This window comes from Ochotona princeps, chromosome 28, assembly GCF_030435755.1.
Source record: "Ochotona princeps isolate mOchPri1 chromosome 28, mOchPri1.hap1, whole genome shotgun sequence".
Classification (NCBI taxonomy): Eukaryota; Metazoa; Chordata; class Mammalia; order Lagomorpha; family Ochotonidae; genus Ochotona; species Ochotona princeps.
Window position 1 is genome coordinate 7,635,169 of NC_080859.1, and position 72,089 is coordinate 7,707,257.

Sequence of the window (72,089 nt, forward strand, 5' to 3'; positions counted from 1 at the left end):
GCCCCTCTTTTTTACCCCTTCTTTTCATATGTTCCTTGCCATGGCCAGAACAGTAAAATATGAAATAAGAAATCAAGGTATGCTCATTGGAAGCTTAAAAGCAAACCTTTTCTTAACTGAAAACACATCATTCTCTACCAGCCAAAGACAAAGAAATAAATCAATAAACATTTTATTATAATTGAAGAAAAATACAGCAAGATTTTGAGTTAACACTAGCATAGAAAAATTGTTATTTTATTCACAAATTTGAAATATATAAAATTTTCTAGTATTCAATGTTTTAAAAAATATCTGTGGTCTGAAGTCAAATGAACAAAAGCATGAAAAAATTTGTAGAGATTTCTAACGCATTAAAAACTACAGAAAATTTTAACAAATTGAGAGGAAATCTTAGAGTGGAAGTTCCATATCATTAAGATGTCAAATCTACTCCAGTTTATCAATAAAATTCAAACAGCTAAATGGATTTTCTTAAACTTTAGCTTGACAAGCTAATTAAAAAATGAATAGCGCATGGCTAGAATTGCTAAGACCCTCCTGAATGAGAAATTGGAGCCCATTTTTAATCATATATCAAGAATTATTTTTAACTCACTGAAATTAAAACAAAATGATATTGCCACAGGGATTATAAAGTGTCCAAACAAAATACACTAGAAAAAAAACCCATAAAAGGAAGCCCAATTTTACAAAAATGACACTTCAGATCAGTGGTCAAAATATGAACTTTGTAATAAATATTGTTGGGATAACTTATGTATGTGGGAAAAAATTAGTAAAGTTCATTTTTATTCCGTATTTTTCATAAAATATCAATTTAGTTTTGTTAGAAACTGAAGCACCCCAAGAAAACTTCAAAAATTTTATTAGATATTATAAGGGAACATTGTATATTTTAAGCTAATTAAAAACTTTACTTCCAATACAACCTATCACAAGGTGAGATTGAAAACGGAATTAGACTCAAACAGCTACTTTCAAGAAGACTTTCGAACAGAAAAAGAAATACTTTCAGCATAATTCCTGTAAGTAAATAAATAAATAAATAAATAAGAAAAAAACAAAAGACATGAGGAAAACAGTGAATCATACACTTCAGCAAATCAAATATTCAAGAAGCAAATGAAAAAGTGATAAATTGCATGAATTTTCAGTGAAATAATATACATTAACCAGATACCACCACACACTCAATTAATGGGTGAAAACATACATCTGACCGCACCAAATGTTGGCAAATGTGACACAAACAAAATATTGATACATGTATGCAATGCTCATAGCTACGCAAACTTGTCAACTGCAATGCTTGGAATTTTGAAATTTACTAGGACATTTCAATACATATGCTTCTTCTGACCATTACATTTTATTTTTGTTTGTTTAAATCCTAAAGAATAAGTACACAGACATACCAGATGACAGAATCCATAATATTAATGACACCAATGCTTATTATTGGAAATGTACATTAAAATCATAGCAGTAATAGAGGTGAAGAGCTTAACTTTCATTTATCCAACAGCATTGTGTCGAAGAAGCATACAAGCTGGAGAATACTTAAGAATGTTTCAGTCTGTACCACATCCAACTTGGAGAACCATTTAAACAAAATCTACTTGCATCTCCCAATGTATTCTACTCCTTCACCTTGCTCAGCAAATGATGATATAAGGTCCAAACACTTCATGAAAAAAAAAATCCTTAAAATGATTAAATACTCATCAATATATCTGCTAACCGATCAAAACTTATTGAACACTTATTGTATGCAAAGTGATACATCTAGTGCTATGAAGTGCACCAAACACGGGGACTCCCCATCTCTTACTCGGAAGTGACAAATAGCCTTCTACTTCCTGTCTTTAGAAAATATATTCCCATACTATCTTCTTTGTAACCACCAGAGCCAAATTTCTACCACAGAGACACTAACATAGAATCCAATCTTTGGGGCCTGGCGGCGTGGCCTAGCAGGTAAAGTCCTCGCCTTGAATGCCCCGGGATCCCATATGGGCGCTGGTTCTAATCCCAGCAGCTCCACTTCCCATCCAGCTCCCTGCTTGTGGCCTGGGAAAGCAGTCGAGGATGGTCCAAAGCTTTGGGACCCTGCACCTGTGTGGGAGACCCGGAAGAGGTTCCAGGTTCCCAGCTTCGGATCGGCGCAGCACCGGCCCGTTGCAGCTCACTTGGGGAGTGAATCATCGGACGGAAGATCTTCCTCTCTATCTCTCCTCCTCTCTGCGTATCTGAGTTCATAATAAAAATAAATAAATCTTAAAAAAAAAAAAGAATCCAATCTTCGATAACGTTTTCAGTGAATTTTTCTTGTCACTCTACACCACTTTCAGAGTTCATTAATTTAAGTGCCTATCAGGGACAGGCTGGCCACTGAATGATGAAATTTACTAAGATCTGGGAGAAGGAAGATGGTGAATTGTATCCCTATACCTGTTCAAGCCAAGACTGCTTTGTACGAACAGAGGCCCTGTATTGCCCTCTAGGTAAAATCATTAGATCAGGATATATGATTGCGATGACCCAACTTTTCAAATGATGCCAATTAATTTCATTTGGAGCCACAAGAGTACATTCTGACCTACAAAATTAAATGCAAAACCCTGAACATAGTATGCACGGTTCTGCAAACCCTATTCCCCACACCGATTTCTTAAAATCTCTTCCCGCACTGCTCTGCACTCTCACTCAATACTCCATGTTTTCGACAGCTCCAAGCTGGAGGCACACTTAGCCTGTAGGTCAATCCACAATTCAAGCTCTCCAAGGACCACACCAGAAGCCACCTCTACTTGGAAGTCTTCCTGAACACCTACAGGACAAAGTCAGCCATGGCTTACTATATCCGTCTTCTTATCTTTGTTCATGCACATACAGGCTGTCCCTGACTTTCAGATTTTCAGCTTCTGAGCAGCCAACACTTTCATGCATTATACATCGACACTCCAAAGTGCCTTTTGTATGCCAAATCCAGACTTTCATATATCAGCAGATCAACGAACATTTTGCACTAATGTGTGGTGGCACTGCCTGACAGCCAAGAGTTCTGTTTGGGCAGTCATGCCATCTTTGTCTGTAAGAGCGGGCTTTATTTCATTACTTGAGGAGGTTTCTTTGCTCTTTGCCCTTGTTATTTTGCCAGAATGAGTGGAAAATGAACATTGAAAATGCTGGTAATAGCGATAAGAACCATAGGTCTCATAAACTTAATATAGTTGAAATGAAGATGAGATCATTAGGCTTTCCCATTATGGGTGCTTCTTTAACAGCAATCAAGCTCTTATTAGATTTAAACCCTGTCAACTGTGATTCAATTGGGAAAGAAAAAATAAGATTAAGGACCCTGCATACAATACTAGAAACAAATTATTGAAAATTGTGTATAAATGGTAAGATATAATACAAGATCATATATTTTAGCTCTCAAGAAAAAAAACATTCTGGATGACATGTCCCTTTGTACTTTACATTTGAGACGGTAAGAGGAATGCTTACAGAATTTACCACTACTATGACTCAATGCATATTTGCTGAACTCATTCATGGGCTGCTCAGTGTGCCACCCTACACTACTTGGCAAGAACCTTTTATCTATTTGCTTTCTCATTTTGTTCACTCACGTCTACACCTAGGTAGGGGTGCCAAGATACCTAGCATTGTTCGTTCCTGCCTTGATAGCTACCAAATCCAGGGTGGAGGCTGTAGGCTACCTTCTACTACCAGCCGAGTTAGGATGATCTAATTTGACCAAAGATGGCACACAACCTGTGGAGCCAACCCTCAAAGCTTCAGACTTTGAAGAATGGGAAAGGGAATCTAAGAATTTCTGAGCACTTATTTGCTTGCCAGATCGGATGTACAAGTCACCTTATTTGTTAAGGAACATTCAACAAAGGAGGAAATGAACACACAGACTTTGAATAATTTCAAAGTCACACAAGTGTTCACTCACACAAGTGTGGCTAAGCCGTAACTCCAAACAAAGTGTGTGTGGCTCTAAAGTGTACCCTCCTGTAGACATATGAAGACTTCTGTGTGTTTGGTACAATGGTTAAGGCCAGGACATTATCAAAGCACCCACAGTTGTATGTCCTGCCAGTCCATCCTTCAAGCCTAACATTCTGCAATAATGTAACATTTTTCATAAAATTAACACTATCATTATCAAGCAACTCCGTGAACACTGTGCACCTGCTCCCGCTCCACTTTTGTTCTGTGCTTTAGAAGTGAACAAAAGGTCAGAGAATGTGAGGACCTCACACAGGACTGTAGTCACTACACATCAGTTTATAAGTAACTTTTACCAACGTGGTCTCCATTGGAAATGCTCCTGGTGCTGCTCCCAAATATTCTAGAACCCTTCTGTCTGCTACAATGACTACTACTCCTTGTAGCTCAGGTGCTCAACTTCCTCAATTAACCCAGACAGCAATGCCAGAAAGAAACACTCTGCACTGTCTGTGTTTGAAGCTTAATCCTCAGATTTCTTTGTTGAGGGTATGTGTGGTGGAGACTTCAGATACCAAATAGTTTTAGATGAGACCTTGATAGTGGAACCCTGTGGTGGCATCAGCAGAATTAGATGAATTAGGAGACCTGGTCACACCGCTCCTGCTCTAGCCATGTACCGCAATCTGTGTGCATCATGAATCAAGGTTTGAAGAACGTTGGTGCATAATGAGAAAAAGAAAGAAACAGAGACAACAAGATTTTGAAAGCAGGCAGGACAGAAGCTTGCCCTTAGAAGCACTTCACTTCCTTGGCCTACCAGCCTTTATTCATTGAAAGCACCGTAGTTTATACCACCTTAGTTCACCTGTGAGCTTTCATGCTTACTGATTAATCATGGTCCCAGCCAGAAGGTCCTTAGGTGTATCATCACATGCTCAGAATGAGGAGGGAAGCAGAACACATCACACATGCCTGGGGATCTGGCCATGCCAGTTACAACTATTCTAAGATCCCTGGCACTGGGCTGTCCTTTCCTGGCTGCTGCTGACTCTTCCTAATGACCTGAGATATGTAAGAACACCTGCCTCTGATGGTCACCTTCCTAATGACCAAGTAAGACGGCCTTCACCTGATACCAGAACCTTACTATGAGGCTGCTAGGTTTCCCAGACTCCAGTATCGGATGAAATACTCACATTCTTTATCAGTTGCCCTGTCTGTGTTATTCTGTCACACCAGCAGAAAACAGACTAAAACCGCCCTTCATTTGGGGGGTTCCTGAGTGACGTTGGCAGAGTAGCAATGCCCCCCCTCCTGCAGGTGACCAAGCTGCCATCGATTTCCTGTGCTTTGCCGTGAGGTCAGGCTGTGACCAGTTATCTGGGAATACACTTTTCTGCAACTTTTCCCCTCGCTTACTTCTGGTTTACCTTAAAAGTGTAGATTTCTCCTGAACAAATACTGTATATCTTAGACCATTTTTTATTGCTGTAATGGTACAGACTGGATCATCTTTAAAGAAGATAAGTTTCTTTCCTGCTGGTTAGTCCAATATTAATATCCCTGGCAGGTTTTCTCTCTGGTAAGGGACAAATGTACTTCTAAGATGCAGCCTTGAAGAATACATCTTCTGAAGCACATGACACTGTTTCCTCACCTGACACAAACGTGGAAGAGCAAAGAGAGGACCAAAGTGGGACTGAACTCACACATCCTTCACAGTATTAGTCCCACTCAAACGGAAGAAACCTGCAGACTAATCACTTCTAAAGTTTGCACCTTTTAACATTATTCCAAGCACAATTACATCCCAGCATGAATTTTACAGGAAACAAGTATTCAACTCATAAGGTGATTTTGAGTTTTGAACTCATCTTATTTAATGATTTATGTCTAGAGCCTGAGCACAGAAATGCCCCAAACGAAAAGAATTTATGAGGCTTTTCTTTCGCCTGAAATCAAGAGGATTGTCCCCAGTGTTGCTCGTGTGGTTAGTTCCTTCTGGATAGAGATACACATCTCCTAGAATTTGCTGCTTTCCTACCGCATACAGCTGGCAGTAAACACGGATGGTGAATTCAGCCTCAGCATTTCAGAATGGTTCCCTGTCCATCTGTCGCATCTTGGCCACCTCTCGATTACCCCTGTTGATGTCCTGGCGTAGAAGGAAATTTGGTGTTGCAGTCAGAGGAAGGGTTCCAAGACTCAAGACATGTAGGTCTTTGGGCAACTGAAAGGGGGATGTGTGATGGGAAGGAGGCTCAGAACCAAAAAGGCAAAAATTGGGTAATTCCACAAGGAATGAACAAATTCCAAACACAGTCCACAGTGTCATCAAGAAATCGCTCATGGGACTTGGGAGTCAGTACAAGGATGCCATTTCCAGGTGTGATCATATGCCCACGGTCATGAAGTAGATATAAACTGTTCACAATCAAGCTACTTTTGATGTAGCTGAAGGCTGAGACCTCATTTTCTTTGTTGGAAACCAATTTACTTGATCTGTTCTGACTCCCAAGATGCATGGTTGGCAGCTCATTCCTGCTTAACCATGACTTTATTATAGACCTTCAGACTGATGACTGAGCTCTCACACCCCAGCACCCAGAGTGAAGAATCTCATGGGCTGCTTAGGGCATAGGATCCTCTTGATGTGAATACATTCACATGGAGACTGACTTCCTGCAGTATGGCATGCCTAGATTTTTTCAAACCAAACTATTTTGTAACTATCCAAGAAGCAGTGTTTAACATAATTCTACTTATTATTATTTTATTTATATTCGTTTTCATGATACAATGTTATATTTATAGAAACACCTCCCCCCCCCCACCAACCTCAGGCTCAGTGAGATTTGTTCAACAAGCAGCATTTGGGAATGGCCAGTGCAACACTCCTGGACAAAGCATGGTTTGCTGGAAGTGCCCAGTTCATGGACTTTCCATACTCTGATTTCGGCAATACTGAGGATAAAAACTCAGAAAGACTGTTAATATCGCTTTCAATGGAAACAACAGGTGTTTGTGAGAGTAATATCTAGGCTGATAAAACACAAAATGAAAGTACTGGAAATATTATCATCAAGAGATCCTAACACTAAAATTATCATGTAGTTTATGCTTTGCATTGCGTATTGCATCAGTTCTTGATCTGAAGATACCCAAGAGAGTCGATGAACTTTTTCTCTCTTATTTTTTACTGAATCCATAGCTAGCTTCCAGAACTTCTATTTCAGCCAGAATCTTCCCATTCAGCAATGACTATTCCTTCGCAAAGGTCAGACACACACCTAAATACATCAACTACAATAACAAAATGCAAACCAGTGTAACAAAAATTTAGTTCTCATATGGTACAATCTTTTCACAATGAATGTTCCACATTCCCCGTGAAACAGACTTATACTTAATATTTTTAAATGTCTCAAGCATTGCCTTACTTCAACACCCGCAGCGCTAGGACATGGGTGTCATTATGCTGCATCCAGAGCTGACACCACCAACAGCCAGGGCTCTCAGGTGGAGTGGCACAGCAGGAGACACAGTTTTCTTCCCAGGCTTATTTCACTGTAAGACTGAGTTTTTCCTACAGTACAACCTTTCTTCCACCTTCCATTTCTCCATGCATCTGTGATCCACATATTTATCTGGACAGAAATAGTTTAACAATATAGCAATTCTAAATACTCATTTTTTTAAAAGCCTATCTTGTTTGTATTCCCTTCGTCTAAAAGAGCTGTATTTTGAATTGTTTGAAATGTCTACAAGAAATTTTGAACATGAGGCTTGTAAACAGCAATGTTTGCCTATGGTACTGGTTATATGTGTGAACCATAAATGCCTCATTGAAGTATTCAAAATGAAGTGTGGAATGAGTTTATTCAAAGTCTGTGACTTAGTGGTGTTTATCGCAAGGATCACATCTTCCAAAAACTCTGCAGTGCATATGTGTTTAAAGAGGTCTATACATCAAAGCAGTCATTTTCTGAATACAGCCAAATCTGATAACATTCCCAAGGATCTGCTGATTAACCCAGGAGGATATTCATTATGAAAACATCTGCCATTCTTACCTTTCTGTTCTTTCTAAATAGGAGGACAAACATTCAACCCTGGGTGTATGATTGCATGTGCTAGCAATACATACACGATGAGTGAGAAAAACATGCATTTAGGAAGCATCAGATCAAATGTAACAGTTTACTAGAAAACATAACTTGAGTGGAGATTAGAATGCTTAAGGGAGAACTGTTTTTTTTTTTTTTTTAAGCTTAACCTTCAAGGCAACAGCATGTGAAGTGGGTGAACATGAAAACACAGACAGCTTCATTGTTTCTCAAGAACAAAAGTATTTATAGCCCCTCACTTGGTGACTCATCACTGTGCTGTAAAATATTTGGGCTATTACTCATAATTTTTTAAAGGGCATAGAATAGAATAGTTCGAGGACAGGGCAAAGGACAAGATGAGCATTTCAGCATTCTATATGTGACATTCTCATTTATAATAACTTGGACAATTCCTCCCTTTTTTGCTGCTTTTCTGGTTCTGAACAAAAAGAAGAGTTGAGCATATCATTCAGAACAATTGATATTCCATGTGGCTCAGATCTAAAACTATAAAAGCAGTAAAAAAAAATAGAGGTGAGACATGGGAAATACACAGCTGTAGCATATTGCAATAAATGCACCTTATTTTTCTTGCAAAAGTAAGTGTGTGGTTATTATGAGGATGTGTGCTTTGAGGAGCAAATAAATTACTCAAATGAATTCTGTCAATCATTCTATTTTCAAATATGATAAACATGTAAAGGAAACAGAACAGCAATGGATAAAATACTGATAGTGGATAAAAATACTGACATTATATAAATCCTCTAATTCAAAAAGTGGGCCTTTTTGCACATAAGACAATGATTTTTAAATTAGTAGTTAAGTTATATAGCCTTTTATGATCTTTCTCACTAGGTTGTACACTCCAAACTGAATTTAACCATCCACAATATTTTAGTTTTTCCTAAAGAAAATAATTATAAGTCAGTTTCTCTAAACCATTTCAGGAATATAGTTTAAAATATATACATCCAAAACTTTAATAGCTTCCCAGGAGTGCAACTGAAATATCATCTCTTGCGAAAACTACCAATATTTTACCTGGGTATTGTTATCTATAATCACTACTACATTTGACCAATTGTCTATCTAGTGTGTTATTATTTAGATTTTCATCTTCCAGAAAAAAAAAATGCGTATGTCCTCAGACCTCTTATTCATTCTAAAGAAGAAGCTTATACATCACATTGCAGAAGTTGGATGTAGAATACTATTCAGCGTGTTGTGTTCATGATGCATATTATCTATCTACATCAAAATATATAAACTAAGTATGACTGATTTGCTCTAAAGTATTAAACAACTCCGGAAAAAGAAATCACTCAATTTCCAGTGTCAAATCTTGACTCTCCCAAACAAATGTAAAGAGGATGAATGACTTGTCAACCCACCCAGAAACTGCTGGGAGATGCTGGACTAATTCGAGATCAGGATTGTAGAATACAGCTTTTGGGAAGTGCAGTTCTCAACATTGAAATCCTTGATATTTGAGGCCAGATAATGGTTATGTGAGACCTGTACATTATAATGTGAAATGTTGTGTGCATTGTGGGATGGTTAGTAGAACCCTCAACCAAGTAGGTACCAATGGTACTAACACTTTCCAAACCACCCCTCTTCATCCATATCATCAAAATAAAACTGGTATCTAAATACTGCTAGTCTCCCCAGTTGGGCATGGACAAGTAAGGATAGAGATGGTTGCCACATCTCTATCACTAATCCCATCGTCTCTTCTAATGCAACCTGTCCAGGCATTCTTAGTTAATGAAGCAACTCATTGGAGAAACAAAAGGAAGGGTACAGCCTTTCAATTCAAGCCTAATAACCTCAATATAGAGCTTGGACATCCAACAGATTCAAGGACAATATCTTATCCCTGTACAATGAACCAGTGTGCCTGGCCTGAAGAGGAACACCTGCTGCTCTCCAAGAGGCTTTGTGTGGTACGCCACTGCCATGACAGAAGAGAATGGGTCAGAGCAGAACGAACTCATCCATCTTCCCGACACAATGTTCTAAGGACACCATCCCTACCATCAAGGGATCTAGGCCATACATCAGTGTTGCAGATGGGCTGGCTGCTGACAGCGGACTCTTGGTAAGGATGTGTTCAGGCTTTCAAAACAGAAATCATGAGAATATTATACCGCACAGACATGAAACAAAAATGTTCCTGAGACAAATATTTCAAGGGCTTCCATACTTGTTCCCATTCCAGAAAAGCAATAGAACACAGATGCTTCCTCTTCATAGGATATGTATGAATATTTTTTTACTTTACTCTCTTATCATTTTGAGACCAGAGGTCCCCCCTGCTGCCTATCACATTCCTTGCAGCCCATCAAGAACTTTCTGTCCAAGGCACCCATCCTAATGGCACCACTCCTCTGTCCTTTGCCAATGCCTTCTCCTCCTCTAAAGGGAATGATAAATGGAGTCTTAAGTTGAGAGTGTAATTTGATGCCAAATTAGTTTAGAACACCCAAATTTCTAAATCTCTTGTCTCTATACTACTTGATCTCATAACTTACAGAATATTCTGACTAGCTAGAGACATTTGTTAAGTTGTCAGAATCAAAACCCTGCAGCAAAGACCAGGAAATCAAAAAAGAATGCCTAAGTACAATTTAGTTGAAGCCATATTTAGATAGATAGATAGATAGATAGATAGATAGATAGATAGATAGATAATAGATAGATATGTATACACTGTGCAATAAAGTACTTCAAAAAAGTGTATACAAAAATGGAATTAAAAGTTGACTTTAGTTCGATAGTTTTGAAATCCAGATTGCTTTTTCATAATATACATTTCCATATACTTCCTGAAGATCCACTGTATGTGTATATTTACCCATACATGCACACTCATACATATACATTATCTTACAAATTTATTGTTTTCAATTGATGCCTTTCCAGGTTAAAAAAACAACTTTCACAGTAAATTCACAAAGCTACTTCCAGTCCCCTGGCTCTCCTTCCAAATTCAATGCGTTAACCCCATCTACCTGCACTGTCCTATTTTCTCCTACTATTTCTACTCGTATGAATCAATTACCCTTCCCTTGTTTATTCACATGCAAAACGGAGTATCTTCCTTCACCTCAGTTCCTTCCAGCCCAGCCATAAAGGTACAAAGTGCCCAGGAGGTAGGCCCATCAACCGCTCTCAAGTAATCCTTTCTCTCCATCACTTCCAATTTCCATTCTCAGTCAGGCTTTCAACAACAGCTGCTCAGGTTCTAAGGAAATCTTCTGAACATAAAGTCTTTCCTTACCCAATTCATCTGTACACCTTTACCAGATAATGTTTTAAAATAAGGACAACAGGCATGTCATTTTTCTAACTGAAAATCCATCAGTTTCTCCTATGGTTTCAGATTTCAGATCCCTTATTCCATGGCTTAAAATCACCCTCACTGTAAAACCCATCTTGTCTTTCTAATTTTATAACTCATTTTTCTCCTAACTCTGTCACACTGTTGGAACACTGCTCATCACTCCTTGGGTTCATCCACACCACTGTGCTTGCTAATGTCATTCCCATTGACCAAAATATTCTCCCTGCCTTTCAAGATCCATCAAAACATGTCCTATTCCTGCTCACTGGCATTAGAGGGTCTTTCATGGCCCCAACCAAAGTTCTTTTTTAGTTGTTGTTGTCGCCACATGAGTTAAAAAGTTGCTTTTTTGACACACCTTTAAGTTATCTGAGTTACCAATGACATGTGTTATTTAATGGGGAATATGAATATAAAATAAAAAATAAAACGAATGCTAAACAGAAGTTGCATGATCAGCTTATTATGTATTATACCAAGCCACTTTCTACTTCAATTCCCTTCATGTCTTACCTACTTTCACCAAGAAAGTAGAAAACTTTGCTCCTTTTAGGAAAACATTTTCCACATGAATGTGAAGGTCTACCATTTCTTACTATCTTGTTACTGTCTTGGTGCCTTAAGACACAACTTTTACTTTTACTTTTACTTTTGATCCATAGCTATCTGGGCCCGAACCTGCCAGTATTTTCCTACTGCTTATTGCTTAGCGCATGTGCCATTATAGCAGTGCACACAGCCTCAGCTAGCTCAGTCTGATCAGGAGTTGAAAATGCCATCTTTGTGAATATTTTACCAAACGAATCCAGAGAGTCCCAGATTTTCCTCTTCATTTCTGCATCTACATCAACTAGCTGTGTGTCCCCCAGGTCGAGAGAAACATGAAGCCAGTCCTCCAGAGGGATTGCTCCCTGTGTGAATTCCTTAAGATGGAGTCACGCCTCTCTTTATCCAATAGCCTGACAGGCTACAGACCACTGATTCTAAGAACATACTTATGTGTCTAAGTAGGAGTGTGAATATACTAACAATTCCAACAAAGGCATTGACCTATATCCAAAAATCACCCAGGAAGATGAACTCTTCCATTTCACCCATGAAAATGGCTGCTGGGGTCTAGAGTTTTGAATATTTAGTACCCCATTCTCGTCTCTAAAGATAGATCCACCAAAACAATTAAAAGTCAATTGAATATAAGGGAAATATGAGATGCATTTACATACATACAAACACATAGGAATGACAGCTTTACTGCAGATATCTGAACACTAATTCGAGACATTAAATAAAATAAAAGTGAAGAAAAGTGTTTCTAGTATTATCAAACCCATTTCATGGATATAATCAACTCTTTTGGTTTGTCCTGGGCTAAGAGTCAGTGGGTGAACTCCTGGGACCTGGGCATCCCTGTGCTAAACAAAGAAAATGTCTCAGATTGAGACCAGTTCATTATCTCACCTCTCACAGCAATTAGCAAAATAACTTCAATTTTTAGAAAATTCTAAAATATGAAAATTCACATCCATAAATTATATCAGTAGAATACGATCTGTTATTTGCAAATTGAGCATTCGTATTCTGTCCCAGAAGGTCTACCATCTCTCTTCAAAAGAGTTTAAAGTTTCTGGTCTGAGGCCAAAGGATGATCAGAGAACCTTTCGCAAGGAACCAGCAGCTCTCTGGTGGCCATCCTTGTATGCTCCGAATCCCTTTGCTGTCCTATTGTTCACTTTTTGTCTCAACTTGTCACAAAATGAGAGAAAAACAGTTGTAGGGCAGGACACATTTTTAAACTTCAGATAGATTCTTCTCTTGGCTGAACTATTCCATTTATACGTCTTGGCAGTAGTCATTAGCAGTGAGAAAACTAAGGAGACAACAAAAGAAAAATCTACAAGTCTTTTTTGGAGCCTCTGAAGTGTTGAAAAGTGTTTCTATTTAAAAGCCGCTGACAATGATTGGCAGGATCTGAAAAAAAAAAAAACTCCCAAGACAAGCCCCACCCTCTGAGAATCAATGTCAGGAGAATGTCAACTGGCAGACACCTGCTGCCTCCTTCCCACACCTGAAGGCTCACATTCTGATGGTCCCAGTGTGGTCCCTCCCAGACACCACAGACAAATGTGAAAATGCACCCATTGAGAAGAAACACCAGCTAGGGGGTGCCCACCTCCAAAGATGGGTGAAGCCTAATACTCTGGACAAAGTGGACACAGTGAAAACAAGCGGAAAGTTGTGTTGATTGATTGATTACCAGCAGGCCCATGAGCCCTAGGTCTTCTCAAGAATCTGACATTTAAAACAAAAAATAGGCCATACCTAATTTTAAATTTTGCGATTAGGGAATTTCAGTTAATTGTGAGGCAGAACAGAGGTATATAGATTAACCTAGCAGTGCAGACATGTAAAACAGAAAAAAGAAATGGAAATTTTAGAGCAAACATAGAAAAAATCCACTTGCATTTCATGTAATAGATATTAGGATATTAATGGCCCACAAGGCAAAAGTTGAGGCCACTGACAGTGGAGCACCAAAACAAATCATGTTCCTTAGGAAAGAGACTCCAAAAGGAGGAGTAGCAGACAAAGGTTCAACTTGTGAGATATCAAATGATGTATCATAAAATATAATTTCTACGTGCTCAAACAGACAGGAACTAATTCTTTGGTGGGCGGCAGGTTGACACTTAGAAAGGTGACAATATTTTCCAAAGCCATGTAAAGAAACTGACAGATGGCAAACACAACTTTGAAACAGAGTTTCTTATTCAAACAAGAGTTCACTTACTTAGTATGTGGTCACCAGTCCTACGAAATACTCGAATATGTTCAAGCACAGGTCGCTCATCGCAGACCCAAAGTACAAGCAGTAACAGGGAACAGCCCTTGGCTTCCAGGAGGCAACATCTCTGTTTATTACAGCACAGCAGAAGACAGGCTTTTTCTTGTTTTGTGTGTGTGTGTGTGTGTGTGTGTGGTTTTTTTTGTTTGTTTTGTTTTTTGCTTCAGTTCTTATTTCTAACCTTAGCCACAGACCAGAATCTGCTCCTCTGTTGCTCTGCAGGGTTCTTTGCCTTTTCTGTGATTCTGTGTGACATTCTAAGTATGACCCCTTCTGCTGGATTCCAATGTGTTTCCTGACTTTCAGCTCTAAACTTTCCCTAGGATAAGACCTACAGAAGAAGCATTGGCTCTAGCAGCAAGAAAAATTCTAAGGATATTATTGGGGATTAGATCTATAAGAACTAGGTTTGCATTCCATATACTAGGAGAAGTTTATTTTGAAGGATAAAGTTTATTATAATTCAAATTGCACTGATTTGTTTATGTGATGGCTTCTTACCTAGATCAAAGCAGATTAATTATAACACCTTAATGATACCAACTCCAAAGTGACTTACAAATTGTCTTATCAACTTCCAGTCATTACATTTTGAGATTTTTTTTAAACACAAAGCTAAATTTCTGTATTGGTCAAATTTTAATAACTTAGGCACCTGTCTAGCAAACATGATTCCTGAAATGAAGACAAATTTGCTTAAAATACCCAATCTTTGTTTTTACAATGTGCTGTGTTATGTTCCAGGCACTTTCCATAATCTTTGCACACGGTGACCCTGGAGTCTGAAAGAGCCAGACAACCTTGACGACACCTCCGAGGGATAAACACCTACACTGAGTATTTGTCGTATTTCAGACCATTACTTTTTCGGGCGTTCCTTTGATGATTCATGTGGAGGGGAGAGAACCGGAAGGTATGTTTTCCAACCAAGCCACAAAAATAGCCAAAATACATTTTTCTTCTTTCCATGCATTTCAGCATGCTTAACTCTTTGGATAGTTCTTGCCATTTGGTCCAGTGCCACTTCCTGAAGACACAGTATGAAAAGAACTCATCTAATTTAAGCAGAAATCTGTCCCGAGTGAAACAATGCATACAAAAAAAGGGGGGGGGAATCATCCAATTTTACCAACTTTCCTAAAGTCTGGCTTTTAAATAGAAATCCAAAGCTGCTATCAGTTAATTTTTTTCTCAGTACCTTTAGTGTCATTTCATGGAAAATTCTCATAATATATTTAATGGTCAGTTCAGTAATATATTTGTCATGAAAATTTTCCTTTATTAATAACCTCTATTTCAAACCTAAGTTTGTTTTCACAGAAATGTTCCATAGTTGTCGTCAGATTTATGAAGCTGTCTATGATCTCCCCTGAACTATGAAAACAAAAAGATGTTTTCCAAAAAAACTAACTTATGATGTGTGTGTTCCTTATATATGGGCAAGAAACAAACTTGAGATGATGGAGGTCTCAGAGTCTTCTCACATCTTTTGGGAAAAACCTGAACTTTAGGAGAGAGGGGAGTTTATGATCTTCCTTACTATCTTCAAAAAATTACTCATACATACAAATAGAAGGTTTATATTTTCAGACTCCCCAGGATTGCAAGACAGCAACCACTGGAACACAAACTCTAAGGCTCAGAATTTGCTCAGCTGGGAATGAACTCATGATACAGGGGACCATGAATAAGCTGGGCTGCTAGCACTAAGGGTAATTCTGACGGACAGTCAAGAGAAAACCATTGTCGGAGAACATCGTTTTTAAGAACAGTAATTTCAAATAGACTCAGTTGCTAAGATATGTTGTATGTGCAAAAATAATTTTATACACTGGAGCTTCTTGAAAAGGTCATAGAAAATAAAGTGTAAGACATTTTGAATAACAATTCTGAAATTCATATGTAACTTTCACAGAATGTATTTCATTGTATTATGGCAAAAAAAATTCTGTACCACAAATTTTTTACAAAAAATGAACTCATAGAAGTAAGTTCTATTTTTCCTATACTGTTTAACGATTTTTTTCTCAAATGTATCTATTTCACTTTTAACTTTCAGCAATGTTGTGAAGTGACCAGAAGAGAACTAGTGTTTTTATTTTATAAGATTAAGTGCAGGTTGAGCATGATTGAGTAAATTCTTCAACCACGCAAAGCTAGCTAATGGAAAAATTAGATTAGAATTCTATCTTAAGGCAATAAAAGGTGTAGACTGTGATTCAATACAGAAAATGTTGATCAGAATTTATAGAGATTCTGAGATGCTTAAGAAATTCAATGAATTGCAGTCTTCTTTTAATGTGAATTTTACAACATCATTTTAAATCCAAGCATTCAAAATCTTTAGAATTTTTTCATTCAGTATCATTCATTAATTCAAAAAATCTAATATGAAGTCATTCATTGAATCCTTCCATTTAAAACAGACAAATTAAGCTCTAGCACTAAGAGAAATCAAAATAAATCTGAAACTATCAAAGTCCTAGTTAGTAAGTATTTAGCAATAAATGGATCAATCATTCATTTATAATTCATTCTGTTGCAGGAAGCCTTGAACTTTAGTTTCTTATCAGGAATGCAGATTCTAGCTATCCTTCACAAAGCTCATCTCTGGAGGGTTGAGAAAAACACACTTAGAATTGTTATTTTGCAAGTACCAAGTGTTATCACCTCCCAAACTTGAGACATTTCAGTGATTTGTTCGAAAAGGGTGTCTATCAAGACTCAATCTCATTTAAGGGACTTTTCATAACTTTGAAGGAAAAATTTAAGGATGCTAACAAAGTTAACATGTTTTCAGTTCAGAATGTCACTCCTCAAGACAGAGGCATACATGGTGTTTGCTCAGAAAAACTAATAGATCACAGAATCTGTGAGAAAGTCTGATATCTGTAGAAAGAGCATGCAAAATACTGGAAAAACACGTTTCCAACTGATGCAGAGGTTCCAAGATCCAATAGCATTTCCAGAAAAAAAATGTGCAACATTTTCTTGTAATAACACAGAAGGACAATTTAAAAATCTAGCCCAGGACCTCTCTAGGATCTAAGAATACATAGCAAATAATCAAAATAAAGGACATGAGGGGTAGTGTGTGTTTATCTGTCATGCTGATGACAAGCCTAATAAACTACCAATTACAAAGAAGCTTCTTAGATGTGATCATTCACAATTGACTAAATGGTTAAGAGTTTAAAAATGTGCTTGCTTTCATTTTTTTTTAATTTATTTGAGACTCATGCAGAGACAAGGAGCACCTATCTGCTGGTTCACTACCCAGATGCCTAGAAGTAGACTGCTATTCTGTCTCCAGTAGACTGCTAGCACTTAGCTTAATTCTGTTCCCAAGGACATACTTTGTAGCTGAAAACCCCTGCCAAGGGATTTCTAGAGGAAATTCAGGCCTTCTCTGACCTATCCAAGCATAGGTAACCACTCAGTGTTCTCATTGCCAGAGAAAGAGTTGTAACTATAGATAGCAGGATGATTGGAAGGAAGTCTGATTTTCAGCTGCACTGGGAGAAATCCATATGAACCCCCGTGGATATATGTGTAGGGAGGTAGACAACCAAGCCAAGAAACAAGCAGTCATTGATCTATCAATCCATCCATTCATCTGTCCTCCTGGGTACGTGTTTGTGCATGCGTCTGCTTCAACAACCAAGAAAAATAACAGTTTAACATCAATGACTTCTCCTAGCATCCACACCTTGATTTTGGAACATTATTCTGTACTACAGAAAAACAGACACTTGGAAAAGTCACCGGAGCTAGTGTTGGGGCTGGGAGTCTACAGTTTAGGCTTACAACATCTCCAAGTTCAGAAAGAGAAATTGCTTCCCCATCCCTACATACCAAGAGTAAAGATATATTAAAATAACAAAACATATTTTGAATAAGATACCCACTGGCCAAATCCAGTACAAATTACACCTCAAAATCAGGGAGTGTGATGTGTGACTCTGTGGTAGAGACATCTATGGAGATGTTGGAGTTCAGGGGTTTGAATTATAGCTACCCTTCTGATTTCAGCTTCCGAAAAATGTGCATCCTTGGAACCAGGAGTAGTGAATCAACTGTCTGGGCCCCACCACCTTTGTGAGATATTCACAGTGAGTTTGCCTCCTGGCTTTGGCCTGGAAGGGCACATAAGGAGATAAACATTTCTCTCTCTCTTTCACTCTATCTTCTCTCTCTCTCTCTCTCTCTCTCTCTCAACAAAACTAAAAACAAAGTTTATATAATTTAGCAGCAATAAGAAAAGTCAGTGTTGACAACTCATTCAATACAATGAGTGCAAGAAACTAGGAGGCCATTCTCAGATAAATAAGCACACGTATAATTTGAAGGTGAGAGAAGCAACATTCACCCTTCTAGAAAAATACTGCAAAAGAATGTAGGAAAACTGTGGTATTAGAACCACACCACGTAGAAACCAATCATTGTAATACCTGACTCAGACACAAATCATCAATGGATACTAAAACCAGGGGGTGAATATTTGATGAGGCAGGATATTTACAAAGTCTCAAAGTCTCTCCCCACAGAGACTTATTAATTATGAAAGGGGAAACAGTAACTTTATGGGAGAGAGCTGGCAGACATCACCTTAACCAAATGATCAAAGTTAATTCACCAGTAATGGGACAAATGGACAGCCTGTGTCCCCCTGAGAGGGACACAACGTCATTTCTGTGCTATTCCTGCTAAACACATACCCGGAATCTAGCATGAAGAGCATCAAACAAGCCAAATTGCGAGGATATGCTGAGAAACAGCTCGTCTGTACTCTTCCAAAATGCCAAGGTCAAGAAGGATAAAGTTGAAGAAGTGCTCCATAGTAAAGGAGGCTAATTATGTACTGCAAGTAAACGCAACATGTGATCTTGGAGCACAAAGAAAGTCATTTTGTTATCCTTTAGAATAATATTTAGGCTATTATTAGAATAACTGGCAACATTTTAATGTATCTTATTATTATTGGCTACACACTTTATCATTATAACAACGTAGTATTGTATCAAGGCTGATTTCCTGACCTATATAGTCATAATACAATTGCATAAAACAGTTTTAACCTTTAATGCCTTTTTAACATTTCTGTAATTATTTCAGAATAGAAACTTGAAGGAAACATGTCCTTCCTGTATGGTGCCAACATAGATGATGGTACAGAAAATTCAGCTCAGGTATGTAACGATGCTATTGTCAATGTCATAGGGAGGCAGGAACAAAGAAGTCTAATCTTCTTTATGGAAAATGTCCATTACCTGTAACATGAGCTCCTTCTTGAAAATTCCCAAACATGGATTTAGAAAATGGAACATGTGAAATCTTTGTAGACAAAACCATCTTTTTGTTCAAAATGAACTTTGACTTCTAAACCTAAGAGAACAACATCTGGAAAAAGTGAAGGACATTGCTAAAGTTATCTGAGAATATGAATTTTCTCACCAATTTGGAAATGGGAATGGGAATTTAGCCTCAATTCACTGAGACCACTGCACTGGGGGCAGCGGGAAGTATTAGGAAGACAACTGCTAACGAGACAAGCTGATGATCTTCTCATCTTCCAAGCCATAAATCATAGAAGGAAAAGAAAAGTTTGATACTATACAAATATTTTCCAATGTTTGGGTTATGGAAACATAAAGAAGGCAACTGTTGCAAGAATCACAAATACCATTTAGGACATTATTTCTAATTGTATTACCGCTGGAAGTGTGATCTCACACTGTAAAGCATTTCATCTGATCCAGAAACCAAACAGTTGAAAGGTCACTATGCCAAATTTATCAGGAATGACTTCAGAGCAGAACTCCAGAAGCTCAAAAGAAAAATATTTCCAAAAGTTGGAATTCTTTGTTGAGGCAAACAAGAGTACTGATTCAATCAACTCTGTCTAATTATAAAATATTAAAATTTGGAAACTACTGAAAATATCTTATAATATGTTTTAATGACCAACTTCATTAAAGCACACAGAGATGGAAATTGTTGATATTTCAATGGGTTTTGTTCTTATGTTAAGTGTGTGTGTATTTTTAACTGGAAACTTAGTGCACATCTATTCATTACTTCATTTAGCAGATATGTGAGCTGGTCTGATAGTGTCTGGCACTCTTCTAGGTTCTGTGGACAGTCAGCTGTGAATAAAACAGACAAAATCCCTAAAGCTAATGAAAGTTATGGTTTAGATAAAATTTAATTTTTGTTCTCCTTAGAATACAACTAAAGTGTCTCTCATGCTAATAAATATTTTTCTAAATGGTAATAAATAACTGTAATATTATACAAGTTGTGTATTTCATTTAGTCATCTCTAATTTCGTGGTCTTAAATAAGCTATATAGTTTTATATATGAATAATTAATACAATTTGTCATATATTTCCTTGTAATATGATCCTGGAAAAGGATAATTAATGGATGCATTTAGCTTTCTTAACATGATTATTGAGTAACCATTGAAAATAAACTAACTTTAGAAATTTGATAGCCAATCAATTATTTTATTAAAACTTAAATTTGCATCTATTAAAATTGAAGGCTGAAATTGTACATTTGCTGACATTTCCATTCCTTTGCATTTCCTTATTTTTCATTGATTTGTAACCATATTTTATACAAGTGAGAAAAATAACCTGACAACCAGATACTTCATTATGGAAAAATGTAACAAGCAAACTTGAGAGTTGAGTTAATCCCTCTCTCTAATCTTCTCTTTGTCTCTCTCTTTCTCTTACTTTCACTCTCTAATTATCCCAGTCCTTAAGCTCACACACACACACACACACACACACACACACACACAATATGGAAGCTCAAGATGGTGAATTCTTGACCTAATGGTGCTTTATGTTGGTTTAAAAATATAAAGCTTCCAGGTAACATCAAAGCAAATAATGAATAGTAAAATATATAAGGAAAAATCATATGTGTGCATTGTGTTTTTATATAAAGAAGGCAAGCATTCAATATGAGAGATAAAGTTTTACTACCCTTTAAACATTAAAAGAAACATTCCAATTTGAGAGTAGACTTTGAAAGGAATGTTGATATAAAAGTATTTTTCCAGAAGAGACAGAAATAGAATAGGAAATTATATTATGTTGGAAGAAGGAGAACGGGGCATATTTACATTTACAAATTTAGATTTTTTTTCTTTACAAATAGAGAAGGGAGAGGAGGGTGTACCAGAAGATACCCATTCAAGGAGGATATGGGACTTTAAATTGGTCTATTCTCCAATCTCCTTGTATGATAATATGCTAACAAGCAATTATTAAGTAATGGTATGTACAAATGAATGAATGAATATATAAATGCATGAATCACCAAATGAACCAAGATGAATGAGCACAAGTTGTGATATAGATGTTCTTAGTTATCTCTCTCATTGCTGGGATTTGCAAAGCACAGGCTGCCTCAAGCAATAGTGAGCACCTTACCAAGGCCTCTGTCAAGCAGCAGGGTGAAGCCACTGGGGAGATGGAAACATGAGTGAGCACTGAGCTCTGTACTTGGGAAACCCATCTTCATGGTTCTTAGATTCCATGACACAATATTACACATCACTGAGGAATTTGAAAAGGAATGAATGAAACCAAACAGGGAGCTGGGAAACAAAGAGACGAAACTTCTATGATCCTTCCCTCAAACGATTGCTCTCACCTCACACTCGTGAGGGAAATTTGGATAGTTTACCTCAAATTGGAAATTGAATATGGAAGCTCAGATTTTAATGCGTTATGAAGTAATTCAGATCAGCTTGTGCCACTTTTTGTGTTTTAGGATGCAATCATGAATTTGAACTTGCTACATTATCCCCAAAATGTTGAATGAATACAAACTGTCAGTGAAGCACATTTCATTCACATTCAGCTTTGTGATGAGTTTGGTGGGTCATGAAGGCATGTAGTGAATACAAGACAGTGTTTTGTTAAGCATAGCTGGCTTCATTAAAGAAGGTATTCTAGAGAATGGGGAGAATAGCGATAACAATCTTTTTCTAAACTTTTATACCTAATGCATTAACTGCAGCCATGTTTCCAGCCAATTTAATCAAGCAGAGATATAAACTATTTAAGACATTTGAGTGGGAGAGCCAGAGCCACTCTTTCTAGGCTCAGTCTGCCAAAATCCATTGGAGGCGTCTCTATTTCTAATATTAGATACTACAATTGGACCTCCGCCTCCTGCCTGCAGATCACTGCTCAGTGGGGCCGACTTTCAGCTTCTGTGAAGATACAGGAGAACAGGATTTGTGACATTCTGGGATTCTGCCAGAATTCAGTGGGTGGTAGGACCAAGGCTGAAGGCCAAGTCACAAATCTACAAGATAGCTGCATGAAACACATCCCCCTGCTTTGTTGATCAAAATGTTGCGTTATCTTTTTTTTTTCCTGGAGCATGGGGGAAGGGAGGAAACAATCTACTTTTTGAAAATGTCTCTCCAAGAAAAATAATTCCAAGTTGAGGTTGATATACTGTGAGGGGGAAGAAACACTAAAATAAAAAGCTTAGCTGTAGTTCATTAACTTTAATTGGTTTTTGTTGCTTCTCCTCAGGTTTCCTGGATCTCCCAGCCATCTCCTCCCCCAACTCCCTGCTTCCCCTTCTTCTACCTCTCGCCTCCTCCCCCTCCAATCTGGCTTACCCTCCTTCCTGGCAGCATTTTTAGCTTTAATTTGATAGTAAAAAATTGAATCCAAAGTTACAAAATTTTTTCAGATTCAAGTTCTTTGAAAGAAAAAAAGTTTTAGGAAAAAAAGATATTCCAGCTTAAAACCAAGACTCCTTCAAAGGCACATGTCCCAGCAGGTGTCAGTTGCCCTTCAAGATCAAATGAATCATATATATGCATGATATCATTCACTTATTTTAGAAAAATTTAGAACATCAACTTATTATAGGACCTTTGGACAAGTAGGGAGCAAAATTAAGTCTACAGGGAAGATAGACAAAGGGAATAAAAAAAGCAATATGTAAAGAATTGTTTTAATTCATATGAAACATAAGGTACAGAGGATTTAAGTATTTGGGGATGCTGCATTCAAGAATGTGATCAACAAAAGCTTCGCTCAGAGGACTAGATTATTTGTCAAGCAATGAACAGAAGTGGGAATACAAACTAAGGGACGTCTTACTGATTAATTATTTAGACAAAGAAGGTGGACATGCTACTGCAACAACAGCCAATCAATGAGAATGGCAAAGGGGAAAGTGAGAACAGAAATAAATGAAACAAAAATTCATAGAATAGCTTTTACAATTATCTCCCAGAATTAGCATCTTCTGCACACGTGAACAGTCTGTAATTAAGACACCAATGCTCTCAGGCTTCAAACAATTGAAATTTGTAAACATTTGATTCTGAAACATTAGACTTGCATGCTGCCAACTCCAAAGCCTGTATCACCATCATCACAAAGCTACAGCTCATTTATTGAGTTGCCTTAATTCAGGAGTGAGTGCTAAAGTGGGTTTGAGGGCAGGAGGGAAAACAGACTGAAACTTACATCAAGCCAAGAGAGTTATTTCCCACATACTGATAATCAGTCCATCCAAATTTAGTTTAGTGAATTTGCATGAGCTATATATTTCTTCTTTTATTTCTGTTGTATCCCATGTAATTGGACTCAAGTTGACTCATGTAAGTTCCCTCTTCACTCACTCACACACACACACACACACACCTCTTTACTCAAATAGAAATGTGCATGTGGTATGTGTATCCCATATCGCAAGCACAATGAAAATAAGAATGATTTGATTTTATTAGCCATGTTTGATATTTAAAATAAACTTCTGACAATGTAAGTATCTGCCTGTTTTAGATTTACTCAGAACTCACTAAATTTGCAGTCTTTTTTTTTTTTCAAAAGCAAGCAAAATAAAGAGAAAGGAAGGCATGTTAAATTGCTTTTAGCACCAACTGGATGATTTTCATTACCCTTGACTTATTTTAAGCCCAAGGCATACACAAAAGCTAATTTTTATCACTAATGTAATTTAACTTGATCTACCCGAGCAGCATTGCACCTAAATTTCAGACTTCATTCAATACTTCCTGAAGATGCATAGAGCCAAAATAGGAAAAGGAAAAGGAGATTTTGGTGAAAGAAATGATTGGAACAATGACAAGACCAAGAACATTGCCCTAGCAGCTCAGCACACTCTCCATGTGCCTCAACATCCTCAGAGGTTTGATGACAGTGTGTTTAATTAATACTTAATGATACCATTGATTAAAACTTTTCAGTGTTATCACTGCACTTTAAGCAAATTCAAAGATTTTCAATAGATTCTTGGACAATAAATCCATATCCGTAATTCATTCTTCCAGCTGACATTGTATTAAACAGAACACTAGTTAAGAGTAACAATTGTTGGAAAAAATCAAGATGATGGAAGAGGATAAGGACATGTTTAAACAGACTAAGAAACATGAAATAGGACAGGACAGAACAATAGCAGATGGGCACCTGGAAACTGACAGACACAGGAAACCACAGACACAACGATGTGGTGTTGCATTGACCCAGCAGCATTCAGCAAGCAGCAAACTGAACTGCATAGGCAGCTGGAACTTCACTTTCAACAAGGTGGGAAGGGATGATCCCTGGGAGCTCAGGAGTGAACCCAAAGAACTTCCTGTCCTCCTGGTCTATTTAGTTTGACTAGGAGCAGAGACAGAGCAGCAGGTCCTAGATGGGCCATGTGGGAACAGGGTGGATTTCACAGCCAAGTCCGCCCCCTAGAGCCAAATCGAGTCCCACTTTGTGTAGCGAGATAAAGGCTATAGGACAGTACTGTGCAAGCTGAGCTGGGAGTGAATTAATTTCTGGCTCAGTAAATTTCAACAACGTGGCATCCTACATGTTCCACCCAAGATATGAGCAGATAGCCAGGAGACCTGATGGCCAGCAGATCAAAAACTCTAGTGGTGGCACATCAGGTGCCATTTTGTACAGTGTGGCAAAAACCTTAAGACTGCAGGGACAACAGTGAGCTGCACAAGCGCTGAGCTGGTACAGAACTCATTGAGTTCAGTGCATTGCACTGTTCCCACAGGGAAAGTAATACCAACTTTGGCATTGTATGGGTCAAAATAGGTCCGGGTGGCCTCCAGACCTAACAGCCAACAGGTTCTGGTAAGATCAGCACCACCAACACCCAAGCTGTATAGGACTCCTGGTGTCTCCGTAATCCGGGGAACTGTTCTAACAATAAATGGGAGAAAGGTAGTACAGACAACAGTGTAGACTCAGCACAGTATCACAGAAGGTGGAAAGTGGTGAGCAAGAAGCTGGGACTATGGAGACCATGACAGAACTCTAACATAAGAGTCCACACCTGAAACTCACTAGAGAGTGGCACAAGTGACTGCAAACAAAGACCCGTGCACAAACCACAATAAGCAAAATTGAATTGTAGACTTGTGGATGACACAGCATAGAAACCTGCCCCAAGGAGAAGATTCTGCTAACCAGCAGTAAAATGACCAAGAGCAAGAGATAAAGGCATAATAAATATTACCTAAGACTCCCCTTTGCCAACCTCAGAGTTAACTGAGGAAGACATTTTGAAAATGGGGGATACCGAATTCAAACATTTGTCTTAAAGCTTCAATCAAGAACGAAAAGCATGTAATACTCGAGTTGAAGGAATTTAAGAAATATGTCACACAGGAAATGAATCAAACGACAGCTCATATGTCATAAATGAAGAATACAATGGAGCAAATCAAAAGTACAGTGAAGAGTCTTCAAAACAGAATGAAGGAAGCAGAAGAAGGAATCTCAGAATTGGAAGATATTTTCTGTCATAATGGGGAAACAGACAAAAAGCTGGAAGCAGAGCTGGGTCAAGTTAAAAACAATTCAAGAACTGAAAGACACTATTGAAGGCCAAATGTAAGAGTTATGGGAGTCCCAGAAGATAAAGAAAGAGAAGCTGGGTTTAAAAAATGTACTTAATGAAATCATCAGGGAAAACTTCCCTAATCTAGAGAAAGAATTGGGAAACACATCCAGGAGGTACACAGAACTCCCAATAGCATTGACCAGAAGCAATCATCACCATGACACATGATAATCAAGTTCTCTTCAATCAAAAATAAGGACAAGATCCTTAAATATGAACATGAAAAGAATCAATTTACCTATAGAGGAATGCCAGTTAAATTCACAGGAGATTTCTCACAGGAAATTCTACAGGACAGAAGAGAATGGAGCGAAATATTCCAGATTCTAAAAGAAAAAAAAATGGTCTTCCCAGAATAACGTACCCAGCACAGCTTTTCTGTCTTTGAAAATGAAATAAAATTCTTCCACAGTGAAGAAAAGATGAAAGAATATACCTCTTCCAAACCTGCCCTACAAATGATACTGAAAGATTTCTCTTGGCAGAGAAGAGGAATAGGACCCAGCAAAACTAAAGGTAAATGTGGAGAACAACCCAGTAAAATTACAACAGAAGATAAATCGATTAGCAATTCATTGCTAAAATGACAGGACCGGCCCTATTGGGTGGCCTAGCAGCTAAAGTCCTCACCTTGATCGCTCCAGGATCCCATATGGCCACAGGTTCTAATCCTAGCGGCCCCACTTCCCATCCAGCTCCCTGCTTGTGGCCTGGGAAAACAGTCGAGGACAGCCCAAAGCCTTGGGACCCTGCACCCGTGTGGGAGACCTGGAAGAAGTTCCTGGCTCCTGGCTTTGGATCGGGGCAGCACTGGCCGTGGCAGCCACTTGGGGAGTGAATCATTGGATGCAAGTTCTTCCTCTCTGTCCCTCCATCTCTTTGTATATCTAGCTTTGCAATAAAAATAAATCTTCCAACAAATTACAGGACCAAATTACAACCCATCATATTAACCCCAAATATAGGTGGATTAAACTCATCATTCAAACATCATAGATAATTAGACTGAATTAAAACAATAAAACCCATCTATTTGTTGCCCAATATAGACATATCTCACCACAAAGATCAGTAAAAACTATGTCTCATGGATTTTGATTTTTTTTTTAGTTTCATCTCCTAAAAACACTTTCTCATTGAATTCTTCACTGACCCACAGATCATACAGCAGCATCACTTTCTTCAACAAGATTATTGATTTTCTTTTTCATTTCTTCAGCGACACATTAGTCATTCAATAGCATATTATTTAACTTCATGGCATTGTAAATTTCTATTTTTCTTCCTGTTGTTTATTTTGTATTGTGGCTTTTCATTCAAGGGGATGTATAGTAACTATGTAATGGAGAATATCATATCCAGATGTGAGGATACAATGCAGTATGCATCTCTACTTCCAGACTAAAGATGGACTCACAATGAAACTGTTTACTGTATCTTGACAATTGGATGCTGGACTCTCTGCCAAAAATCATGGACATATGACCGTTTGTGAAGAACTATACTATAGTAACAATACTAGGCTACTGCACCTCAGTGGGGAGGAGGGCTTGGAGAGGGAGGAAGGGAATCCCTAGGCCTATGGAACTATATTATAAAAGGATAATAATAATAATAATAAAGAATCTTTTAAAAAGAGTAACACTTGTTTTACATGGAAGACAGAGTTAATGGACAAATCAATGGAAAGAAAAAGGTTGAACAAAGTGATGGCAGAAATTTTTTTTTTTTTTAGGAAGAGAAACAATAAACTTAAAAAAATAAAGAGAAAAAATCTCTGGCATAACAATATGTATTCAAACTCCTCACAATAGTATGAGAACCAGAGATGTAGAATTCTATGGGTTCTTACTGAGAAATAAAGAATTCCTCTAATTGGAAAAAAAAAAAAAGATGTAAAATGAGACATTTTTCTTGGGAAATCATTAATTCCACCGCCAAGAGAATTAAGGACTCACGATTTAGAATGAAATAAATGAGTGTGCGCCAACCCTTTTTTGATGATGCTGGAGGTGCAGTCTTTGGGAAGTAATTAGTTCAGAAGAAGCTGAAGGATAGAGCGTCAGTGGAAAGGATTTGTGCTGTCCAGAAGGGAAACAGATCAGAAACTGCTTTGTCTGATAACGTGAGACTCCAACAAGAAGGCACCCACAGAGAAGCCAGACAGCGAACCCTCGCCAACAGTTAAATCTCTCAATGCTTTGATACCTTACAGGTATCAAAACTGTGAGAAACTGGGCCAGGTGCAATAACCTAGTGGCTAAAGTCCTTACCTTGCATGCACTGGGATCCCATATGGCACTAGTTCATATGCTGCCTATTCTACTTCCCATCCAACTCCTTGCTTGTGACCTGGGAAAGCAGTCGAGGAAGGCACAGAGCCTTGGGACCCTGCACTTGTGTGGGAGTCCCAATTGAAGCTCCTGGCTCCTGGATTTGGGTCAGCTCAGCTCTGGCCATTTCAGCCTCTTGGGAAGTGAACCAGCTGATGGAAAACCTGCCTCTCCTCTTCTGTAAATCTGACTTTCTACTAAAAAGAAATAAAATCTTTATAAAAAATTGTGAGAAATCCATATCTTTGGTTTAATCTCATAGTAGTTTATTACAGCAGCTTGTCTAATATATTGTCACATTGGGCCATTAAATCAGCAAGATCAACTATTAATGTTTCAACACAGACACGTTTTAATTTTTAGCTATTATTTTTCTGAGAATGAGAGAAATTCCTATAGAATCCATAATAATGCACATATGAAGATATAGGAGCAAAACCAAATTGGGAAGAGACTTTGTTCATATATATTTATTTCTGTGAAAATCAGAGTTACACAGGGAGAGGAAGAGACAGATTTTCTTTATCTTTTTTTTATTCATGATACAATTCCATAGGCACAGGGATTCCCCCTTCACTTCCCTCTTGCTCCCTCAACTGTCTTATCCCATATTATACAATAGTACAGTCCTTCAACAACAGTCACAAGTCCAAGATTTTGCTATCTACCGTATCATGGCATTATAGTCACAGACAACGGTGGATAGTTGAGAATCCTATTGTCAAGTAAATGAGCTCCCAGTTACATTGGGAATTCATTTTTATTCAGAAGTGGAAATGCATACTATTATCACATTCCAGTATGCTAGTCTCCATTATATAGTTTATCTATGAAAATGTATGTACATACATGTTTACCTGTATATCTAATTATCATGTATGTTGCATGGTGGTTGCCTTATGTCAAAGAGACTCCATCCATGGAAAACCTAAAATTCATGATGGCTGACAATTTCCAAAGCAAATTCATATTCATCTTTATGACTACCAGCTCTAGTAAAAAGAAGTATGACCTAGAGACCTACATTTAAATTTGATTTATTTGAAAGGCAGACTGACAGGGAGGTCAAGACAGAGACTGGGAGTTATCTGTCACCAAGGGTTCACTCCCTCAGTGTAGGAGGACATTGTGACCGTAGGTCAGCGACCTTAGTCAGCGAGCACCAGATTACAGTTGATGGGACAATATTTGTATGATAAACAACTGAATGGATGTCTTGTGTGTGACTGATTGGATATCCTTTGCATGAGAACAACTGTATGGCTACCTTTTGGCTACCTGATATCATTTGTATCAGAACAGTTGAGTGGGAAGTAATATACAAGGCAAAAGGACTTCCAAACTAAGGCATAGAAACAGTTGATGGTTCTGTTGATGAACTAAGTATCTCTACCCTAATCCTGTATGACCCTCAGCATATAGAGTATGTTGCCCCTAATAAATTTTGGCTATTGATCATCAGTCAGTAGTCCAAGCGTGTTATTATCGGCTCCGTGCACCAAGTCCATCGCTGCAGGACAGCGACACCTCAATGCTTGCAACATTCATGGCCTCTCCAAATTCAAGCAAATTGCCAGAAACTCTAATTCAATGTCCCACAAGAGCACCAGGGGCCCACGTACTACAGGCATGAGTTACTAACACAGGATGTAGTTAGTAGCATACTGGATCAGGAGGGGCAAGACTTGATCACAGGCACTTGATATTACTTTTTTTCTGTCACAGAGGCTACTCAAAAGGCATCAAAGACACCATGCCTTTTGTTTCTGACACTCTGGTCAACTCAGAGCATTCTAGTACACAGAGCATTCTAGTACTCAGAGCATTCTAGTACACAGAGCATTCTAGTACTCAGAGCATTTTAGTACACAGAGCATTCTAGTACACAGAGCATTCTAGTACTCAGAGCATTCTAGTACACAGAGCATTCTAGTACACAGAGCATTCTAGTACACAGGGACATGAGAATGCCTTTGGAACTGATTAAGTTTTCACTCTCCAAATCATGCATTGATCCTTTCTTGACTGAGAATGGTGGTCCCACCCATTTTCTGAATTATCAGATTTGACTATTTTCAATTTAATCAATTTACATGCTCTTCTTTGGAATGTGTTATATATATCACTAATTTACTAAACTGAATTTTGTAAGTATACTTCTTTATATCAACAAATATATTTAAAAGAATCATTTCATGCCAAGCAACTACTAAAAAAAATTGAGAAAAATAAAAGGAATCACCAATCATTCCAAAATTCACAGCTCAGTTAGTGAGATAAGGATGCCAGGAAATTAGTATTCTAAAAGCGGCACTACCCCTAACATTAGTAAGACCCAAGAAGAAATACAAATAGGAACATGCAAAATGGATATTTAAACACTTAGAGCTACAAATTGAGTTAATAAATGGGTAAGTAAACTACACTTCATTTTTCTTAACAACATATACTACCAAATTTAAGTTCAAACTTTCAACATTCACAGGCATTTCCTGCTGGACAATAATAACATCATATGAGCCACCCTCTAGCCTCAGGTCTAGAGTCTCCACAATGCTCCCCAATGTCACCCTCTGTCTCTTATCCATAGGGACCTTGGACACATGTGAGCAACATCTGTCTTCTCTCCATCATTCAGATAATCTGAGGCCAACACACAGATCCTGGATGACTCTAAAAGGCCCAGATCCACAGAAGGGCCATGGGCTGTTTGTAGAACAGGACTGAGACCAGGTGACGCAGATTCCTGTGGTTGGGGAATTTCTAGAGGGCAGGAAGGGTGGATGGGAGTCCCGGGAAACACATCAGTTTCACTCCATTGACATCTTCCAGCTGAAGGAGGAGGGCAAGAGATAGTTACATCAGAGTCTCTCTTGCCCAAGTGTGGGCACAACACTTGCTGTCATTATCATAACAGAGCTGCTCTGTAAAGAAACAGTTCAGACGCCCTTTTTGCAGCAGAGCCACATTTCCAGAGAAGAGACACCATGGGAGTTTCAGGACTAAGTCTTAAAGCACACGTGGGTTTCACAGTAGAGGAGGAGGAAGAAGGGGAAGCCCACAGGAACAGCAGCAGCACCTGGGCAGACATGGGCTTTGGCCACGTGGTGTACTCAGTGGGAGGAGCTCCAGCAGGCTGCAGAGCAGAAGGGAGTGGGAGCCGGGAAGAGGTGGAGGAGGCGAGGTCAGCAGGCAATCCGTACAAAGGGTTTGATCATCACGCATGGTGCTGCTCTCCAGGAAGACACCTGAGATGATGGGACAACAGCAGGCCACAACTAACACAAGCCTGATGAGTCCAGGGGCACCTCTAGAGAGCAGGCTGAGTGGAACTGGGAAAACTGAGGGGGCAAAAAGCCTCGCCATCAGTCACTGAGAGCCTCCACAGACATGCTGTCCGTCACGTGGACTGGCAGAGAGGAACAATAGGACGAAGATTTCACCTGTGTCATCGTCCCCCAAACTAAGGAGTGAGCGTGAAGGGGAGGACCCCTAAAAAGGAGATGTTGATTTGTGAGACTCACGGAGTGGGCAAGGACAGGAAAGTGATGACACAGAAAGAACCCAGAAGGACTATGGGTGTGGAAGACCACGATGATCTCAGCTGAGCAGTCCATGAACACAAGAATGCTTTCTATGGAATTAGCAATCACTCTGGGGCGAGGTCATTGTCCCATATGGGGTCACAGAATGAAACCACAGAGCTCTCTGACTGCACTTAAAGTGCATGCATACTGCCCCCCAAAAATAATTTTGCAATTTTTTTTTCTGCCTTTCCAAATTTCCCATGGCAGCTGGATATGGGCTCACAGATTAAGATACCAATCTAGATGCACAAACCCCGCATGAGATTCCTGATTAGAACAGGAGCTCCCTCACTTTCGGTACAACTTTCTGCTAACGCATGCCCTGAGAGGCAGGGTGATGAGTCAGGTGTGTGGGCCCCTTCCTCCCACAAGGAAGACTCAGCTTGAGCTACATCTCTCTCTGTTTTTCAAGTAAAATGAAAACAACAATGACCATCAGTGCTTTTTCTAAGAAGCTTCTCTTCCTGTTCTCTTTGTGGAGTGAAAGCCCAGCCCCTTGCGTGACCTGAAATCAAATTCTAAGTGTCCTAACTCTGAGATTCAACAGGACATGCAAGGACACAGAGACAGTTCTGGGTTTAATATGAAGATAGTGCAGGGGGTGCCTGACTGACCTCTTCCCCTGCTGCTCCAGGATCTCTGTCAGCGACTTGCAATGGTCAGATCTGACCCGCACATTAAAGGGCAAGACACCAACCAGCCATGTCCTGAAGGAGGACTTGGGGTCTTTGAAGGCATGGAGCTAGTTGATTTGTTCCAGATACTTCTTTTTTCCTGTCTGCTCCAGATTTTCCTTCCTTTCCCAAAGTGTTTATTTCTTATTCTCTTGGGCCACAGAAACATTGCTGGAAAACCTTTTCAACTGACTACATGTTAGAAACATCATGGCAAACCTGAACTCAGCTATTTCAATTTTCCATTCCTTTTCCCCCTATACCCTTTGGACAGTTCTAAAGACTCTACAACAAGTAGTGACAGCTGGCCCAGTTTTGGGGAGAACTTTGAATGGACTCTCCTAGATGCATGGCTGCTGTATGCAGCCAAGGTTCCACCAAGACGTTAAAACAGGTACCAGGGAAGTGTAAGCTGGGCTGCGGGGCCTGGGAAGCCCTGCTGGGCCTGACCGCCCTGACACTGCACAGTTCCCACCTGCAACATGTCAAGCTGGCATCATGCAATGATTGTTAAATACATGAAGAACAAAAATCAAATAAAAGAAAAACAGTATTAGCTGGGTAAGGAGGACAGCAGTAAATGGAACATACTAACATTACTACTGATTGCTTTCAGTTTAATAGAAATATTTTTGTTTCAAGCAATTCGAGTATGTAGATATCTCAGATTGTGATTGCCATCCACAAAAACAATAAGGAAGCCTTTTTCTGCACTCTTCCAGGCATACGATCAAAACTGTGGAATTTCAAGTTCTAAAGCATGCTCTCTATCAATCAAATAAACATATTGAGGATTTTTCTTGTGACTTTTTCCAAAAATCATTTACTCCTCCACTTGGGGGATTTTAATTATTTTAAGGAGTTTCTTTTATTCAGTAAAGCCATGTTCCTGCAAGACCTTGATTATTGTTGTTCTTCAATGTTTTCTGTCGCGAAGATTAGAGGTGATAAATCACTTTTGGTTTATCCCCCATGGTTGCCTCTAACACATTGTCAGCACCTCTTCCGCCCTCACGCACACTCCCTGCTTTGTAGCCGCACGTGGGACCATGTAGAGGCGAGAGGCGCGGCGACAGTGTCAGCACAGTGTTGGCTCTGACGTGTTGCTCTCCACAGGGCTGCCACGAGAGGGGCAGGCTCCTGCCCCATTGCAAGGACTCTCACATGGACTGCTTCACTTCTGAGTGTCTCCTTTACCAGGAGTGCCACAGGGCACACAGACATCATGGCTGCCAACCCACAAACAGGGGAGCAGCCGACTCCTCTGAGTGCCAGCTGTCTGTGTGTGCAGCAAGCCTTTGATCAAACAAAAATCACAACAGCAGCAGTGAAAATCACACCAAAGGTTAAAATAGGTATCCAAGTGAGGGCACATCGCTTTTGGGTTACGGCAAATAAAATCAGCGTTCTCTCCCATGCTAACCCCACTACGTCACGCCCAGGGGTGTGGGAATGGACACAGACGTGCAAGTTTTCTCTGCAATTTTTATGAAGAGACTTGCTCTAGCCTTCCCCTGTGTGCCAGTGCTGCAAGGATGTAGTTTTGCCAGTTTCTAAGCCTTGAGCAAAACAAAACAAGGCTCCCCAACAAGAACAAAAAAAAAATTAGTGAATAATTTCGTATCTAAAAATAAGCATATAATGGTTGAAATTCGAAGGGGAAAATAGGAGGTGACATCAAAACCCCTGAGAAAATAGAGTGGGTTTCACTCTGTGAATGAAGGCGGCGTTAGCCAATGAACAGTTAAAACAGTAGCTTGAAGCAGAAGCAAACTACCTGTAAATATGGGAACGTTTTATGTGTGAGAAAACTGTTAAAGGGGACTTAAAGGAACAAAAGTACCATTTGTTCCCCTAATTAACTTTGAAGAGTCTAATTAAGGGCAACATAAAAGCCTAAGAAATGCTGGTTATTAGGCATGTACTTGAACTTGATCAGTGAGATGGGATTCTTGCAAACAAAGATGCTAATTTCACCCAGCCTAAAATAAACCTCTCTGTGAATATCTTGAAACACAATCTTGCAGAACCTTGGGAGCAGAATCCTGATCTAGGACAGGCTGCCTTTTGGGACTAACGTGTCTTGGGAACTTACGTGGCTCCCAGTTCAAACATGCAGTAGCAAAGCATCATGGCCCTCTTGTCTGGACACAGCCATTTCTCAGTTTCCCTTTAGTCTGTGTTATCCGGGACCTCAGCCGCTGTGTTTGGGCCATCTGCAGCACAAATGTGTAGAATTTTATTTCCAAATGTGAGAAAAGTGGGATCAAATAAAAGAGCATTCATATCTGATTAAATCTACAGTAACACGACAGAAAATTAAACCAGGCTTTGTTACTGCTTCAGGAATATCATTTAGGTTTTACTTTGAGATGCAGATTTGGGAAAAGAGACTATTTCTTTTTAGCAAAGGAATCTGTCAGTAACATGCAAGTAGTCATAACACTAGAAGAAGAGAATTATAAAATTATTTTTTTTCTTTTTAAATCAAGTTTCCCCTGAGTTGCTTTGAGTGAGTACTCATCCCAGAGTTTAAAAAAAAAAAACACGTTGATTCTGTGACATTCCAATGTTTTTCTTTTGGGAAGATGCAGAGAAAGATATTCTCTGAAACGGCTTCCTGGAGATGCTATCATGAGAACCTTTTAAAGAGCTTTGTATTTGTTGCAAAAAAAAAAAAAAAAAAAAAAACAAGGATTTTGACTGCTGTCATCGAACACAGCCACATTCAGCACAGGACAGGAGTGCAAATAAAGACAATGGTGCCTTAAGGACACAATCCACCAAACGGCATCGCCAGTGCAGTCGGGTTAGGATGATCAGATCCTGATGCAGCTCTCAAGCTTGACATGCCATTATAAGTGACCCTGAAACTTACATCTAGGGAAAAGACTGGCTTCTATGATGCTCTGAGACTTTGGTCCTAGCACCAGCACTCAAAAGGTCAGCTTGGAGATGAAGGATTAGAAATTATAAATAGGAGTTTTAAAAATAAAGTTTGGCATAGAGAGACATCCAAGGCTTTTCCCTCATTGGACTTAACAAAGCTGACTGCCTGCACTTCACCTGCCAAACCCCTTCGGGAAGGCAGCTTTCCTCGGGCTCCCACACTACAGGTTCCTGCCCTGGAAAAACAATTCAATATGGGCATTGTGTACCAGAAAAAGGACTCCATGGTGCAGTCAAAATGGAAGAGACAATGAACTTGGCAAGAAAGTAACCTCAACTTCCTTTCTCTATATATCATTTTTAATTTATTTTATTTGTTTGAAACATACAGTGACAAAGGGAGAGAAAGATCTTCCCTCTGCTGGCTCACTCCCAAAACACCTGTAACAGACAACACTGGATCAGCTCAGACCCAGGAGTCCAGAGCTCAATTCAGAACTCCCTTGTGGGTGACAGGAAATGAGAACACTTGAGCCATCACTTGCTGCCTGCCAAGGTTCCATTACCAGGAAACTTGATCATAGAGGCAAGACTCAATCCCAAGCATTTCAAAATCGGACGTGACAACCCTATGAGTGGCTTAACCTACTTACCAGTGTTTAGGCCCCTAAACTTGAATTCTGTAAAGTACCACACTTACCTACCTTTTGCATCAATATAAATCAGCCTCCACTGTATGCAAACACTGTACTTTTGTTCTCAGGTAAGCAAACAAGAGGGTAGAAATTTCAGAAAGAAACAAGAGAACATATAGATGATAAACTCACTGAAATGCTTCCTTTAAAGTACAAATCGATCAGCCATGCTTGGACACGAATGTTCAGAGAAAACTGGGCTGGTTAAAATCACATCCCACTGGTTCCCCATTACATTGACTCCATCTGAATACTAGGCCTATCTTCTCCCCACATACACAATTCTTCCCTTTTACTGGCAAAAGGACACCATGAAACTGAGGAAGAAGACACAGAAAGTTAGGTTAACTACCCAAAACCACAGGGAAAATAATAGACGAGAATGAGATGACTTATTGGTAAATACATGTCAACACTGAATGAGGTCTTATGTCTAACCTTATCACTTACTTTTATCTTCACATCCCTAATCAACCAATCATTAGAATTACCCGGAATAAATATAATGGAGACAATTACATTTCATATAAAAAGAGATCTGAATGTGAATATTCTTTGACTAGAACATTCCTCTCTGATTGTGACTCCTCCATTACATTTGTGTGCTATCCTGAGTTGTGTGCCTCTAGAAGTACACTGAAAACTGTTGTGTGTTTAGCTACAGCAAAAGCAAATTCAGTGCTAATCAGTCAACATTTTCATCATTCAGTGTTGGCTGCAACACCCCACTGTCCGCATGTAACTTTGGGTAGAACTCTGGTTTGCATATTTATACATGTGTTAGCCTTCTAACACATTTACACTCTTTCTGCACTTCTCCCCCTAGCCTGTTTACATCAAAAAACATAAGAAAAATAAAACTATAAATGCAGTCCATTCTTCATTCCTTCACAGAGTAAAAAGAATAAAAGAAATCCTAAGACTGTGAGGAACATAGGTCTCTATTCCAAATTTCCTCCAGAGTGCAGAACGTACCTGGACAACACATTTTCTCAAAATGGATATCCTAGACATGTTTCTCTAATGCAAACAGCAGCACATGACCTTGGCCTTGCCAACACATATGGTAATGTGAGAGATCATGACATAGCACTGACCATTCTCCCCCCCATCACAGTGCAGTCAGCGCTTATTCCAAAACCTTGAGGAATGCCAGCCTGCTGCTCCCTCCCAGTGGTTCCTCTAGGCATCTGGAAGTTCGGTCATCACAGCTACCATTCTCGGCATTGGGCCAAGTCCTGACACAATCTTTCTCCAATTCCACCAAGTTTTTCTCTCCGAGGCTGCACTGCTCACAGGTGGCATTTGAATGAGTATTTCACAGACTTTCACATCTGTTTTATCTGTTTTAAATAGGCCTAATCTTTCCCTCCAGGATGTGTTTCTTAGTAACATACTCAGACGAGCCAGAGTTAAGCCTTTGGAGTCCAATACCCACATGCACCCTGCTTGATACTTGGATCAGTAGCCTGCTTCCTCCAGATGTTCCAATGCCCAGGAGCTGTGCATGACTACAGACACAATTCAGCAAAGTGCAACAGATTCCTCTCCTACTGTGGATCGGTGACTCGAGCTAGACTCGCAGACCTCATGCACACAGGTGACCCCTGCTTCCTGCCCGATGACAAGGGTTTCCCAGAGAAAAAGCTACTTGCCACATACAATAATATTGGGGCTTACTTTTTTTTATGATTTGTTGTATTTTATTGGGAAGTCAGATTTACAGAGGAGAGATACCAAGAAAAAGATGTGTCCGCTAGTTCATTCCTCCAGTGGCCACAATGGCTGAAGTGGGCCTGAGCCACTCTCTGCTACCTTCCCAGATGTGAAAAGGAACTGGATCAGAAGTGCAGCAACCTAGACTTGAACTGCCAGTCAAATGGTTGCGCATGCCACAGGCAAAGACTTGACTGGCAATGCCACTGCACTGAACCCAGGGTGTTTAGCTTATCACTGAATCTAAGTTATTTATCAGATACATACTCGACAAATGTTTTCCTCCAGTTTGACTTTTCTTTCTAAATCTCTTGCATTGCAGAGTTGTTTAATTTTAATGAAGTTCAATGGACTACTTCTTTTACGGATCACTGGAGTCCATGTCAAACTTCAATGCCACGCCTGAGCTCATGTAGATTTTCTCCTATGTTACCTTCTGGCAGTTTATAATCTGGAATTTTACTTTTAAGCCTGTGATTTGAGCTGATTTTTATGAAGGATAGAACGTCTGGGTTTGGAGTCATTTTTTCCCCCCGTGTGGATGTCCAACTGCCCACATATTAAAGAGATCACCTTTTTTTCTATTGCTTTGCCTTTACTCCTTTGACAAAGGTCAGCAGACCATGCATATACATATATATAAGGATCTGTTTCAGGGATCCCCATTTTGGTCCATTGATATATTTATCTATTGTTAGCTGTTTTTCAGACATGAATAATCTGAGCTGCCAATAACCAGTCATACCACAAATCCAGACCAATCTGCCAAAATCACAGTTTTAGACACTGTAGTTTTACAGTATATTTCTAAGTTGGATAGTCTCAGCCCATCTTTTTTTATGCATTATATATACATCAAGGTTTTTATATTGCTGAAGTAATGGATATGTACTGGTAAATATGCATTCTGCTTTTCAGATTCCCAGGATGCACCAGACATCCAAACATTACAGGAAGAGACAAGGGAGGCTGGAGTCTCTTCACAGACAGAGGACAGAGCGAAGGGAATGTGATCCCATGATGTAGACTGGCACCACTGAGAAAGCGGCTACCCCAGGAAACAGAGAAATTGTGGGTGGACCAACACAGATTTTTGAAAAGACTCATTATATATCAGCCACTCAAATTGATTCATCCTTGCAAAAAATAAGTTACAAAAGCATGCTAAAGGCAAGTGTTAACTGTACAAATGAAAAAAAAAACCATTTGCTAAAGATAAAAGGCAAATTACACGACATATTTTCAAAGTTATTCATTATTAGCATTGTGAAATACCTGAAAGCCATTTGTGGTTTCTGTGTGACTTGTTTTATTTTTTAACAAAAATTCTGCGTTGGTGTTAAACAGATTTTCAACCCTCAACAAACCAGATGGCTAATCCAAAATTATTACATGAAATATGAATAGGAAACTAAGAACTGTACTCTGCAGATGAGAATTTTACAGCATTTACATTTTTACCAAATAAATGATACTTCTATTTCACTGGTATCTACTTTGGAACTGTAACACATACTGCCAGTGGTAATTACCAAATGTGTATATTTAGGGGAAACTATCACATGTGTATCATAATAGCACAAATTGATATTTCTGAATTGCCCGTTTTTCTAGATACAGACATTTGGTAATTATCACCAAACTTGGCTTGTAAAGAGGTGTTTAGACAATTTTTAATGCGTATTGCTTATTCAACAGACCATGTACTAATTACATTCTGCAATGAAAATCCATGTTCAGGTATATAAAAGTAAAGTGAGATCTTGACCCCTTCGATAATAAAGAAAATGTAGATATTTTGCCTCAATGAGCATAATCACTTCTCTTTAAACTAACTGAAATATTTCTGTGACTGATACATCACTTACTGATCTAATAGTGGTCCCAAGGTGGGAGAAGATTGACCTTAAAGCTAAATTGTTTACCGTCCAAATAGTATTTTTGTTCTCTGGCACAGAGAAGTCCATTAATTGTGTATCGCTTTGTCTCCAGCAGTTTTTAGTTCTGACTTGATGCCTGATTGGCAAAGAGCAACTTCCAACAGAGAAAGGCTTAGTACAGTCTGGCCAGCAAAGGCTTGCTTCTGGCTCCTCATCCATGAGAAGCAGTGCCTGAAGAAGCAAATCGTTTTTCTGCTCAGGTAATCTGCATGACATCCACAGACAGGAAGAACAAGCAGCATATGCGGGGCTTTCTTGGTGTCTGCCTAAGGTTTGGCACACGTGGCTTTTCAGCAAAGGGAGGTACGTGAAACACCATCGGCCTTTACCAGGTGGCACTGACAGTGGACTCGGGCAAGGGGAAGACCAACTTCTGGTAACAATAAGAAGTTCAAGCTGTCTTGCTTACTCCAGTATAAGAAAGTGCTGTAACTAAGTGGGCTGCTGTTGGGAAGATGAAGAGATTTTAAAGGCAATGTGAGAGTTCTAAGAAAAGGAATAATTACAAGGTAGAATTAAAAACTCAACAGAATTCCAGATTCTGTATCAAGAATAAAGACACAGGCAGGTTTGTACTAACAAAAAAAAAACAAAACGCCACTTCACAATTATGCAAGAGCTGCCTTGGAATGGGTATAGCATAGCAAAAAAGGCACCAGAGGAAAAACAAAAATGACATGCACAGAAATGCAGCTAATCTTACAATCAATAAACACATCAGAGTTTGTTACGAGAAGCTAGCGTGATGAGGTCTCTATTGGATCTATAGAGGTTTCCAAGACTTGGATATAATTTCCTATGTTAAATGTGCTTAATTATCATCGGTTCCAACTGAATTATCATTGATTCCAACTGGATAGTGAAATGCACAGATCACATAATTAACTAATGCTTCTCTTTCCTCTCATAATGCAGCTCACCGGCCCACACTTCTGATCATTTCTTTCATAACCCTTTGTTTTGTCGTTGCTTAGTTGCAACTGAGTAATGAATGCCTGATGAAACCCAGCATAATGATCTCATAATGATCTTTTGAAAGAAACGATTACCCAGCTCCTCTGCAATAGTTCCTGTGACTTGGACTGAGGCACATATGGGACACCGGCACTTCAAGCAGAGGTCCTGCCTACTATACCACAGCACCAGCTCAAATCTCGGGAACTTGCCAGGCTGTTCTCCGTGTAGTTGCATTCCAATGGCTAACTTTAGGATGTACAACTTGCCTGGACTACAAGGCCACAACTCCACCTAAGAGTCCATGCAGGGCATTATTTTAAATTATTTTCTGGCACTAAACTTAATTAAAATAAATATATAAGATACCTCTGAAATTTTTATATTTAACTTAAAGTAGCTTTATACACAGTAAAGGTAGATTATGTGAAGATACATATGAATGGCTACATATGAATATATACAGATGGAAAAGGGTAATACAAGACTTTCCCAACAATGGAACATGCGATTTCAAGCTTTTTTCTCTAAGTTTCAAGTTGCGTAAGATGAACATGTACTCTTTTAAATCAGGGGGAAAATTATAATATAATCAATAAACTGAATAAACATGAAATATAAGCATTGTACTGATGGTAATAATACTATAAATATAGGACCTTGCATTTATTATACCATTTTTTCAGATGAATTTCCACTTAAACTTCATAGCATTTGTATTATTAATAAATGCATTTTCTACAGAATTATCAAAGATTTTTTAATGAGCATCTAATCTTTTCAAAGCAAAATGATTACTCTGTGCAGTAAAATCTGAATCTGAATGTAGGGTTTTCATTTTGAGGACTATCCACCACCCAAATTTGTAAATGCAATCCATCTACACCTCTCTCTTCCTAAGCAGACATCAGCACCGTCAGCGGGTGAGCCATAAGCACCTGAGTCCCAGGGATTAGTGGGTCTTGATTATTATCCAGTCCTGTTACCACTTTCATGTTCCTTTTATGGCTACATTTCTATTTATTTTTCCTGGCAATTTCATTTTAATAGTTCTAATCCTGTTGGGCAATCATTTCCATCCTACATATGTATGTTATTTTCTTCCACTGGCCATGCTCCTCAATAACCAATCTTGGTTTTTCTGTTTCATAATCTTCACCAATTAGGAGGTTGATAGAAATCTATCCTCACGGATGCAGCATCAGTGGAAAGTACTGACATGTACATTGTGACATACAGATCGATTTTAGAGGCCACTGGACAAGGTCGACTGTGGTCTGTGGCTTGGAGAACTTCAGGAGGCACCAACATCACAGTCGAAGGCAAAGCAAGACACAAGTCCAGCAAGTCCTTCACAAGTTTTAAAGTCTCTGGAAGTTAAAAGAAAAAGGAAATTCTTGGCAATTTCTGTCTGAACTGTTTTTTCTTACTTCTACCTAAACTTGGTGACTCTTCTCCACACCCCCTTACTCTTAATTAGGTACCAAGCTCAAAAATACCGACTGGTTCTTTTTCTGTCAAGCAGTCTTAGAACCAAATATAATTCTGGCTTGACTTCCTTTACCAAAAGCCTCCATCATGTGTCTGAGATGTTTGTAGACAAGCTTTTGGGTTTATTTTAGGAAAGTGTTTTAATGGTTTCCAAAAGATAAATAAGCGTGATGCTAACTTTTACTTATGAGGAAAAAGCATCAAGGCCTTGGCGAAGGTTATGGCTGATGGAAGAGCAGCTGAGGTGAGGGCCAGGACCAGTCTGCTCCTGAGGTGTCACTGTGGAAGCCCAGGAGAACAGCTTTCTATGTCTTCATAAATGTAGCCATGTCATCACTGCCATAAACATGGGTATGGTCCTGCCCCAGACACTAATGAGAGGATTAATGATTTTCGGGTCACCATCTATTCATCCAGATCCCAAAATCTGCCTCCAGTTCCCATGTTCCCATGCTCTCATGAGTGGCTTCTGGAAATTAAAATGTCATCTAGACTCTCAATCTTCCTTACAGTGTGGATCCAGCAATGCTAGGGAAACAGCGACCTGAGACTTCCAGTGAACACCTTCCTAGAATCCCAACTGACTGTGGCTGTTCTGTGCCCTGTGCAGTGAGAGACAAAACTGCAAAAACACAAACACACACACAGACAATACAACAAAGTAGTTTCTTGGCTTTGGAGAAGACAGAAGGGAAATCAAGTTCCCTTTGTGCAGTTGGAGCAAACACCATCCACATTTATGTAAGACCTTAAAAACAAAGAAAGGAGGAAAAAGTCACCTGGTGGTGAAGGGTGTATGGCAGATTCTTCCCTTAGAACTTTTGGCTCTGTGCAGCTGAGAGCTAATGCAGACATTACTGATAATAACATGGAAGAAATGTAAAGTTTTATATGATGGAGAAATTAATAAGAGTCAGTTATTGACTTCAAGAGAAGCATGTTCTTCACTTTCCTTGGTTTCACAGACTAAAAGAGGACTATTTCAGACCCCAGGCGAGCTGAGAGACAGACCAAGCAGTCCCCTGCCCTTCTTGAAACATGTTCAGAATGCACAAAAGAAAAAAAAGTGAAGATTCATTATCATTAATTAGCTAGCATGTAATAAAACCCAGTGACTTTCTTTATAGTTCAGCGTCACTCTCCACGCTACAGCTGAGTGTTGTCGTTACGTGCCACAGCTGTTTGATTCTCACTACTGTTCTAATTTAAAGACCAAAGTTTATTGTTGTCTGACACGGTATAAGATTTTTAAACTATTAGCTAGAAACTGCACTCTGATTTGTGTTGATACATGTTCTTCTATTTTAGTATTATTAAAAAACTTTTTTCTAGTACCTATATTCTGAAAAGGTATAAAAACATGAGTTCATAGGTGTTATTCAGCCATTTAAAAAAATGAAATTTTACCATTAGCAACCAGAGACTGTTATGTATGCTAAGTGAAATAAACCAATCCAAAAAGAACACATACTAATTCTCTCTGATAAAAGGCAACCTCCATGCAAAATACAGTATCAATAGATATACAGGTAAACGTGCATTTACATACAGTCACCTAGAGGAACTGTACAACAGAAACGATCATATCGGGCCCAGCACGAGAGCATAGTGGTTAAAGTCCTTGCCTTGCATGCCCAGGATCCCATATGTACACCGGTTCTAATCCCGACATCCCCGTTTCCCATCCAGCTCCCTGCGTGTGGCCTGGGAAAGCAGTCGAGGTGGGACCAAGGCTTTGAGACACTGCACCCACGTGGGAGATCTGGAAGAAGCTCCTGGTTCCCGGCTTCGGATTGGCTCAGCTCCAGACACTGCTGCCTCTTGGGGACTGAATCATCGGATGGAAGATCTTCCTCTCTGTCTCTCCTCCTCTATGTATATCTGACTTTCCATTAAAAATAAATAAGTCTTAAAAAAAGAAGAAACTATCATATCAAGATGTGAAGATACAACGTAGTGTGCATCTCTACTTCCAAATCAAAGATGGACTCCCAAAAAAATTGTTAAATATGTCTTGACAACAGGATGCTGGACTCTACCACTTATCTTACCTACAATGTCAGGATATATTTAAATAGCAGAACGATGGACTCACAGCTGTGTTCTGAAGGACTATATTATTGTAACAAAATAGAGAAAATCAGTGGAAGGAGGGGGGATGGAAATCCCAGGCCCTTTGGGATGGTATAGCAAAATAAATCATGTAACTAAAAATTTTTAAAGATAAAAATAATAATTCACCATGGTCCTCAAGAAATATGCATCTTTCTAGGTTTTGTCCCTACTGTTCCAGTCAACAAGCTGTTGTCTCAAAGAAGATCCACTTTCACAACACAAAAGACAAGTAGACGTGAGGTTTTTACCCTACAGCTGAAGACGCCTGTGTCCCAGGGCAGCATCCGTGGCTTGCATCCCTGCCCCTGCTTCCTGCCAACTACGACACTCATAGGCCACAGCAATGTCTCACATAGATGGGTCCCTGCGACCCATGTGGGAGACGTGGGTGGAGTTCCTGGTTATTGCCTCCAAGCAGCCCCTGGCCATTGTAGCAATTCTGGGAAGTGAACCAGAATATGGGAGCTCTCTCTTTTTTGCTTCCCACTACATACAAATAAATAATTTCAAGGAGAAAGCAAATAAAATATCTACAAAAATATGTAAATATGAGCATGTATAAAAGGGTTTTCCATACGCTCATGAAAAATGCATATTATGAATCAATTACGGAGTTCAAAAATTTTCCAGTGTAATGAACTTGTTTTAATTCTATTTTTCCACAAATTTCTTCAATTTCTCTCATAAATTCGATACACAATTTCAAGACTTAAAGGGTTGAACAAAAAGTGCAATACAAATGTGCAAAACTACTTTGTCTTGTTTTCTTACCTGAAGGAAAGAGGTTATTTAGTGAAACTAATGGCAAAGCCATACTCGAGTTACTCTACAACACTCTGCCACAAGTTCTTTTCTCATTTCCCTTTCATATTAAGCACCAAATAGCTTCTAATATCACAAAAAACTTCCTAGTTTCATTCTGGAAACTTCACTAAAGTACACGTTTTTCACAATCCTGTCTGAATTATCAAATTGCTGCTGATTTCCATTTTTACAGTATACTGTATTATTACAATTATACTACATATGTACTTAGTGTAGGCATATTTATACTTTAGTTCTATAAGTGCATGCAATATATACCATAATATGTAGTTTATAGAATATCATTTATAAGTTTATAGATTTATAACAGAAATACAAATCATTCATAAATTAAACATATAATGTATTAGCAGGAAGAAAGCTGCTTGAATTTGAACCCTGGCTGCAAAATATAAGAGGACTTCAAAAAGTTCATGGAAAACTGCATTAACAGTTTATTTTCATATGATTTTTAAATCCATGCAATTTTTTCATACTAACCTTCCAAAGACTTTTAACACACAAGAATTCCAAAATCTTTTGCATCAAACTAAATTATTTTAAAACGCATTTTCTTTTAACTTTTTCAAGTGCCCACATATTAGCTGTTTGGCCTTGAACAAATTATTGTATCTCCCTGCTATTCAATTTACCAGCCAATGAAATGAAGTTCAGGAAAGTTCCTGTGCTATGAGATTTTTTTTTTAAGATCTAGTTTAGTTAACAAGGACAAATGAGGCAGAATTTCACCTGGGACACTCTGACTTAACATTAAGTGCTTTAATTTCATTATAGTGATTCTTACTTTCACCATCAAATTTCAAAACTCCACAATTGTCATCACAAATGGTGAAGCATGACACTTTCAAAATTATTCAGATATTTTCCAAACTTGAAATCTCAAAATTTCCTTAGATTAATAGAAGATTTTGTCTCTGAAAGATCTTAACCATATATTTGTATTTCCTTCTGTAACAAAAGGAATTGATTCTGATTCTTAGCATAGATTTTATACCACATAAAGAGAGGTTACCTTTCAGGCTAGAGGTTTGTTTCTATGTAAAACTTGAACAAGTTATAATTATGCTTCTAACTTAATGGATTTCGTAGGTAATGAAATTTTGATTGGAATGATTTGGGCTGAATTCTGTAAGATTTATTCAGTGTGTATATGCGTGTGTGTGAAAATACAACTACAGGAAAAGAAATAAATCAGGCCTGGAATTCCATCATAACCTGTTGATGAACTACCAGCAATCCGTCATGTGCTGGGTCACATTACTACACAGAATGTAGCGTCCCCTCCCAGAGTGCCCCTGTGAGAACCTCAAGTTCATGGGAATGAACAGTAGAAGGGACCTCTGAACTCTTTCCCACAGCCAAATGACAGCTGTGATTCCTTGGCCTCAGCTTGCCTTCTTAAGCTGATTCCGCCTGAAATTTACGGTGCTTCCTCCACAGCGACCCCTGCCAGCTCTGGTCATTTATCTCTCTGAGCTGTTATTGAAGGATAGATACTTTTCCTATCATCCAGTTTGATCAAAATTCCAGGCCCTGAGTTAGGAGGCACAAACTACAGCTGAGGAAGGAGGAGGGAGCACTTGGATATCCTGCCTGATCCTAAGACGCAGTATTAGCAGACTTTAATTCAGCTTTTTTAATTATTTATTATTTTTAATTCATTAATTACATTGTATTATGTGACACAGTTACATAGGTACTTGGGTTCTCTCCACCCTTCCCCAAACCCTCCCACCATGCTGGATTCCTCCACCTTGTTGCATAACCACAGTTCAAGTTCAGTTGAGATTACCCCATTGCAAGCATATACCAAACATAGAGTCCAGCATCTTATTGTCCAGTCAAGTTCAACGGCTTCTTAGGTATACCCTCTCTGGTCTGAAGACAGAGCCAGCAGAGTATCATCCCAGTCAATTGAAAGCTCCAACATACCATCAGCAAAAATTTACATCATTATGGAATTAATTGACATAGTAATGAGTAATCAATGTTAAAAGTAAATGCGAGTTCCCAACCACCTTCTGTGACCACCTCACCTACACTTCAATTTTAGTTTATACACAACATATAACATTCATAACATAACATGTTATACATAACATCATCTTAAATTAAGGCAAACATGTGGTATTTAACCTTTGCGGATTGGCTCATTTCCCTTAGCATTATGGTTTCCAGTTTGGCCCATTTGGCCACAAAGAACTGCATTTTGTTTTTTTTAATAGCTGAGTAGTATTCCATGGAGTAGATGAACCATAGCTTTCTTATCCAATCCTCTGTTGATGGGCATTTTGGTTGCTTCCATGTTTTTGCAATTACTGATTGTGCTGCTATGAGCATAGGAGTGCATGTTGGTTTCTCATAAAACAATTGTTCTGGATATATTCCTAGGAGTGCTATTGCTGGATCATACGGTATGTTGAATTTAAGTTGTTTGAATATTCTCCATACTGATTTCCATAGAGGCTGTACCAGCCTGCAGCCCCACCAGCAGTGGAGTAGGGATCCCTTTTCCCCGCAACCTCGCCAACAAGTGTTGTTGGTGCTTTTATTCATGTGGGCCAGTCTTACTGGCGTTAGGTGGTACCTCATTGATGTTTTAATTTGGATTTCCCTTATTGCCAGGGAACTTGAGCATTTTTTCATATGTTTATTTGCCATTTGGGTTTATTCCTTTGTGAAGTGTTTGCCCATTTCCCGTGCCCATTTCTTGAGTGGCTTGTTTGTTTTGACATTTTGGTTGTTTTGTAGCTCTTTATATATTCTGGAGATCAGCCCTCTATCACCTATGTCGTGTGCGAAGATCTTCTCCCATTCTGTGGGTTGCCTTTTTACTTTGTTGATTGTTTCTCTAGCTGTACAGAAGCTTCTTAAACTACTTAAAAACTACTTAAACTACTTAAAAAAGAAATTGAACAAGACCTCAAAAGATGGAGTAACATCCCATGCTCCTGGATAGGTAAAATCAACATCATTAAAATGTCTATACTGCCAAAAGCAATATATACATTCAACGCAATCCCAATCAAATTGCCCAAAACATTCTTCATGGAAGTGGAAACAATGATCCAAAGGTTCATCTGGAAACACAAAAAACCACGGATAGCTAGAACCTTCCTGAAGAACAGGAAGTTAGCAGGGGGAATCACAGTTCCGGACCTCTGGACATACTATAGGGCAGTGGTTATCAAAACAGCGTGGTACTGGCACAAAGATAGAGAGGAAGATCAATGGAGCCGAATAGAAACACCAGAAGGGAACCCAAACAGGTACAGCCAAATAATCTTTGACAAAAAGACAAACGACAATCCAGGCAAATGGGAAGGTCTGTTCAATAAATGCTGTTGGGACAACTGGTTAATAGCCTGCAGAAACAAAAAGATAGATCCCCATCTCTCACCATACACTAAGATCAGATCTAAATGGATAACAGATCTAAACCTACATCCAGAAACCTTCAAACTTTTGGAAGAAAATGTTGGAAACACACTGCATCACTTAGGGGTAGGCCCTCACTTCCTAAAAAAGACTCCAAAAGCAGTAGAAATCAAGACCAAAATAAACAATTGGGACCTCATCAAACTAATTCAGCTTTTTAAAGCCTCTGTTGATGCTTTATCTTATTACTAGCAGGCTTATGAATGTCCAAATAATGGGTAGGAAAACACAAACTGAAGAGTCACATGGCAAGTTCCAACTTGGCAACAGAATATTTTTGAGGTTCTACTGCATGTGAGCAGCAGCACCTCTGGTCAATGTCCGAATCACATTGTCTTGGTCTCTTCATCTGCAAGAGAGAAATAATAATGTGTAATATTCAGAAGTGCTCTGAAATTTAAAGGGAATGACGTATGTTACACAAATTAAACAGAATCCAATGGATTTCAATTTTTATTCACAGAATGAATGAACTTGGGGATCATTTGAACTCAGGACTTTATCGGGGTTTTTAATTATTGGCTTGCTTCTTGAATGCTTGAAGTTTAGTAAGCTTGTGTACTGAATGAGTCCTTCAAAAGTAAAATATAAACTAATAGCTCACTTTTAAATCTCATAATTTAGTGAGTGACTGCTAAGTTTTGCTGTTTCACTTCTCTTAGCTGAGTTACCACGTTTGGGTTTTTATTAAGTATTGTTTTTATCACCAGTTTGGTTCAAGCTTTTTTAATAGAAGTATAGCAAAAAATTGCTTCACCAGTTTCATTACTGAATCCCGTGAAACTGCTCACCAGCATTTATTTTGTAAATGTTAACTGAGCACTTGCCTTCTGATGGATGTTGTTTTTTAGCATGGAATATTCAATGATATAAAAAAAAGCTGCCATAGTCCCTGTTCATGTGGGAGAAGATTGACCAAAAGTAACACACAAGAATGTTTAAGGGTCATCTAAGAAGTAAAGCTGAGTGAGGTAATAAAGATGGATACTGGGAAAAGGCAGGCAGGAGAATTATTGGATAATTCTTGAGAGAGATGGTCTTTGAATGTGTACCTAAGAAACAACATTTAGAGAGAGTCCCAAGGATAAGAGAAAAAGCTAGTGCCATGAAGGCTGAAAAGATAACAGGAGCAAAACTGAAAGCCATTACTATGGCGCAAAAGGCTAATGGTCCTGACAAACACTATGGGTGATGCTTCAAGTTCCAGCTGCCTCACTTCCCATTCAGCTCTCTGCTTAGGACCTGGAGAAGCAGAAGAGAATGGCTCAAGTCCTTGGGAACCTGTACCCATGTGGGAGTCCTGGGGGGGTTTCAGGCTTCAGATCAGCTCAGCTCAGCTCCAATGTAGCCATGTGGAGAGTGAAGCAACAGATGCAAGATCTGTCTCTTCACTCTGTAAAAATTCCTTTCAAATAAAGTATTTTTTTTTAAACGGCCATGATGTGAACCAAATTAGGAATATAAGTAGATAAATACTGCAGGATGCAGAAAGCAATAGGGAGTTGATTTTACCATGAAAGCAATAGGAGAACATTGATATAAAGTGGTCTTGTCTAGGAAAATAGTTTCAATAGGAGAGATGAAAAAAAAAGACACACACACACGGATATCTATCTATCTATCTATCTAGATAGATAGATAGATAGATAGATAGATATCCTTCAGGAAGCTTCGTCAGTCCAGGAGAGAATTTTGTACCAGGGTGAGGGTGATAGAATTTGTTTTGTTTACATATACTTTGTAAGTAGAATTGGAAATACTCACAAATGTGTATGAATGTCAAGGAAAAGACAAGAATCACAGAATATGGAGGTGCTGTTAGCCGAGATGGGAAAAAAAGAAGAAAATGGTTTCTGTGAGGTCCAAGAGGAGAGCTGAGAGTTCCATTCAGGGACATGACATGTGCAGGGATGTAGCCAGGCTTGAGCTTTGGGGAAAGCACTGCGATGGAGCTCACTAAGCATCTATGAAGATGGATGAAGGGCTGGGCTCATGTAGCTCTGAAAGCTGCCCTCATAGGAACAGCTCCGTTAGTGGTCACTGAACCATCAGTTCTGTCACAGGATCCTGAAATCGATGGCTCAACATTGATGTTAACTAGCAGTTTTTATCTCATCTGCCTCACATTTAGAAAGCAAGCAACAATTACCCACACGCGATGTACATGGAGGTTTGTTCACTTGTTCTTTTCACCCTTCTCCTCAAATAAATGTGCTAATAAAACACAAAATGTTTAAGGAAAAAGGGGGCCAAGGAGACGACAAGACAACATGATTGTAGGCTTAATGTAGTCTGTGTTTCAAGATAAATGGGGCTTTCGAAATGCTTAGAGTTGGGTGTGCATATTTTTGAAATCTTTCTAGGGTTCTTTCAGAGTTTCCTTTAATACAAGTCAGTGATACTGTTCACGGAATATTAAGGTGATTCTTCAACAGTCTCCTCACTGATATTTTAGAGGATATTCAATCACTGGACTTGTGTGTGCGTGTGTGTGTGTATGTGAGAGAGAGAGAGAGAGGGAGAGAGGAAGAAAGAAAGAAACGACTTTAGGTGACACAAAACATTATTGGAATTCTAGCATACAACCAGGACGACTGGTCCTGGCAACTGTGATGACCCTGGGGATGGTATTAGAGCTCCTTCCTTGCAGCCCTCTGCAGGGCAGGCTGGCTGAATGCCGCTGTCCCCCAGCTTAGCCAGCACGACATGCACTTGTGCTTGTTCCATCTGAGCCGCTACAAGGGAGCAATTGTGGGGCCGGCTCTCGCAGCACAGAGCCATCATGACTGAAGTCTGATGCTCCAACATAGACACGTTCTCATTTCCACGAATGTGTGGTTGAAAAGACAGAGAGCTGAAGGAGGGAAGTCCGGGCTTCTTGTTCCCTTCCTTTCATTTTCCTTTCCTGTAAGGCACACTTTGTATGGTGTTTTGACTTACAGAAAAATGAAAAACAAAGGTGAATTCTGAAACTTCTAATTGTGCAAAAACATCCATTTTTCAAAGTAAAAGCACTTTCATTAACATGGATAAACTCCTGAGAAGAAAGTATCAACCATTTTCACTAGAATCTGCATAAGATAGACAAGATGCATCAAAATATACCCATCAAAAAACATCTTGACATATTAAACTGATTTTTCAAGTTGCTGTAGGATCACATTTAAAGTTAGTCATTGATAATGCCAAAACACTTTTCTATTAAACAGCAAATTTTCGTTTCAACTAAAAATATTGTTTAGACAAAATAACCTGGATTGATGTAATTTCATACTTTAATTCAGATACTACAAAAAAACAAGACTTGCATTTCTTCAAGGATAAAGCTGAGACAATTGTATAAAAATATATGAATTGGTAACATGTTCCCACAGTTAGCCATTGTCAGAAATTAAAATCAATTATCCGACTTCTGGCTTTTCCTTACTACTTCTGGCTCCTTACTACAACCCTTGGGTCTGGCAATACAAACGTGAAAACTTCCACTTCAAAATATCCCCCATAACTCCTTTTAGAGGAAATTACCACCTCTTTAGGCACAGTGGCATGTTGAATAAAGATTCACCACCCCATGATAGCACCTTACACCTAGCTGTGTTTGGGTCTACACTACCGATGTTAGCCATTGGCACTGCGGTGGTTTGTGTGTTCCCCCTCTTCTAGAGCTGAAAGAGAAATGTGTGAGTTCAGATGGCCTCTGAAAAAACCCAAAACAGAACATAGCTATGTAGTTTTTATCTTTGAATATGATACGATCACTTTTAAAAAATGGCTCAATGTAGATTTGCATGTTGAATTTATGAAAAGGAGAAAGCAATGTGAGATATGCAAGAGATTTTTTCTTTGAAGTTACCTGTGTGAGAAATTGGTCAGTTGGCATTCACTGAAAAAGGAAAGAATAATCTAAAGCACGCTTCAAAATGAATGGCAGCATCTGAATCAAGAGGATGAACTGAAATATCCCCATTGCTTGGGAGTTAGAACCATCTCGGGGAACATGAAGCAAAAGCCCCATCATCATCTCTGCTTCCACAACTCAAGCGCTTCTGTTAAATTAGCCCTTTGGGAAATCATAGTTCTCTATAAGTTGCATTTTCCTCCCTGGCAAACTAAACTTATCATGAGATTGCCTTGGCATTTAATCCAGCATAATTGTAGCAATATGTTCAGCAGGGCCTTGTCAGCAAAAGTGCCCCTCTATCTGGGGATGCTGGGAGGTGGAGTCCTTCAGCATGGCTTTGCTGCTAACCCATAGAAACATATCCTCCAATAGCTAGAATGCAACAGCATGCCAGCTCCCTGACCTTAAGGCATGACAAGTGTACTACAATGGGAAGATGCTGAGGAAGACTTCTTGATGAGTCAAATCAGATGGACACTTTCCTAAGGAAGAGGAAAGACATTAGAAATGTTAGGGCTGATGAACATTATTTCCAAATGTTGCGTCTCGGTGGTCGAACTACGGTTTCCTCCCTTGGCTTACTTATTCACCATTCCTCTGGAAACGGGAGAGGTGAATCATTTTGTTTCTGCTGTGATTATTTTTGCTGCTGAGCACACAGCTTAAGGGCTCGATTTTAGTCTTAATTGCACACGGAGTCAATTTATTCAAAAGGTTGAAAAAATTTAACAACACAAATCCTGGTAAATATCAAGCAACCAATGAGTCAGGTTCAAACTAAAGCGGAATAAACATTAGCCCTTTCCTATTAGAAATATATACATATGATTGACTTCACTGTGAGAATTCAACCACTTTATTGGGGCCTTTATCTTGACGGCAAGATTTCTCTATACATTGCACATGATGCAATATATCTCCAATTTCCGAAATAACTCAAAATACAAAACCACATTTGTAAATCATTATTTGAAATCCGGATATGCTTTCACACAGAAGGAAAAAATATGTGGAGTTAGATTTCTAGGTTTATCCGAGAATAGTTAATATTACTTTAATGGTTGTATGTTAGTGAGCACTTACATTTGCAATAAAAAATATAGAACTCAATGTTCCTAAAATACTAATAATCACACCAATGGAAAAAGCATTTAGCTGTTGCTTTGGTTTTTCAAAGCAGAAAGATAAAAACTGTGCTGATTGCCAAAAAATACCAGTTTTGAGTACATGTTGAAGAATAAGAGATGGACTAATAAAGGAACAAAATTATCAAAGTCAAATCCATCATACTTCAGCAGGTAATGAATTATGTCATGTATGCATGTATTTATTTTTCTGTTTCATGGGTGGTTGGACCCAAGAATCCTATTGTTTCATTTCAAACTCTGACCACAGTCTCCACTCCTTGTTTGGGAGAAGATACACGAAATCATCTCACAGAGTAACTGACTTAGGTGACATGTCTGAGGCTGATGCTCAAGACAGAGCTTTCCTGGATTCCAAACACAATGCTCCACTTGGAGAGCATCTGGTGCTTTCCCTCAGTAGGGTATTACCGACTTAGTCTCTTTTGGGCTCTTGAAGTTCAGCCGTGGAGGGAAAAGAGACATCCTTGCTTTCAAAGATATGCATGGAGCATGAGAAAAATCAAATTTACCAAATAATTTCCCTAGTTCTGCAGGTCACTGTAATTGTCCAGTTCCACAAAAGCCATGACGATCTTGGAGAATGTTCTACCACAACCTTATCTAGCTTATATCCACCTAGTGGATTCCAGCAACGTGATAGTTGGAATAGAATGCAAGTGCCTTCTACAGATGTTGTGACCCAGCCTCTCTAAGCCATCTGGCCCCACTCAATACCTCGCTGCCTTCCTGGACCCCTGAGGCCATGACTCGCTCAGCTCTGTTTGGATCTGAGCACTGGGACACCACGTACTGCTTTGTTCTGCTTAACTCACTCTTTTTCAGATCTCAAGAAGATGAGTATTCTGGCATAACTCTCCTGTCTATAGAATATCACTTTATTGATTGATTGATTGTTTTATTTTAAAGACAGATTTACACAAAGCCGAAATGAAGAGTGAGAACTTCCATCCGCCGGTTCATTCCCCCAAATGGCTGCAATGGCCACAGCTGAGCCAATCTGAAGCCAGGAGCTTCCTCTGGGTCCCTCACATGAGCACTGGGGCTTAAGAACTTGAGCCATCCCTTGCTGCCCTCTCAGGTCATAAGCAAGGAGTTGGGAGTTGGATTGACAGTGGAGCAGCCAGGACATGATCTGGCACTCTTTTGCAATGATAATGCTGCAAACACATGATTAGCTTGCTATACCACTGCACAGGCCTCAATATATTACATTTTTAGGTCCTTTTTTATTACAATCTTAAATCACATCATGCAACTTCCTGTTGTCTTTTATTGCCTCTCCCTTCCACCAGAATGTTCTCTTTATGAAACTTCCTAGAAAACATTGCTTCGCCTGCACCTAGGCCAGCACCTGGCAGATATGAAGCAATGTATGTGCCTTACATGAGTGAACAACTGTTGTTATGGAGACATCTTGAATTTATACTGATGTCTATAGTCACTGCATTATTGTTAAACAGCATTATAATTAAATCAATTTGTGTCCTATAGAAAGAAAATCTCACCATATTTGATAGAAATGCCAAGTTGAAGAGGTGAAAGTTCAGGTTAAGAAGAAGACAAAGTCTGAAAACACTTTAAACCAATTCTTTCAAAAAATGAACTGAAAGGAAAGGTTAAAGAGACTGGAGTTTTTAGCCTTTCAAATAAAGACCTAGGAGATGAGTTAATTATTGTCTTCACATATATGAAGACATTTTTTATCATGGGAATGTCAACCTTTTATCCGTCCATGAAGGAAAAAAAAAAGAAAATATCTAAATGCATGCTAGAGTTAATTCAGGAGAGCATAACACACCCTTCACAACAGTAGATGCGCCACTAAGTGATTTTGGAACTTATGTGGCCAAATTTTGCCATGAAAACTGAAAATTCTGAATATACAAACAATAACCTGTGTGAGGTAAGCATAGTAGGCATGCCCAGATCTACTTATCTAGCTAAAAAAATACATTGTCTATTTGAAGTTATCACAAAATGATGTAGAAATGCACAAAACTGCACAAGTTAATGCAATTGTCAAGATTTCACTCATTTCTAATTCTTTGCACCCAAGTAGCATTCTCTGTCTCATAAGCAGCTGAGCTCAATAAGCAGTGTCCAAATAGAAACTGAATGTGCCATGACTTTGCCACAACTGAGTTCTCCTCTCTGTAGTCCCATATTCACTTGATTCCGCAGACCCCAGAGGAAGAAGAGGAGGTGACCAACATCCAGTCTCCTGCCAAACTCAACAGTAGTATCAATATTGCTGCTAGCTATTCTATTAAACCAGAAAAGCTGTTTTCCTACTCATTAACTACCAGTAATGTCAATTAACAGTTACTGAGCATTTTATTCTTAACAGGCACCGTCCAAAGGGCGTACATTAATTACACAGCTTTCATCTCAAAACTTGTTGAGTAAACCACATCTCAGAAAGGTGGAAAGCAGCAAACAGCCTAGAAACACTCTCTCTACTTGAGCTCACGCTGAGCGAGGCTCGAGAGAGCTGTAGCAGACAACAAGCAGAAAAGGAGATGCAGATAGCATGGTTATCTGAGAGAGAACCAGTGGGTTCCTGGGTCCATGAAGAAAGCATCGTTTCCTTTTTGCCCTTGGGTATCACGACTCATCTCACACCAGCCAACAACTAGCTACCAGCCAGCCAGCATTCTGCAAGAAAAGCTCTGTAAGTATAGGACAGATAGGCATGCTAAACGCAGAACAGCTAGCAGAGTGTGAAGTGGAGGGACCTCCAACAGGCCCTGCTCGCATTTCAGCATTTCTTGGCTCTGCACACGTTGACATCTTCCACTGGGATAGTCAAATCCAGGCTGTCCACATAAACACGCAGAAACTAAGAGCACTGTTACATACATAAATGTCATTGTACATACATAAATGTCACCCCTGTCTTGGCTGTCTTGGGGGCATTTATATTTTTATTGCACATAATAATTCCCCTGATAATTCAACTGAATTCACAAAAGCCATGATCATCAATGTGAATAAAGTTTAACTAAAAGGTAACTATTCTAGTGTTTCCTATACTGTTAAAAATAAACGGAGGCATGAGCCTTTGGAGCAGTGGTTAAAAACTAACTGGCAATGACAGCAGCCCATGTCAGGGTAGCTGCAGTCAAGCTGCTCCACCTCCAATCTGAGCTTCCTGAGAGTATGAACCCTGGGAGGCAAGGGGTGGGTAGTGGGTCACTGCCATTCACGTGGGAGGCCCCGACCTAGTCTCGAGGTCCTGTCTTTGGTGTGATTTACCTTGAGGTGTTGCAGCAATTTGGAAAGGGCATCAGAGATGGAAACTTGTTTTTTGCGCTCGCTCTCTCTCTGTGTTTCACTTTTAAAATAACCTTCTATTTAACTTTTATTTATGAAAAGGGAACGAATTTCATGTATCTCATAAATACAGCTTTAAGAACATACTTCTCACTTTATCCTCCCTCCCACCATAACTTATTTTCTTATTGTTCTTAAATTTTTTGCAAATGACATACCTCCAGTTTGCTTTATAAGATTTTTTAAAGATGAAAACATTATAAATGCTCACATAATATGAACAAAACATGTTGTATGTAATATTCCTACCTTACAAAACAATCATTTCATTAAAGAGTGGTCACAATATATTAAGGGAAGAAGCAGTACAATGCAGAGTCCACTATAGGTTCATATTTGTAATACTGAAATCTGCGGCAGCATGTATAAACAAAGACAAGGTATACATCAAAACTTACACAACCACCACACCCTGAGATTATAGCATTAATTTTATGTTCTGCATATGCATGTTTCCTAAAAGCCATAAATTATTTTCAGAATAAAACTGAGGGATAAAAAAAGAAACAGGTCCATATAATAGGCCCACACTAAGAAGATTAATTCTCTTTTTCTTCTAACATGATTACTATTTGGTTCACATGAAGCAATGAAAATGTGTGCTTGGGAATTTGGCAATTTTTTCTTGAAGATGAAAGGTTTATCATATAGTTCAGGGAATCTGTTTCCACACCTTTATGGAATTTAAGGGGAAAATGTGACATTCAAAATCTGCAGACACAGCAAGTACCTGAGCAGCCCTTGTGTGGCAAAGGAAAAAACAAAAGGTGCTCAGAGAGAAAATAAAGAGACCATATTACCCACCTGACAAAGTGCTACAAATTAGCTGAAAATAAAGTTAGTGACATAGACAAGCCATGAGAGGTATAATGGCAGCGTTTCATTTCTGTGTTAGCTATTGGACTCTTAAAAGATAAATTATGTTCAAATAACTGACCATCCATCTACCAAAAAGAAAAAAATTGGAAGAGTTTTACTTTACATCATAAAAGTAAATGTAGGGCCTAGAACAGTAGCCTAGTGGCAGAAGTCTTTGAATTGCATGCACCGAGATCCCACATGGGTGCTAGTTCTAATCCCCGTGGCCCTTCTTCCCATCCAGTCTCCAGCTGGTGGCCTGGGAAAGAAGTTGAGACCAGTCAAACGCCTTGAGACTGCAGCCACATGGGAGACCTGCAGCAGTCTCCTGGTTCCAGACTGGCTCAGATAGAGCTGTTGTGGCCACTTGGGGAGTGAATCAGTGGGCAGAAGATCTTCCTCTCTGTCTTCCCTCCACTCTGTATATCTGACTTTCTAGTAACTGAATATTTTTTTACAAAGGAAATGTGATTTAGAGTAAATATCCACAATATAAAATAAAACCACTAGTAAGTACACAATAGTGTAGACTAAACTTCATTTTTAATGGCATATGCTTTAGTAAGCTTTTCACATGAAAAGAAAAACTCGATTATCACAGAAGATGCTGGAGAACACCAGATTTTTCTCTATTATAAAACCAGAAGACATTATTTTCCTCCTGAGGGTCAACAATTTTAGACTTGACAGACCACATCAAAGAGCAGAGAAGCATTTTGTAAAGACCAAAAAACTCCTAGAAATAATGATGAATTTCATCCTAATCTGTCAATCTTGCCATGCAAATACTTCATCTTTCAAAATTTCAAATACTGCTCAGCACAGAGAAATCGCATGTTTGTATGTGCGTGTGTTAAAGAAAGAGGCAGAGTTCCACACCTGGGCTCCATTAGACAGAGATAAGCAACTAGACGATGAGGAGTAATAAGAAGAGATCAAAACAAACCAGAAAGTCAGAGAGAGGCAGGAACACGCAAAACTATCAGAAACACTGCAGGTGGCACTTTCTTACTAACATCCAAACAACTAGGAATCAAGAAGGTCTTCTAGATCATGAAAAACGGGGGGGGGGGGGGGGGGGGCTGGCTGGCATGCACATTACATATGTTATAAATGTTTATTACATTAACTGTTAGAATATAACAAAAACAGTATCAGTGTAAAAAAAAAAGTCAGGGGACACACAAATAGAGTGTTTTTTCGCCAGCTCTTCCCTAGTCAGTCTCACACATTAGCATATTCTAGCAATCGGGAGAGCCCAATGGTCAAGGATTCCAAGCCAGAACCTCTTATTAGGACTGAAGATGCTTCCTGCCCTTCAGTCAGCTCCACCCTACCTGTCCAAATTCAGACTGGCAAGTGAATGTGTTTATATGAATGGACCACATTTAAGAATTAGATGTTCAACTTAATGAAGCTGTGGAGACTACTGAACCACAGAATGAGAACCTCATATACTTACAAATCAACATCAATTAGTAAGATTGAGTCCTACATAACTTATAATGGCAAACAGGCCAGATGACCATTAAGTATATGAATATTAAATGTAGAAGCTAAGCAAAACAATCTAGCTCCTCTTTCTTAGGAGCACTTGGAAAGACCTTGGTAGAAAGCTGAGACTAGAGCCACCTGACAGGAGAGAGCAAGAAACAAAATTAAGAGACATTTTGTTGTCATTATCTCTTGCCTCCTCATCAGGTAATACTGACTGACCCCACCATTATTTCACCCAGCTGAACCAAAGACAAATTCTGTTTTTCTAAAGATATACTTCTATTTTTGTTGGAAAGTCAGATATACAGAGAGGAGGAGAGACAGAGAGGAAGATCTGTTGGCTGATTTACTCCCTAAGCAGCCGCAACAGCTGGAGCTGCACTACTCTGAAGCCTGGAGCTCAAAGCTTCCTCCAAGTCTCCCATGCGGGTGCAGGGTCCCAAGGCTCTGGGCCGTCCTCGACTGCATTCCCAGGCCACAAGCAGGAAGCTGGATGGGAAGCGGAGCCACCGGGATTAGAACCAGCGCCCATTTGGGATCCCAGCACGTTCAAAGTGAGGACTTTAGCCCCTAAGCTACTGCATTGGGCCCCAAAGATAAATTCTTAACATTTCAAGCAGCAATTACTAAGAAAGCACAGCCAATACGAGAGATTAAATGATTTTATCACCAAATGACCATACAGAGTTGCACGAAAGCAAAGCTTTCTCTAGAATATCTCCTCACCAAAGCAAAATTCACAACTGGCCAGAATGTGGATTCTTATGCATAGTCTTTATCCCATAAATTTTTTCTTAAAAGTCCCATCAATTACTTCCTATCATCAACGATTACAGATCAGCAGCAAAAATCTCTATCTCCAAAGCTCTATGAAAGAGTCCACCCCAGTCTTTAAATTTTAACAAGAAAAGCACAAGGTCCAGTAACAGTGTAGAAATACACACGCCAGACAGGAACACAGGAGACCTATTCTAACTCTTAACTTTTTAAATTCCTTTTCTCAGGAAAAAAAAAAATCCAAGCAGGGATTACCAGCTTCCCTGACAAACTCATCATCCCCATCCACTCGTAATCTTGCACAGAACAGAAACCTCGTGGCACATGATATTTTGTGCAGGGGGCAGGATTTCTGCATGAAAGACGAGCAAAGCAAAGAATTGCACTCTTCCTAGAGAAGGATCTTGCAAAGTTCCTGCTGAATTGAGCTTTACATGCGGGTAGAAAACCTAGTATAAGAGATATGCTTGCATTAATTATAAGATTTCAGTGTGACAGTTTAATTAGGAAAAGGAGAGTTAGTGTAGGGCTTGCAGAATTCATGATGAATCACACACTCCAACAGACTTCATTTTCATATTTCAATTACGCACATTTCTAACTGATGAACAGCAACATAGCATTTTCTGTTTAATAAATGTGATATCTGTTGGAATTGATAACATTAGTTCAGTAATTATGGAACCATTATTGTCAGGCTTTGAAAAAACATGGAAAGAAGCCTTAGTTATTAAAGTTGAACATCGGCACAAAACCAGGTTTGGAAACATCCCTGCTAAAGAGCTTTTTAACGGAGCATTAGCTCACCCTTACAGAAAGGCAATCACTAACATTTGCATGAGATGGACGGTGATCTAATCACACTTTGCTTCCCTGACACACCATAATGGTGAATATGTTCTCTCTCGAGCTTGATCCAGGCTTAATCCAGAATTCAGGACAAAACTAAGTGACAAGGCAGGGTACCAGCTCATCATTTAATGCAAGAGCTTGCTAACAATGCAAACTTTGAGATAACTATAACAGAATATAACACGACCTTTATTTTCATCAATCAAAAGTCTGGAGGCAAAGGACAGCAAGCGGTAAGTGAATCTGCCAAAATGTGTGCAAATGTGTGAGCCCTTTCCCAGGGTCTTGGCTGTGAGTCCCAGGAAAACTTAATGTGTTCCTGGATGTATCAGAGTCTTTTCTTCTGCATGGATGATCAACAAACAGAAGTACATTAAATCAGATACAGATGTCAATTTCCTCAGGGACTAGAAGAAAGATCACACCCTCCAATAAACACAAGTACACACACTGAATGTGAGGCAAATTCCTCCCATCTAATTACTTCCAAATTTGTACATGGTGATCTTCTGAGCAATGTGTTCAGCTGTGTCCCTGAAGTACCCACTCACTCATCCATGGAGAAAATCTTCATGAGAATTTACCTTGGTAAACACAAGTGATTACATGCACAGTATATATTTCTACAGTATACAGATAGTTCTAACTATGCATAAATGTATGAAGAGTTTCTGTTCTATAGAATTCAAAAAAGTCAATCTTCTCCCCAATATTAGTAATTCACTTCCAGAAGTTTCAGTAAGGTTTTCTGGAGTATTTAATAGATTGCCTCAAAATATTAAGCAAAATAATGGCTACACAGGGGGTTAACTTAGAACCTAGCATGCTGTTTTGTAAATGGCAGCAATGATTATTGGGAGCAGGGCTCAGAGTCTTGAAAAAAATTAATATGCTAAAATGTAAAAGTAAAATAATAGTACTCTATTGCAAGTATAATGTCTGAGGTTTGTTGATTTTCTTTAAAGAACAAATTAAAAGAAAAACTATTCCTATGCTCAGTGGCACACCAACAAGTAAATACAGAAATTTAATATTCCTGTATCTTTAAAATACAACTTGTTAAGTAGTCAAATGACTTTCAAGATTTACAATATCTTTACCCAGGCATCTGATGGAAGTAGTCACATACAGAAGACTACGGTTAAAGACTTTATTTTCCATTGTTCATTGTTTATAAATAACCAAGATCCCAAAAGTAAACTTTTGCCATTAAAACTGCTAACAGGCATCGAACTACAGTTCAGCTTCACAGCATTTTAATCCCTAGGTATGCATTTTGTTTTAATATTTCATGTGTCCAAAGACAAAAAAGAGGGACAGATGATCAGTTTCGAGGTGAGGAAGCAGCTTGCAATGCCTGCAGCCCATATCCAGGCATCTGCTCCTCACTCCAGGTTCATGCTGTTGCATTCTGGGATGCAGCAGGGATGAGGCACCTGGGTAGGCCCGGACTGAGATCTGGAATTGCAGCCTTGGCCTGGCCCATCCGGGAGAGCTGCAGGCATTGGAACTTGGACTGTAAACACAAGGATGGAAATCTCACCTCTCTCTCTCCATCCCTCCCTCCCATTCCCCCATCAAGTAAAGAAAATAACCTAATTTGATAGAAAGCAAATGTAAAGTACATTCGACAGAGAAGGGCAAAGATTGTCTCCAAGAAAAGCACTATGTGGTCATTCAGGTTCCCGCTGAATCAGCCGTTTACCTGTGTGGACACAACTTGGACCTGAAAGAACACTGTGGTTATTCACACTGGCTTATTGGGCACACGATTTCCTCCAAACGACAAAATCGGCCCCGACACTTGGGGAAAATACCTGAATAATATGTTTCCCCAAAGGCAAAGTTTAAGCTTTCTAAAATAAATGATAAATTTGGAAAAAAATTTAGCTGTCATTCTGACAGTTTCTCTAGGGCTAAAGACTGTCTGATAAATTTTCTTTATGTTAATGAAGGTGATTCATTTACAGTATATATGTACCTGTATCAACCTTTGGTAGACACACATAATGAGCCAATATTTTCCAAATCATCAATGTATAGTGTTAAAAAAAAAAGATGGTTAGAGGAAAAGATAAAGTTAAGCATAACATCATTGAGTTTTAATGTAAAATCTGTTAGAGTATATAAAGTTCTATGTTGCAAATAATTATTTTTTAAAAGAATATACATTTTTGTTGGAAAGTCAGATATATAGAGAGGAGGAGAGAGAGAGGAAGATCTTCTGCCTGCTGATTTACTCCCCAAGTGGCTGCTGAGCCAATCCGAAGCCAGGAACCAGGAGCCTCCTCCAGGTTTCCCACAAGGTGCAGAGACCCAAGGCTTGGGCCATCCTTGACCGATTTCCCAGGCCACAAGCAGGAAGCAAGAGGGGAAGCGGAGCTGCCAGGACACAAACAGGAGTCCATATGGGATTCCATGCTTACAAGGCAAGGACATCAGCCACTAGGCTACTGCATGGGACCCAAGTTGAAAAGTCTTTAAGACATGCTTACCATTCGAATTTTGGTGTATTATCAATAAAGAATATCTAACTAAAAATGCTATTAAAAGATACAACCCATTTAAAACTATGCATGTGTATGTACCATATTTGTAAAATATTTTAACCAAAACAACAGATAAATTGCATAGTTAGAATTCATGTTTTGTATTAAACCTGACATGAGATACTTGAAACAATGTAGAAAATGCCATTCCCTTCATTAAATGTATGTTTATTGGAAATTATACATACATCTCAAAGAAAGACTATGCTATTTGTACTTACAAGTAAAGTTTTCAGTGCTATTGTACATTTATTGGCTCTAATTTTTAAAAAAAAATATATTAGAAAGACAGATTTACAGAGAGGAGAGATAGAATAATGTTCTGTTCGCTGGTTCACTCCCCAAGAAGCAGATACAGCTGGAGCTGAGCTAAGCTAAAGCCAGGAGCCTGGAGCCTCCTCCGAGTCTCCCACACAGGTACAGAGTTCCAAGGCCTTGGGCTGTTCTCAACTGCTTTCCCAGGCCACAAGCAGGAAGCTGGATGGGAAGTGGGGCAGGCGGGACACAAACCCCTCTGGAATCCCAGCCTGTACAAGGTGAGAACCTTAGCCACTAGGCTACAGCATCAGCTCTAATTTTTCTAATACTAAATCCTCACAACCGCTACTCACAAAAACAAATGATTTTTCGACCCTAAATAATCCTGTGTCTAAATTTGAGGACCAGTGTCGTGTATTATCCCATAGAAATCACAAACATGTTTCAAGCAGAATGCACTCTTCGATCCTGTTGTAGTTGCACCCTGGAACTGGCAGCCAAGAACTGGGGAAGATAGGATGTGAGACTGTTGGTGTTAATGTCCCAGTTTACCCAAAACCATGCTGTGGGACATGACAGAATTTTCAGCGGCTCAATGACCTACTCATCAATCCCTTCCTCCTGTAACAAACCTACACAAAGTAGGGATCAAAAAATGTTCATGAATTTAATTGAATCTAATTAAAAAAAAAGCCACGCTAATCATAATCACTCTTCACCAAATGACACAAGAGGAATTACCGTAATTGCTCTAAAAAGCAAACACCACAAAAGCGGTGTTAAGGAAAGCAGAGTACACAATTTCACATATTGCATGATTTCAAGAGAAGGGATCAATAAAGGAAACTTTATCCCCTTAAAATTAATGTCTGAATTCGTTTTTAAAACTGGAAATGATGGCCTTTTCTTCTATAATGAAAATGTCAAAATACAAATATTCAAAGGAGAAGCAGCGCATTCATTCAAATTCACAATAAATTAAAAATGATTGATATCTAGGGTTTGAAGTGACATGATCAAATGGAAATAATAGGGTAGTAGATCTCAGATGAAAGACACGCAATAGATGGTGAGAGGAAAAGACACGAAGTAGAAAAATGGAAGGTTCAAAACAAAATTTTGTTTCTTAATGTGACATAAAGCCAGTCATATCTCCAGTTCCCGCTACGGCCATTCTGTGTTCTCCCTCCCACATGCAGTGCTGCATTCATACAGAATGTAAGTATTGTAGATTCGAGCTATAACTAGCCCACAACTTAAACCTAGACTTTGGGTTATGGAACCCTACTGGACAGCTACTTCTCTTACCAATGACTACTCTGTGCAGACAAGGCCAACATTTCCTGAGGCTTAGGTCTCATCCAGGCAGTGAGGGTGAGGGCACAGCGTAAGTGCAGGCGGGCCTGAGCAGAGACCCCATGCATCTGCCCCTGCCCTCTTCGTGCCAGCCTGGGACTTTGGACAAATATTCCAAGCTAGCTGGGTCTCTGTTTTCTCTTCAGGGCATGAATCTCACGATGGGAAAGAATGTTACGCTCTTTCTTTGAAATATAAAATGTAGTAGTTTTCAATTTAACTATTTAGATAGGAAATTGCCATTTCTGTCACAGACATTATTTTTGGCATGTCTCACTGGAATTTTGTAGAACAATATTTCCTTCAAGGAAAACCAGGAGACAGAATATTAACAGTATTTTAATGAGACAGATTATGTGAGGGGAAAAAAATCTGTATTTAAGCAATCCTGTTGTTTATCTCAATTTTCCATTAACTAGTTAGAAACATAAACGTGTTTGCTTGGCTTTAGGGAGCAGTGCCCAAAGGGCTACTACCTGAATAATAAGAAAAATGCTTATAGTTTAAAATAAGAATTTGTTTCTATCAAAATCCAACTCTGGCCATTTCCTAGGGGAATTGTTAAGAGTTCAAGATGTCAGAATCATGCTTTTTCCAAGCCTTATAAAAATGTTCTACTACAAAATGAGAAGCTACCCTTTTCCTTTTGTTTTTGTTACCGCAAGAAATACCAGTGATAAATGTTTTGTAACAGTGTTTGTCATCTATGGTTTTTCACATCCAGTTACGTCTTTTCCACACTGTTGGCTAAAGAGCAATATTTTGATAGACGGATAAAGTTTAGTGTCACAGCATTAACTTGCATGGCTTTAAAAATCTCTTATCCTTTTAAAACAGTGAGCTATACCAACATATTTTTAATGTTATTTAGCAATAACCACCACGCATAAGATTTCATTAGACCATCAAAACAATCACACAAATTCTCTCCCTGGACTAAATGTGTGGCTATTTCTAATCTTCCCAAGTCTTTCTTATTTTCTGCTTCTCTTTTCTTATTTAGAACTCTTTGACATCTGTTGACATTTGTATGAATTTCCCTTAAGCCCTTAAAGAAACTAACAAAATGTAATTAAACAAACATACACAAAAAAAGAAAAGAAAACCAGGGGAATGGCTGTCAAATTACTCCATGATTACAATAGATTTATTGGGAGAAGCTTTTCCTCCTGCTTGCCAAAGGCTTTGTGACTGACAGAGTTATTGGTTTGGAACATGAAATGAAGAACACTTGTCAATATGGAATTCTGTTTTGTAACCCAGTTAATCACAACAAAGGCTCCTGTGTGGTTCTTTATACATACTGGATCACCAGAATAATCCATCTGACTGAAACTTTCTCTGTATATCATTGTACCGGAACCACAGCTCTGTGCCACCAACTGCATGATTCTCCTTGGTTGGGAAGATGCAATGAGTTTGAGGAGTAACAACTCGGAGCTGGGCGTCTACCTTGTGTTTTACACAGTTGGCTAGCTCTCATCAGTTTACATATATAAATATGTATAATTTATAACTATAAATATAGATTTACAAATACATATATAATTTGTAAATATACATACACACACACACACACACACATTCTCCAGGATCTCCAGCCTTATGTCTTGATGCTCTTTGCTTTTCCATCACAAGCAAAAATTGTTTATTGAAGGCGCACAACATGGTTTTGACATGAATATACATTGTGATGTGATAAGCAGAACAGAGCTAAAATTTTCATATCTAGCACCACAAATGCTTTTCATGTGAGTGTGTAGTGAGAACATTCAAAGTCTTACTCTCCTAGAATTTTCTGGTATAAAATATATTAAGTATCATCATCATGTTGTAGATTAGGTCTCCAGAGGTTAGTCTGCTTATAACTGAAAGTGCGTACCATTTGATGTTTTTTTCATAGTTTCTAAATTATTTTTAAAATTCCAGGAAAAGCATCTGTCACAAATATAGAAATTCTCTAAAGTTTTGTTGTCCTTTAACACAAGTCAAGGATCAATTTTCAAAACAAACTCATTTTCTTAATCAGTTTATCAAGGTGCAAATTGTTTGTCAGGATACAATGCCAGGGAGGCTGCTTTGTTTAATGACAATCTGAACAGCAAGGATCCCTGGGGCAGGAAGCAAGCAATCAGGAACCCATCTCTGAAGAAACCTGGAGAATGCTGGCAACCGTCTATCGTAATGCCTGGTTACAGGGAGACCTTGTACAGAGAACAATGCACTGAAATAGACCAGACCTGTTATGAAACAATAAGTTTAAATATAGCTCTGGACCTGACACAGCTAAAAAATTTTTGCCTTCTAGGAGCAAATTTAACACTCTAGGCTAAATATTGCAAGCATATTTTTCCCGTCTACTTCATACGCCGGAATGAACCTGAATCACATTCTGCAAACACCTTCACCATGTGTGTGTCCAGAGGGTCACACGGCCCTGAACATGGAACTTCAAGGATTAAGGAACTTCCATAAGGATGAATCGGTGAGATGTTTGAATTCTCCCATGGACTTACCCTGTGTTAAAGGGATAAAGAAAGTAAAATTGTCTCAGAATACATGCCAAACACACAACAGGGACATGAACACGGTTGCAATAGCAAATGAAAAAAGCTGTGCGATTTTGGAGGAGGAAATTAAGGAGACTGAACTAAAGAAGTAGGATTGAGACAAATTTCATAGGCTGAGAAGCAGGGGCAGACACTGAAAAAGACCGTGCAGGGAGAGAATGGTGGGTTAGACAGGAGAGGTTGGGAGCCCACCCCAGTCAAAAACAGGCGCTCCTGTAAACAAGTAATGGCGGGCCAGCCCACAAAGGACAGGTTGGACCCCCAAGTGCAGAGACTGTGGGTCAGGCTTCTCTTCCCACTGATTTGAGTGCAGTGTCTTGTGACTCCCAAAGAACGTTCTGAGGGCTACATGATGAACGTCGTTTTCCCCAACCTAGAGGTGGGGTCAAGAATGCTGGGAAGAGGTCAGGGTCACTCCAAGAATGACACAGGGAATGACGGAGCGTCCTGTTTCCCACTGCGCTCCTCTTGCAAGCCAAAATACACTCCCGTCTCTCTCTGCTTTCCCAGGTTCCCAAGCACTGCGAGGGAATGGCCAGGCTGAAATGCTGCAACTGCCCCTTATTTTTTCCTTTCTCTGTGACAAGAAAGAAAAGAGAGGAGGACTGTTGAACTTTAAACTTCCTGATAAACTGGAATGTGGGAAAGAGCCATTTTTAGGTTTACATGAAGGAGCTACCTCTGAGAATGGCCTTTTGCCTTGTGGGGGGAAAAAAAACTAGAAACATCCCAGGAAGTCACTGAAATGTTATAGCACTGTGAGAATTTGTATAAAAATAAACACTGGATTATTTCAGGCCTAGTCCCTTGAGAAAAATGAGCCAGAATTACTCAGAATTACTAGCCTAATCTTGACAGAACAGAGGAAATTAACAACTGAGCCAGATTCTTCCCTTTGGAAAAAAAAAATAATGCACCCTATTTATGATATTTTGGAAAATGCAAAAAGAACTAGGTTAACCATGTGACAAGAGAGACCCTGAAACTTAGAAGGCCGAAGGCCCTGATGAGAAGATGTGGCATAGCTCAGTGCCTCTTGGACAGCAATGGCTGGGAGCACAAAGACTGGGGAACTCGAACCCAAGGCTTCAAGCAAGCACATCACCCAGCTGTCTGCAAACTCTACGTTGCAGATGCTGGTGGGATTTTTGTGGCCTTGTTCAAATTCTCAGGAGAAACAGATTTGAAAGCCAAAGGAAACACACTCACCTCACATGTCACTATGGGAACTGCCCCAAAGCATAACTGGGAAAGTGCTCCCTTTCCCGTGAAAAATAATTTCCCACTGAATCTGTGGTTTGAAAGAAATCTGGCCATTGAATGTGCCAAGTCACTCTAAGACTTAATTCATATCTTTAATGACTTAAACAACAGCTCCAAGTCATTTATTGCAAGCTCAAGGCGAACTCTTCTCTGGGCAACACTGCCTTGGATTATCAGGGGAATCAACACATCCCATTTCTGCTGGACCCCAGATATTATCTTTTACATTTAACAAGCTATAGTTTCTGCTTAGGATTTGGGCCACACAACACAAGCAGGGTTGTCAGAGTCTTAATGCCCTGAGTGATCTTTTTTGGAGTTGTGCCGTTTTATGAACCGTCTCTGCAAGTTTAGTGCTTTGGGCTATCCAACAACCCCAGCCCATATGGGTTTCTCACAAACTAGTTGCATGTCATGAGTTCTCTTAATACGTAGACGTCACCATGCTGTTCCAGGACCCTTGAACCTCTGGCAGGTTTTTCCATGGATTTGCTATGTGTGACAAAGACCTTATCCCCACCACTATCATTTCAGATCTGCAGATTGTGTAGTCCAGTGGAAGATCTGTTTGTATTTTAGGCTGCATCAGTATCTAAGTCTTTCTTACTCCAGGCTCCACAGGAAGTCAATAGCCTTTTGTTTCTGTTTATCAGCTTTAACAATATTTCTAAGCATGGCATGCATTGCCTGCAGAATGCAAAGAGGCTTAACAAATGTTGTGCTTTCTTTACAACCATGTTACAACCAGTAGTTTCTCTTACACCTTACCTGAAATATTGCAGTGAACCTTTGCCCACAGGATCCTTGACAATTCTAGCACTAGCCAGTCTCTGTCTTTGAAGGGTTTCTCTCTCAAATTTTTGGGCATGCAAGTTTTACCAAACTTCCAGCCTGCTGATCACCTCCTACTCCTGCTTCTTTATTAGCATGGTGCCACCAGTGTAACACGTGATGTTCTATGGGAAGCCTACATGATCCAAATCTCGCCTCGTCATATTATTCCAGAGAGTTGAAGAGTTAGCATATACCCAGGGAAAAATGCTCAGTATGTATTATTGTTCCTTCCATTCTAACGTTATCCATTTCTGATCCTCTTTCCCTATTACAAATAACAACAACAAATAAGTAACAATTTCCCAATAAGGTCTCACAATATATACCCAATAATTCCTTAATATACTCTGTCAAAATTATCATATTCAGGACAGCAGCTGCACTCAAGGTTGTTACTTGATTGGCTCTGTAGCATTCCACATGCATTTGCCAGGGTCTGTCTGACTTCACTGTGGGGGGAAAACTTACCAAATAAATACAGAAATGCTACAAGCCATCACTTGTGCAGCTTGAAAGCTTATCCATAGAGGAAAAACTCACTTGGATTCACTATCCTAGTTGCGGAAGGAGAGAGCCCCAAATCTATTACATGAAATTCCCCACTCCAACAATTTTTACTCCGTTGGCCAATATTTCCTTTAGGGATATTCAAACTGTTTAGAGTTCAATTCTGCAGTTTTCATTTGGTAAGTTAGTAGGTGATAGCTGTGTGAGTCTAAAACACCATCCTACTCTAAGGAGACCATTTGCCAGGACCCTGTTAATTATTTCTCCAAGGTATGTTCCGCTCTCTAACATAGAAGCAATAATGCTGTTTATCACCAGGTGCTGACATCATTCTAGACACTGCATCTAATAGCAGAGGGAATGTCATACATTTTGTTTTCCAGTATATTCCCAAGCAAATATCCTTCTATATTCCTGGCTGATAGCAAGAAAATCACTAACATGTATGACTTGATAATGTATCCCAAGAAATCTCAGGGGGATCCAGCCACTTCATTAGCCATTTGATTCTGAATCTGAAAACTGACACACATCCTGAAACAGAGAGTTAAATTTCACTTGTGGGACAAGCACCCTTAGATACCATCACATGAAAGAAACCCAGGTCTTCTTTTTATTCCTTGCGTATTTAGAGGCATATGTTTGGCTTTTGAAGATTCAGCATGGCCACATCAGTTTTCTTGATTTGAGAGCCATCATTTTATCAGCTGCCGAAGACCCCAGCTCTGTGATGGTCTCCTGTTCCATCAACCCTGCAATGGCTGTAGTCACTCTGAAATGCTACTCAACAGAGGATTCCTCATTCTTCCAGTGACGGTTGCATCCCTAGGTCTCTTCCTGCAGGCTAATGCTCATGTGGATGGCTTGACATTGCACAAAACATGCATCCCTGAGATTGACAGTCCCTTCCATCATCATTAGTTACCACCACTGCAGCATCTTACCTCACCTGTGTGAGCCATCATTGTCTCTAGGCTTCTAAGGTTTATTCCAGGTGGTAGTTTTCTTCCACCTGGTCTAGTTTTCTTCCACCAGGTCTCTGGCCAAGTGTTGTATTCCATGTGCAGACACAAATACCCGAAATCAATGCACTCTTACTTCCAGCCTCCATGATCAAGCACCCTCCTAACCCAATCCCACAATGCCTACCAATCCATACTAATGGAACTTTGTACCTCCCTTGATAGCACTGCTGAGTGTACACAATTTGCTCTGATTCTCACATTCACAAAGCATCCTTTCCATCTTTTTTTTTAATATCAAGCACCTCTTTATATGCTTATAATAAAGGACACAGTAATCTACGCTACTATTGTCTCCATGCAGAGACTTTAAAACAAGCAGCCATGAGCCCTGGTTTCCTTCACAGCCACACAAAGGCTGCCCCAGGCATGCAGGCCTGGTTGCTGTAGAGGGAGAGCTCCAAGAAGATATGGGAACTCTCGAAGCGTTTTCCAACCTTGTTAACATGGCCTGCATGCCACTGCTAGCTAAGACACACACACCCCAACCCAGTCACTGGAGGATGGGG